Here is a 57,542-nt window from a genome sequence, read left to right on the forward strand (position 1 = left end):
AGCAAGAACTACTGGCCGAAGGTCACCCAGCTGGCTTTCAATGGCTAAGGCGGGATTTGAACTGACCATCTCCAGCTTTTGAGCTTGGTGCCTTAACCAGTAGCCCCAACTGGCTCTGTTTTTATCTCTTTCTAAGGATTTTGGTTTGTGTTCTCTGCTGTTCAGACTATTGGAATTGGGTGGCTATAATAAATAAATAAATGAATGAAAATAATAATAATAACAACAACAGCAACACCCCAGACTAAACAATTGTCGATAAGAAAGACAAAAAAATCTGGCTAGTGGACGTGGCAGTGCCTGGAGACGGCAGAATAGAAGAGAAAGAACTGGAGAAGGTAACAAAATACAAAGACGTACAAATAGAAATAGAAAGACTGTGGCAAAAGCAAGCAAGGGTAGTACCAATAGTCATAGGCTCCTTGGGTGCAATCCCAAAACAACTGGAGCACCACTTGAACACCATTGGCATTGACAAATTCACTATTAGTCAATTGCAAAAGGCGGCCTTATTAGGAACTGCTTCCATCCTGCGACGATATCTGTAATACCATCAAACATCCACATCTGCCTATCCCAGGTCCTGGGTAAGGACTCGATAGGTAGACAAAATGCCAAATCCAGTCTGAACATCTGGCTGACTGTGCGATGATCAATAATAATAATAATAATAATAATAATAATAATATCATCATCCCAGGTCCTGGGTAAGGACTTGATAGGTAGACAAAAATGCCAAATCCAGTCTGAACATCTGGCTGACTGTGCGATGATCCATCATAATAATAATAAAGTTGGAAGGGACCTTGGAGGTCATCTAGTCCAACCCCCTGCTCAGGCAGGAAACCTTATACCATTTAGGACGAATGGCTGTCCAGTCTCTTCTTAAAAACTTCCAGTGTTGAAGCATTCACTGCTTCTGGAGGCAGGTTGTTCCACTGGTTAATTGTTCTAATTGTCAGGAAGTTTTTCCTTAGTTCTAGGTTGCTTCTCTCCTTGATCAGTATCCATCCATTGCTTCTCGTCCTGCCTTCAGGCGCTTTGGAGAATAGTTTGACTCCCTCTTCTTTGGGGCAGCCCCTGAGATATTGGAATACTGCTACCATGTCATTCCTCGTCCTTCTCTTTGTTAAACTAGACATACCCAATTTCAGCAGCCGTTCCTTATATGCTTTAGCCTCCAGTCCCCTAATCATCTTTGTTGCTCTTCTCTGCACTCTTTCCGCAGCCTCAACATCTTTTTTACATCGTGGTGAACAAAACTGGATGCAGGATTCCAAATGTGGCCTTACCAAGGCATTGTAAAGTGGTATTAACACTTGACGTGATCTTGATTCTATCCCTCTGTTAATTCAGCCTAGCACTGTGTTGGCCTTTTTGGCAGCTGCAGCACACGGCTGGCTCCTATTTAAGATCTGAAAATGGAAACTGAAAGATTAGGGCACAAACTGACCACGGTGGGCCCAGGGGTTAGCAGCATATCCCCCCCCAAAATACCCCACACACCTTGGATAGCACTTAGAAAATTTGCACATTGGTAAAATTTTCTACCTGTCAATTACAGACAGCCACATGCTCCGCACATCGGCTACACTGATCCATTATCAATATTTGTAGATCGGGGTTGAACTGGGGGGAGGTCCTTGGGGGTCTCTGGGCTGGGTGGGTTTTCTTGCAGGTGTTTCACTTCCAAATTAGGTAATTGGGCAGCACTATTAAACATATCCATTATTATTAAAAATAGCAACTTTAAAATCGCTAACTGCTCTCCTGGCTGATGCAGTCCAACAGCATCTACTAAGAGTCCACAACTTGTGTCCAATGGCTTAGCAACTGTTTGAAGCTCTGACGGATCTGCGGGGGGCAGGACGGGGGCAGTTATGACCCAGATTTGAAATTTCTGTGGCTGGAGGGGGGTTTACGACAATTACATAAACACACGGCAACCGGGCTGCATGTAGTCATTTATAAATTATGGTGTGGCCATTTTACAACCGTTTTGACAAAAACCCACATTTACTTCCAGTTTTCCGCGAAGCTGGATCATAGCCACCAACTAACCACTATAGCGGTGGCTTCATCACCATAGCAATTTCCTAAGAACTGTCACAAAACAGTCATAAAATTGTCTGTGTGTGTGTGATGCAACCGGCCCACTTCATGACTGTCATGAGTTATGAAATGATGGACAGGCCCTGTTACAGTCATAACTCAACCTCTAGTTGAAGACAAGCTCATGTCTGCCTGGGCAGCAAAGGAGAACCCCTCCCCCCACAAATGTCAGAGGAGCAATCCTGGCTTAAAAACAGCCACTGTGAGAGGGACCTTGGAGTCCTAGTGGACGATCCCTTGACCATGAGCCAGCCCCGCCGCCAAAAAAGCTAACGCAATCCTGGGTTATATAAACAGAGGCATAGAATCAAGAACACGCGAAGTATTAGCACTGCTTTTATAAAGCCCTAGTGAGGCCACACCTGGAATACTGCAGCCAATTTTGGTCACCATACCACAAAAAGGATGTTGAGAGTTTGGAAAAAATCCAGAGAAGAGCAACTAAGAGGATCCAAGGCCCGGAGATTAAAACATATGAACAACGGCTGCAGGACTTGGGTTTGGCCAGTCTGAAGAAAAGAAGAAACAGGGGAAACATGATAGCAGCGTTCTGGTATTTGAGGGGCTGCCCCAAAGAAGAGGAGGGGGTCACGTTATTCTCCAAAGCACCAGAGGGCAGGATGAGAAACAATAGTTGGAAACTGACCAAAGAGAGAAGCAACCTGGAATTAAGGAGAAACTTCCTCACAAGGTGGACAATCAACCAGTGGAAGAGAAGTCATGGGTGCCTCCATCACTGGAGGGTTTTTTTTTTAGGAAGAGGCTGGACAGACACCGGACTGGAATGGTCTGGGGTCTCTGGATTAAGCAGGGGTGGGTGGGGGTGGGCTAAAAAGCCTCTGTTGAGGAATGTTGGAACAATTAACCAGTGGAACAACCTGCCTCCAGAAGCGGTGAATGCTCCAACACTGGAAGTTTTTAAGAAGAGACTGGACAGCCATTTGTCCGAAATGGTATAGGGTTTCCTGCCTGAGCAGGGGGTTGGACTAGATGACCTCCAAGGTCCCTTCCAACTTTATTATTGTGGTTGTTGTTGTTGTTATTAATATTATTATTATTAAGCCACAGCTGTCCAAATGAAGTCAACACAAATGTGCTGTCTTTTACACACACACACACACACACCAATATTTATAGAGAGATGGCAGCTCCGATCACACTTTACTCGCACAAGCACGAAGCCGAAGATCCCAGCCTGAAGACGACGAGTGGGACCTCATCGAAACGTCCCCAAGATACTCTCAATTTTACATGGGAAAAGAAATATACACATTAAACATTCAGCCTCATCCAGAAAGGTGCACACCCACCGCAACTGAACGCAGCAGCACAGATGGCCTCACACAAGAACTGGCCCTCCCCAACCACTCCACTCCCGCTGTGTGTTCTGGCTTGTTGTACACCTCACACTTCTGGCTACTAAACTGAATGTCTTAACAACCTCGAAGATTTGTTGGAAAGCTCAAGAGAAGAAAGACCAGCTTGGATTGATTACAGGACAATATTCCACTTCCTGCCACATGAGTGGATAATCAAGTGCCTAGAAATAACAGGAGTCAGTGGAAACATCAGAAATTTTGTGCAAAAAAAATCAATGTTACAAGACACAATTTATGGTCAATGGTGAGAGACTGGGAGAGATTAACACTAAGAGAGGAATGTTTCAAGGAGATTCATTATCACCACTACTATTTGTTGTTGCACTGTTTCCTCTGTCAACAATACTGAATAACTCAGGATATGACTATCAAACATCAGAAACATCTGCCAGACTATCCCATCTCCTTTACATGGATGATCTGAAGCTGTATGGAAAAACATCATCTGAAATAGAATCACTGCTCAAAACTGTCTGCATATATAGCCAAGATATTGTTATGGAGTTTGGCTTGGACAAATGTGCCACACCTACTATCAAACAAGGAAAAATAGTGAAAACTGAAGGAATCAAGATGCCCCATGAAAATAACATTAAGAGTCTGGATGAGGAAGATTACTACAAATACTTGGGTATCCTTCAAGCTGACAACATCAAGCACACTGAAGTCAAGAAGAAGATTACAGGTGAATACATATATCAAGAGAGTGAAGATCTTAAAGTCCAAACTCAATGGAGAAAAGAACCATCAAGGCAATCAACACCTGGGTAAATTCCAGTCATTAGCTGCACGTGGACTGGACTGAAGCAGAACTAAAAGCCATGGATAGAAAGACCAGGAAAATAATGACGAGAATAGAATAGAACAGAATAGAATAGAACAAAATAGAACAGAACAGAATAGAATACAGCAGTGATGGCGAACCTTTTAGAGACCGAGTGTCCAAACTGCAACCCAAAACCCACTTATGTATCATCGGGTGCCAGATGGGCATGGCCCATTGGGTGGGCGTGGCTGCGCTGGTAACGGCAGATTGGGTGGGACTAAAAGTTCAATCAATCAATTCCAACTTTGCGAGATCTTTTTTTTCGCGCAAGAAGTTGAAATTGATAGATTGATTGATTGATTGAACCTTTTTTTTTTTGCACACAGTGGTGGAGGCCTAAAACAAAAAGGTTTTATAAAACTCAGCTGAAGGCCTAGGACTGGGGTGACGGTGCGCGTGCCCACAGAGAGGGCTCTGCGTGCCACCTGTGGCACGCGTGCCATAGGTTCACCACCACAGGAATAAAGAATGGAATGGAATGGAATAGGGTAGGATAGGATAGGATGGGATGGGATGGGATGGGATGGGATGGGATAGGATAGAATGGAATGGAATGGAATGGAATGGAATGGAATGGAATAGAATAGAATAGAATAGAATAGAATAGAATAGAATAGAATAGAATAGAAGGAACCTTGGAGGTCTTCTAATCCAACTCCCTGCACAGGCAGGAAACCTATACATTTCAGACAAATCACGTGAAGTATTAATACCACTTTACAAGGCCTTGGTAAGGCCACACTTGGAATACGGCATTCAGTTTTGGTCACCACGATGTAAAAAAGATGTTGAGACTCTAGAAAGAGTGCAGAGAAGAGCAACAAAGATGATTAGGGGACTGGAGGCTAAAGCATGTGAGGAACGGTTGCTGGAATTGGGTATGTCTAGTTTAATGAAGAGAAGGACGAGGGGGGACAGGATAGCAGCCTTCCAGTATCTCAGGGGCTGCCACAAAGAAGAGGGAGTCAAGCTATTCTCCAAAGCGCCTGAAGGTAAAAGACAAGAAGCAAGGGATGAAAACTACTCAAGGAGAGAAGCAACCTAGAACTAAGGAGAAACTTCCTGACAGTGAGAACAATTAACCAGTGGAACAGCCTGCCTCCAGAAGCAGTGAATGCTCCAACACTGGGAGTCTTTAAGAAGAGACTGGACAGCCATTTGTCCTAAATGGTATAGGGTTTCCTGCCCGAGCAGGGGGTTGGACTAGATGACCTCCAAGATCCCTTCCAACTTTATTATTATTGTTATTATTGTTATTATTGAACATCGCAGTCAGCCAGATGTTCAGATTGGATTTGGCATTTTTGTTTACCTATCAAGTCCTTCCCAAGGACCTGGGATAGGCAGATGTGGATGTTTCAATTGATGGTGTTACAGATCTCGTCGCAGGATGGAAGCAGTTCCCGGTAAGGCCGCCTTTTGCAATTGACTAATAGCGAATTTGTCAATGCCAATGGTGTCCAAGTGGTGCTCCAGTTGTTTTGGGATTGCACCCAAGGAGCCTATTACTATTGGTACTACCCTTGCTTGCTTTTGCCACAGTCTTTCTATTTCTATGTCTTTGTATTTTGTTATCTTCTCCAGTTCTTTCTCGTCTATTCTGCTGTCTCCAGGCACTGCCATGTCCACTATCCAGACTTTTTTTTCTTTCTTATTGACAGTTGTTAAGTCTGGGGTGTTATGTTGCAGGTGCTTGTCTGTTTGAATTCTGAAGTCCCAGAGCAGTTTAATTTTATCATTTTCTATGACTTTCTCTATTTTATGATCCCACCAGTTCTTGCTTGCAGGCAAATGATATTTCTTGCAGATCTTCCAATGCACCATTGTTGCTACTTTGTCATGCCGCTGCTTGTAGTCAGTCTGTGCGATCTTCTTGCAACAGCTTACCAGGTGGTCCACTGTTTCTTCAGCTTCTTTGCATAGGCGGCACTTACTGTCTGTTGCTGTCTTCTCAATTTTGACTTTGTATGCATTTGTCCTTAAGGCTTGGTCTTGTGCAGCCAGAATTAGTCCCTCGGTCTCTTTCTTCAATTTTCCTGCTCTTAGCCATTGCCAGGTCTATTATCTGCTTTCCCAGCTATTTTTTTTAATGTACTGGCCATGTAGTGCTTTGTCTTCCCATGCCTCTATTCTGTTCTTCATTTGGTCTTTCTTGTAGGCCAGTTTGGTCTCTCCGGTAGTCAATAAGCCTTCCTGATATACTAATTTCAGGGCATCTTCATCACTGTCCTTCAGATATTCTTCCAAAGCCATTTTTTCTTCTTCAACCATCTGATATACTTGCAGCATTCCACACCCACCTATTTGCCTTGGTAGATAGAGTCTTGTCAGTGTCACTGTGTGGATGAAGGGCATGATTCATTGTTGTTATTTTTCTGGCCTTCCTATCCATTGCTTTTAGTTCTGCTTGAGTCCAGTCCACTATTCCAGCTGTATATCTAATGACTGGAATTGCCCAGGTGTTGATTGCCTTGATGGTTCTTTTCTCCATTGAGTTTGGACTTTAATATCCTCTTCACTCTCTTGATGTATTCACCTCTAATCTTTTTCTTGACTTCAGTGTGCTTGATGTTGTCAGCTTGAAGGATACCCAAGTATTTGTTGTAATCTTCCTCATCCAGACTCTTAATGTTATTTTCATGGGGCATCTTGATTCCTTCAGTTTTCACTGTTTTTCCCTGTTTGATAGTAAATGTGGCACCTTTGTTCAAGCCAAACTCAATTGCAATATTTTGGCTATATACTGTATACGGATAGTGTTGAGCAATGATTCTATTTCAGATGGCAGTGCAAAAACAAATAGTAGTGGTGATAGCGAATTCCTTGAAATATTCCTCTCTTGATATTAACCTCTCCCAGTCTCTCACCATTGATCTGCAACTGTGTCTTCCATTGTGCCATCAATCTTTGCACAAATTTTCTGATGTTTCTATAACTCCTGTTATTTCTAGGCACTTGATTATCCAGTCATGGGGCAGAGAGTCAAAGATCTTTTTGTAGTCAATCCATGCCACATTCAGGTTGGTCTTTCTTTTCTTGCAGTTTTCCAAGATCATTTTATCTATTAGTTGATCTCTTTTGTTCCTCTGCTATTGGGGTGGTTTCCTTTCTGCTCAGGTGGAAAGAGATTATTTTCAACTAGATGCTGTGGTACTGCATCAGCTACCACACCAGTTAGCAATTTGAAAGTTGTTGGTAAGCAGGTAATTGGCCTGTAGTTGCCTGGTCTTGCCCCTTTTGCTGGATCTTTCATTATTAGGTAGGTTTTCCCAGTTGTTAGCCACTTGTCAATTTCTCCTCCTTGTAGTATATTGTTGAACTGCTTGGCAATGAGTGGGTATACAACAGTTAGATGTTTCAACCAAAACCCATGCAGTTCATCTTCAGCTGGTGCTGACCAATTCTTGATCTTCCTTGGTCTTTTCTCTACCATTTCTGCTGTTATTAATAGTTCTTTCATTTCAACTTCTGTTTTATTTGCATCCATCTCTTTTAACCAAGCCGCATCCTTGTTGTATTTCTTTGGGTTATCCCATATTTGCGTCCAGAACTGCACTGTTTCTTCCTTGTCAGGTACTGACTGATTCATTGCAGTTTCTCCATTGATAGATTGGTAGAAACATTTCTGATTGGATTGAAATTGGAGGTTCTGCTTATAATTTGCAATTTGAGCTTCGTATCTGCTAATTTTCCTGGCTATAGCTGTTATTTGTTGCTTTATTATTTCCAGTGCTTCCTTGATCTTCCTTGCTTCTAAGTGGTATTTCTTGATGATGATGATGATGATGATGATGATGATGATGATTTGGTTGTCCAGTCCCTTCTTAAAAACTTCAGTGTTGGAACATTCACAACTTCTGGAGGCAAGTAGTTCCACTGATTAACTGTTCCAACTGTCAGGAAATTTCTCCTTAGTTCCAGGTTGCTTCTCTCCTTTGCTTCTTATCCTGCCTTCAGGTGCTTTGGAAAATAGCTTGATTCCCTCTTCTTTGTGGCAGCCCCTGAGATATTGGAATACTGCTATCATGTCCCCCCTTGTCCTTTTCTTCGTTAAACTAGACATACCGAATTCTAGCAACGGTTCCTTATATGTTTTATCCTCCAGTCCTCTAATCATCTTTGTTGCTTTTCTCTGTACTCTTTCTAGAGTCTCAACATCTTTTTTACATCGTGGTGACCAAAACTGGATGCAATATTCCACGTGTGGCCTTACCAAGGCCTTGTAAAGTGGTATTAAGACTTCACGTGATCTTGATTCTATCCCTGAATCGTGTCCTTCATCCTCACAGCTACGTTGACAGATTCTGCCTATGTTGCAAGTACATCAGATGGTTGAAGAAGAAAAAAGAGCTTTGGAAGAGTATCTGTAGGACGGTGAAGAAGATGCACTGAAGCTAGTATATTAGGCGTAACTGAGTCCTGGTGAGACCAAAGTAGCCTACAAGAAAGGCCAAATGAACAACGGAAAAAAGCATGGGAAGAGAAAGCATTGCCCGGAGACAGAGGAGCTAATTCTGGCTGCACAAGATCAAGCTTTGAGCAGGGGGTTGGATTAGATGACCTCCAAGGTACCTCCCATCATCATCATCATCATCATCATATTATTATTATTGTTGTTGTTGTTGTTATTGTTCATCGCACAGTCAGCCAGATGTTCAGACTGGATTTGGCATTTTCTCTACCTATCGAGTCCTTACCAAGTTCTTGTTGTTGTTGTTGTTGTTATTATTATTATTATCATCATCAATCTTTTATTCATTAAACATGAAAGTCAATTGAACATTCAGATTGGCTGGCGCTGATGGTTGACACAGGTTGCTATCAGCATCCTGGATGTCAACCTCCTTAAAATATAAGATATTCCGAGTAGTGCAGTTTTTTGTAACATTGCTGGAGTTATTGCAGGAAGCTGCAGTTTCTTGATGTATTTTGCAAAGTTTTTGGACATAGTTCCCAGTGCCCCAATGACAGTGGGTATCACCGTTACACATTTATTTATTTATTTATTTATTTACAAATATTTATATGCCGCCCAATCCCAAAGGACTCAGGGCGGCGTACAAAATTAAAAACAGTCATAAAACAATAAAATAAAATAATCCAGTCATACCGCGAGTCCGATCATATCCCGGCCCGCCGAGGACATCAGCCCCAGGCCTGCCGGAACAGGAGAGTTTTAACGGCTTTCTTAAAGGCCGGCAGGGTGGGAATAGTTCGAATCTCGGGGGGAAGTTGATTCCACCACATTTCATCCATAATCGTGCAGTTTCGATGGCCAGTCGCAATATTTCATAATTTTGTCCAGCTTCGGTTCTCTACAACTGCGATATCTGGCGTGTTGTTTTCCAAATGGTGATCTGTCTATATTCGAAAGTCCCATAAGATCTTCATCCTCTCATTCTCAACAACTTTTTCCACTCCATGTTCCCACGACTTTTCGGACACAGGCAAGTCGTATTTTTTACACAACGCCCAGTGGATTAATTTAGCAACTCGATCATGTCTAGCTTTGTAAGTTTGTGCGATTTTGCTGCACTCACAGATTAGATGTGAAACAGTTTCAACTTTGTCATTGCAAAATTGGCATTATTATTATTATTATTATTGAGGATCATCGCACAGTCAGCCAGATGTTCAGATTGGATTTGGCATTTTATCTATCTATCGAGTCCTTACCCAGGACCTGGGATAGGCAGATGTGGATGTTTGATGGTATTACAGATCTCGTCGCAGGATGGAAGCAGTTCCTAGTAAGGCCGCCTTTTGCAATTGACTAATAGCGAATTTGTCAATGCCAATTGTGTTCAAGTGGTGCTCCAGTTGTTTTGGGATTGCACCCAAGGCGCCTATGACTATTGCTACTATCCTTGCTTGCTTTTGCCACAGTCTTTCTATTTCTACTTGTAGGTCTTTGTATTTTGTTATCTTCTCCAGTTCTTATTTATTTATTTATTTATTATTACTACTATTATTATTATTATTATTAACAAATGCATACAAAGCCAGAACTGAGAAGCCACAGACAGTAAGTGCCACCTCTGCAAAGGAGCTGAAGAAACAGTGGACCACCTGGTAAGCTGCTGCAAGAAGATCGCACAGACTGACTACAAGCAGTGGCATGACAAAGTAGCAACAATGGTGCATTGGAAGATCTGCAAGAAATGTCACTTGCCTGCAAGCAAGAACTGGTGGGACCACAAAATAGAGAAAGTCGCAGAAGATAAAGATGTTAAATTTCTCTGGGACTTTAAGAGTCAAACACACAGGCACCTGCCACATAACACCCTGGACTTAACAGCTATTGATAAGAAAGACAAAAAAATAGTGGATAGTGGATGTGGCGGTGCCTGGACACAGCAGAAGAGAAAGAACGTCACGAGGTAAAAAAGATGTTGAGACTTTAGAATGAGTACAGAGAAGAGCAACAAAGATGATTAGGGGACTGGAGGCTAAAACATATAAGGAACGGTTGCTGAAATTGGGCATGTCTAGTTTAATGAAGATAAGGGCGAGGGGGGACAGGATAGTAGTGTCATGTGAACATATATTTCCAACACACTGCTTGTGTGAGTGGGGGATGGGCGCCCGTGCTCGCCCACCACTTCCACAGCTGGATCCGAGAGGCTGAAGGCCCGGGAGTGGGCTGCCGCCTGAGGATCGGGGACACCCGTTCTATGGGGTGGATGTTTGGTGTGAAACGGTCGTGTCTTTCGGTCTTTGGCATCTGTGCGCCCACTGCGTGCCACTGTCCTTTTCGGCCAGGAACCCACAACGATCGGCCAAGAGGCTCTCTGGCCAGACTGTCTGGAGACCATTCCTCCAGGTGCCTTCGACCCGCAAAGGCCAAAGGGAGGACTGTCCACTCGGTGTGCAGTGCACAGTCCGTCCTTCAGAGCCCGGAAAAGCACCCGAGACGGTGCAAGTGAAGAACAGGTGGAAGAGGACAGGGCTTGGACACAGCCCTGTCTGACCCCGTTGCAAACAGGCAAATGCGGCCAATGATGAATTTCTATGCAGATTCTCCATCATCCAGGTCATGGTTGTCCCAAAGGTGCTTTTTCAGCAGGCAGCTGGATTTTATTTTTTCTCTTTGAAGACATTTCGCTTCTCATCCAAGAAGCTTCTTCAGCTTTGACTGGGCGGTGGGGAGCGAAAGGTTAGTTCCCAGTCAGCAATCCTGGCTCAAAAACAGCAACCGTCAGAGGGACCTTGGAGTCCTGGTGGACGATCCCTGGACCATGAGCCAGCCATGTCCAGCAGTAGCCAAAAAAGTTAACACAATCCTGGGTTGTATAAACAGAGGCAAAGAATCAAGAACATGCGATGTATTAGGACCGCTTTTATAAAGCCCTAGTGAGGCCACACCTGGAATACTGCAGCCAATTTTGGTCACCATATCACAAAAAGGATGTTGAGAGTTTGGAAAAAATTCAGAGAAGAGCAACTGAGATGATCAAAGGCCTGGAGGTTAAAACATACAAAGAACGGCTGCGGGACTTGGGTTTGGCTAGTCTAAAGAAAAGAAGAAATAGGGAAGACATGATAGCATTATTCCAGTATTTGAGGGGCTGCCCCCAAAAAGAGGAGGGGGTCACGTTATTCTCCGAAACACCAGAGGGCAGGACGAGAAACAATGGTTGGAAACTAATCAAAGAATTAAGGAGAAATTTTATGCTTAGAAAAACCAAATGCAGATGTGTAGAATAAGTCAGTGGTTCTCAACTTTTCTTTACCACGGACCCCCTTTAAATACTTTTTGTGGCCACAGATCATGGCCACGGACCCCCAAAACTCAAGGTTTAAATCATAACATGTCTTCAAGCCTTTCCAGATCCCTTATGATGCCATTGTAAGGCAACAATGCCACAATATAAGAAAGATGCTGAGATTCTGGAAAGAGTGCAGAGAGGAGCAACAAAGATGATTATGGGGCTGGAGGCTAAAACATATAAGGAACGATTGCTGGAATTGGGGATGTCCAGTTTAATGAAAAGAACGATACGATAGCCGTGTTCCAGTATTTGAGAGGCTGCCACAAAGAAGAGCGGATTAACCTTTTCTCCAAAGCAACAGATGGAAACTGATCAAAGAGAGCAGCAACCTGGAATTAAGGAGAAACTTCCTGACCCTGAGGACAATTAACCAGTGGAACTGCTGGCCACCAGAAATTGTGAGCGCTCCATCACTGGAGATTTTTAAGAAGAGACCAGACAATCACCTGTCTGAGATGGCATAGGTTCTCCTGCTTGAGCCGGGGGCTGGACTAGGTCTCTTCCAGCTCTGTTCTGTTGTTCTGTAACTTGGCAACTATGGACTTTCAGCTGTGCTGATTGGGGAATTCTGGGAGCTGAAGTTCACCCCTGTTAAAGTTGCCAAGTGTGGGGACCCCTGGCCGAGAAGGAGGAAGAGGGGGAACTGGGGAGACACACACTTATGGTCTACCACACCCGTCACACACACAGAGCGGGTTCAAGCTGAAAGCAGAACTGAGGGACAAAAATGATCTCACCGTTATTTGGAAACCGGCTTTTTCTGGAAAACGGAAGCGCGAGAGAGACGTCAAAGACAGACTTGGGCAATCAGAAGTGGTAAACCCCACTTCTTCGAAGGCTTTGCCTGGAAACCGCTTTGCTTCTGCTGTCAACAATCTGAATTTTAAGTGGGGCCACGCCCTGGAACCCTCTTCCCCCCCACATCTCTCTCAGTCGGGCTGTGATCTGGGCGTGAAAGGCCCCGAAGGGGGGAATTCAGGAACTGAATTTTGGAGAATGAGGATAAATCTCGGGAAATGGGCGGAGACGCCTCAGCCCGCCAAGATGCCCCCTTGTGTAACCCTGGAGAGACGTTTACACCTGTGCTCTCAATCTGAACCTGATTGGAGAGGAGAGCTTCTGCTGATCTGGAGCGTGGAGCCAGTGGTGAGGTGGGGATTTTAGAATGGAATGGAACGGAACAGAACAGAACAGAACAGAATAGAATAGAATATGGAATGGAATAGAATAGAAATATAGAATAGAATAGAAAATGAAATAGAATAGAATAGAAAATGTTCTGGAACGTGGAGCCAGTGGCGAGGTGGTGATTTTAGAATGGAATGGAATGGAATAGAATAGAATAGAAATAAGGAAATAGAATAGAATAGAATAGAACAGAATAGAATAGAATACAGTAGAATAGAATAGAATACAGTAGAATAGAATAGAATAGAATAGAATAGAATAGAATAGAATAGAATAGAAGCTGGAAGGGATATTGGAGGTCTTCTAGTCCAACCCCCTGCTCAGACAGGAAACCCTACACCATTTCAGACAAATGGCTGTCCAGTCTCTTCTTAAAAAAGCTCCAGTGTTGGAGCATTCACCGCTTCTGGAGGCAGGTGGTTCCACTGGTTAATTGTTTTCACTGTCAGGAAGTTTTTCCTTAGTTCCAGGTTGCTTCTCTCCTTGATCAGTTTCCACCCATTGCTTCTTCTCCTGCCTTTATTTTCACTGAGCGCCCAAACAATCTGGACTTTTTAGGTGACCGTAGCTAAACTATATGAAGAACGGTTGCTGGAATTGGTTCTGTCTAGTAGTTTAATGAAAAGAAAGAACCAGGGGTAACATGACACCAGTCTTCCAACATTTGAGGGGCTGCCACAAAGTGGAGGGGGGGGGCACCTATTCTCCAGGACGGGGCAGGATGAGAGGCAATGGATGGAAACTCATCAAGGAGAGAAGCAACCGGAATTTTCCTGACAGGGAGAACAATTAACCGGTGGAACAACCTGCCTCCAGAAGTTGTGGGTGCTCCATCCCTGGAGGCTTTTAAGAAGAGACTGGACAGCCATCTGTCTGGAATGGTGGGGGGGGGGAGTCTCCTGCTTATGCAAGGGGTTCCGACTCTCCCATTTTGCAGCCCCTCTGAATAAAGGACAGGGGAGAGAATGTCAGAGGCACAATAATAATAATAATAAAAAGAAGACAGCTCCATCAGCCTGGAGGGGCTGCATCATCTGACATGACAGCTCTGCTCCAGGGAGGCTGCTGGGGGGTCTCCAGAACTGGGGCGAAGCTCAAGAACCCCACGAAGCGGCCTTTGCTTTGTCCACCAATCCCCAAAGGGAAGGACCCCAGCCTGAGCGGTGGGTCGGAGCCCAACCTGCTTGATGGGGAGGCAGCGGTGGGGCGCAAGGAAAAGGAGGGTGGGGGGCGACTCAGCTGAGGTGCGTTAGGGGCTGCGGGGGGGGGAGGCTGTCCCTTCAGGGACATTTCCGTGGTGAGTTGAGCCTGGAGGGGGTCCCAGAGTGTCCGGCATCAATCGCTGGCTGAGCCCACCCTGGAACCCGCCTGAGCCACGGCTGCAAGGCCAAAGGCGGCTGGCAGCCCCCTCCCTCAAAGAAAATGGGGAAGGGGGGCGCCCGGTTCTCTGCCTGAAGGCTTGGAGGGCGGAGGAAGAGGCTACCCTGCTTTTCCAGCGCGGGGGTGGGAGTGGGGGGGGGTAAGATTCGGGTCCTCGGAGGCAGCAGGGGCCAGGAGGGGGGGGCGGCAGCCACCCTCCCGCGGAGATCTCTGCTCGAGACCCGGCAAACGCCTCGGAAGGGAGCAGAGCCGCCGCCGCCTTTCCACGACGGCTTGTCAGGAAGGGTCTGGCGGGTGCGCCGAGGAGCACCGGGCCCCGTCCCGCCTCTCTCCATCCCCGGCTCGGCCCCGGGACTGCCGGCCGGGATGGCGGGGGAGCGTCCGGGCGGAGCCGGTGGCCGACCGACGACGTCTCGGGCCTCCCTTTCGCCCACCTCTGGGACCCCGGTTGGGGGGGCCTCCCTCCGCGGGGCAAGGCGCCGGGCCCGGCCGGGAGAGGAGGGGCGGCGTCGGGAGCGCGCCTTCCCCTCCGCCCGCCCGCCCGGCCGGCGTGCTCCAGCGGTGGTGGCGGCGGCGCAGCGGGTGCTGCGGAGGCTCGGGACGGCCGGGCGGCCTACGCCGGAGTCTCGGCTGCCGTCGGAGGAGGCGGGGGAGCGGGAGCCGGAGCCCGCGGGCGGGAGGGGCGGGGGCAGGCAGCGGCGGCAGGGGGAGGCTCGCCAGCCGCCGCGCATCCCCCGAACCGCCGCCGCCGCCGCCGCTTCCCCCGCTTTCCCGCCGCATCCCAGCGCCGGAGAGGCGCAGCGGGGGGGTCCACCCAGACGCGGTGGGGGCAGTGAGCGGCGGACGGCGGGAGGGCCGGTGCCAGGAGGCGGGCAGGCAGAACCGGCGACTGCTCGGTCGCCCTCCCGGCTTGCCCCTCTTCCCCCGCCGCCCCCCTCCTCCTCCTCCTCCTCCTCCGCAGGCCGGTCGGTGATCGGCGGCGGCAGCGGCGAGAGAGCCGGCCGCGGATGAAGGCAGCGCCATGTCCTACGTCCCCTTCCGAGGTAGGGCCACCTTCCTTCCTTCTTCCTTCCTTCCTTCCTTCCTTCCTCGGCGCGCGCGCGGCTGCCGCTGTTCGGGCGGGGGCGGCCAGCGGCGTCTTCGCTTGTGCGGCGGCGGCGGGGGGGGGGGGCTCCCCGACCAGGCCCCTCCCTCGGCCGCGGGGCAGAGCCTGCCGCCCGGAAGTCGGAGGGGCGACGCTGCCCGCCCGCCCGCTGCCGCTCTGCACAGCTCCGGCGCGGGGCGGGCTGCGGCGCAGGGCTGCGGCCGGCGGCTCCTCCCGGAGGTTTGACCCGGGCCGGGGCAGGAGATGCTGCGCTCCGCCCCGGGGATTCCGGCGCGCTCGGGCCTGGCGAGGCAGGTGGGAGCCAGCTGGGAAAGGGGCCCGCCGGCCGCCTGGGGACTGCGCCCTTTCCCACGCTCGCGGCTGGGCGGCGAGGCCGCGGGAGAGAAGCATCGTGGCGCTCGGCCGGCCGCGGCCGGATGGCGGCCTCCGGATCCCGGCAGAGATGGTGCGCTCTGGACCCCGCAGCCGGTGATCGGGGCGCTCGGCCTGCCGTCGGCCGACCGTAGCGGCGGGGGGGGGCGGGGGGAGGAGGAGGAGGAGGGGGGGGCTCCGCAGCGCCAGCAGCCACCAGAGACTCGCCTGCGGGGCCGAAGGAGGCGGCCGCCGGAGGAAGGGGCGCCCGGGTGGCGGTGGCGGGGAGGGGGCTCCCGGCCGAAGACGCCGCCTCCCCGCTTCGGGGCCTTTGGTGCCAACTCTGGGAGGGGGCTGCTTCTCCGGCGGACCGGCCCCTTCCTCCCACGGGCCTCGCTTGGAGGGCGAGCGCCGCGGCCGGGAGGGGAGGGGCCGCTGTGGGGGGAAGCTGAAGGGTCCCGGTGGGGGCAGCCGAGGCCGAAGATGGGGGGGGGGCGACGCGACCGCCCCGGTCTGGCCCACCCTTTCCCGCGCCTCGTCATGGGATGTTGCGGGTTTCTTCGTACCCCAAAACGCTTCCCCCTCCCCCACGCCTTGGCTTTGCAGGGAACGGTCTGGGCGGGGGTTCCGGACCCCCCCTCCTCGCAACCACAGGCCTGCTAGCTCTCTTCGGGAAAGGGAGGGGGCGTGATGTTGCCAGGCAACCCTGCTGAAGGATGCCGGGGGGGGGGACGGCTCCGGCATGAAGTACATTCTACAAGATCGGTGGTGCTGCACTGCAGGGACCTCCCCCCCCCCGTGGTTTTATTCCCAAGGCAGCGGAGGGCTGTTCTTTCTTCCCCGTTTAGTTGTGTGGGGGGGGGGGGCGGAGAGAAACCCTCCCCTTGTCCTCAGCTGGAACAGCCGGGCTGCTGCTTTCCAGGAGGCGCAGGCAGCCGTCCAGCAGGGCAGGCGGGGTGACGGTTCTCTGCTGCACCAAGCGGCCGGAAGGAAGGAAGGAAGACAGGCAGGCAGGCAGGCAGGCAGGCCTTTCCCAGCCCCCTCCCCAGGACCAGCGGCTGTGGGGCTCTCCCTGGCTCTGGTGATCTGCATTATCCCCCCCCAGCCCCCCCTCGCCCTCGGTGGCCTGGCAGCGGCAGCAGCAACCTCTGCTCCTCCTGGCTGGGGCGCCGGTTCAGGCCTGAGCCTTACCGGGGCTGCTCTGCACACCCCCCCGGGGGTGTTTCCTGCTGGATCCCGTTAAGGAGCTGCTGCTGCGCTCCCTCCTCCCGTTGCCTGGAGGCTGCCTCCCTGCGCCTTTGCATGGCAACAGCAGAGAGAGAGAGAGAGAGAGAGAGAGAGAGAGAGAGAGAGAAGCCTGGATATGGGAGGGGGGGGATGGGACTCCAGCTTTGTGTGGGGGGGGAGACTCTTGTATTCCTTTGGGGCGTTGCTGGCTCCTGAGGCCAGGTGGGGCTTAGCAGAGGCTGTGCTGCCCCCCCCCCAACTGCCTGCCCCGGGGCTTCCAGTGTGCTGGGAAGAAGAGGAGCCAAAGGGCCACTTAGACTGCCAGAGGCCGTGGGTCCTGCTTCCCCCAATGGACCGAAGCCCCCCTCCCCACAGGGGCCCCTCCTGCCTCTGCCACGTCCACTCTCCGGGGCCAGGGCTTCTGGGGAGGCAGCTTTGCCACGAGCAGCGCTGGGCTGGCATGCTGGAGGGGGCCGGGGCCTTGTGCCCCCTCTCCAGGCCTGCTGGGATGAGGGTCCTGCCTGCCCCCGCGAGAGATGTCCGCCGGTTGTGTCCAGGGACAGCCGCACTGGAGGGGGCCTCGTCCTCAGGGGGGCTCTTGGGCAGGACATCCCAGGGCCCGTCCACGGCCCGGAGCCATTGGATTGGGGGACCCCTGCCCCCCCCCCCCCGAGAAGCTCTTCCCCTTGGGAGACTCTCCCTGTTGGGCCAGCTGACACCCAGTGCCGATGGCGGCTGGGGGGGAGGTTTTCCTCCCGGCTGGACTACAGTGCCCATCATCTGCCCCGAGCCTTTCCTGAGCCCCCAGCAGAGGGAGGCCTGGCTCTCCTCCTGCCCCCTCAGGCACCGGAGTAGATTCTGTCCTTAAGGGCCCAGGGTGGGGGTGGGGGAAGCCCCAAACTGGCCCCACAATGCCCGGCAAAGCCTCCTGCTGTGGGCCGAGCCGGCAGGGTGGGGGGCAGTTTGGGGTCCTGGGTGCCCCCTGCCCTCGATTGTTTCCTGGCAGTTTGTTTTGTTACCCAACTAGCTGCAAATGTTAGGGAAATGGCTGGGAATCTTCTTTCTTCCAGCCAAGTTCCTAGTCCTCGTGGGCTGGAGAGCTGTCCAGCACTGGGGGGGGGGAGACAGGAGTCGCACCACTCCTGGCCCTCTCAGCTGGTGGCTCACAGAGGGCTCAAATAGAAGAGGCTTCCAGCCCCTAATCCCCAGCCAGCAGGCTGATGGGAACCGGAGTAGCTTTCATGGGGGTCTCTGGATGGGAACCCTGGCTAAGCCTCTCTGCCTCGTCAGGATCCAGCCGGGGTTCTCTCTGGCCATTTCTCTCCCTCCCTCTCTCTCTCTCTCTGTGTGTGTGTGTGTGTGTGTGTGTGTGTGTGTGTCTTCCGCTCACCTGATTGACAGCTTGTACAGGGTGAGCTGCTTCTTCGTCCTGCATGTGTGGACAGAGCCGGCTCCTCTGTTGTTTGCCCTCTGCCCGTCCCATAGGAGGCCCTGGGGCAGGGGTAGGCAACCGTGGCTGGCTCAGGAATTCTGGGAGTCCAAGTCCACGCGTCCTAAAAGCGCCAAGGTTGCCTACCCCTGCCCTAGGAATACAGCTTACGACCACAACTGAACCCAAAACCTCTGTTGCTAAGTGAGGCAGTCGTTCAGTTAATTTTGCCCCATTTTACGACCTTTCCTGCCACCGTCGCTAAATGAATCACTCCAGTTAAGTTGGCAAGACCGTCGTAAAGCAAACACGGCTCCCCCCTTGTCAAAAGGTCGCCAAATGGGATCACACGTGTGACACCCACCCACCCACCCTGCCCCCCCGGGATGCTGCGACCGTCATAAACGGGATTCCGTGGCCAAGTACCCGAATTGTCACATGTCCCCTGGGGATGCTGCGACGGGAGGGTGAAAAACGGTCCCGTTGCTTTTTTCCCGGTTCCGGGCGCTAAGTGAAATGTTGTTGACAAGTCAAGGACTGTCCTTAGATGGAGGGAAAGCGACGGAGAGCCAGTTGGCTTTGCTACTGCAAATGCGCTTTCTTGGGGCTGCCCTTGAAGACAGTCCAGAAACAGCAGCTGGTCCAGAATGGGCAAGCGCTGAGGAGGCGGCTCCGGGATGTGTGTGTGTGAGAGAGAGAGAGAGAGAGAGAGAGAGACTGTTCTGGTTGTGAAGCTGCACCAGTGGATCAACTCATCTGGGCAGGCGCTGAAGAGGGGGCTCTCGTGTGTGTGTGTGTGTGTGTGTGTGTGTGTGTGTGTGTGTGTGTATGTGTGTGTGTGAGAGAGAGAAAGAGAGAGAGAGAGAGGGAGAGGGAGAGAGAGAGAGAGACCCTTGTGGTTGTGAAGCTGCACCAATGCCCAGTTGGCTTCGGTTGGATCAACTCAAGGGTCCAGTTCAAAGCCCCGGCCAACCTGGGGCCTGGTCATACAAGGGGAGAGGGAAGGAGGGCCCAGGCAGGGCCTTAATTCCTGCCCTGTGGAATGGTCTCCCTCCCCTCCCATATCTCCCCCCCCCCCCAAATTGTGCCCTTCAGGAACTGACCGAATCCTGCTTGTTTTCTTAGGACTTTTTCCTTTACTTTGTTTTTTTGTTTGTGCTGCCCCCCCCCCTTTTCTGGCCTGCTGTATTCTCCTTTGAACCAGTCGCCCTTTCAACAGTGAGCCCTGCTGAGCCGTGTTTGGGAGTGATGAATTAATTAATCCACCAATCCAGCTTAGCTAAAGAAGGCGGGGGGGGGGAGAACAGTTGGACAGCCCCTTCCCCCAAAGGGCCGGTTCTGGCCGCCACCCCTGGCAAGGCCTGGGGACCCCACGTGCCATGGGAACGAGAAGGCTGGGCCAGGACTTTGGCTAAAACACAACCGGTTTGGGTCTGGGGTTTGCCCGCATGTTAAAACCTGTTGAGTTTCTGTCTGTTTACAAAGAAGATGATGCCCCACATGAGCCGTGCCAAGCGGGGGTCCGATTTGAGCTTTGGAAGCCCTTTGGGTTACTCTGCAATCAGACCCACATCTTGTGGCAAGGAGTTCCATAGGTGGATTCTGGGCTGGTTTAATTCTTTCCGTCCCGGGTTTTTTTTGGTCACCCATCGCTCGTCTTCCCTGGAGGAGCCTGTTAGCTTCATCCCCTTTTATTAAAATGCAGGGTGTTGTTTTCCTTTCTCCCGTGTCAACATATTGCAGGGGGGAGAGAAAATAATATATAGGAAAATCGTAAGAATAACAGTAATAATAATGTAAATAATTCATTCCCCCTCCACCCAAAAAAACACGGATACATCTGTTAGGTGCAAATCATGATGGCAAGGACTGGGGGGGGGGGGAGAGAGAAATAGAAAGAGAGGAGAGAAAGAGAAAGGGAAAGAAAAGAGAAAGAAAGAAAGATGACAGACAGAGAAAGAGGAGAAAGAGAGAGAAGAGAAAGAAAGAGAAAGAGAAGAGAGAAAGAGAGAAAGAAAAAAGAAAGAAAAAGAAAGAGAAAGAGAAGGGAGAAAAAGGAGAGAAAGAAGAGAGGGGGGAGAGAAAGACGAGAGAAAGAGAGAAAGAAAAAGAGGAGAAAGAGAAGAGAGAGAGACAGGAGAGAAAGAGAAGAGAGAAGAAAGAAAGAGGAGAGAGAGAGAGAGAGAGAGAGAGAGAGAGAGAGAGAGAGAGAGAGAGAGAGAGAGAGAGACTCACTTGGCCACCCAGGGGCCGGATCCCTTTGCAGAGAGAACGGAGGGCGACGTACGGCTTGTGTCCCTGACCTGGGTTAGGAAAGTGAGGCTAGGGTCTTGTGAACCGAGGCCCTTAGCCCGTGGAAAGGAGCCCCTGCACAAATCCTGACCAAGCCAACTCTACTGCTCTCCGGACCCCTCGGCCTGGCTATCCCCCCCCCCGTCTGGCTGGTCTGCAGAGGGGATGGCAGAGGGAGAGGAGCCCTTTTGTGGGGGGGAGGGGGAGGGGGGCAGCCTCCTGTGTCTTGGCCTCCCCAGTAGATCCGGGTCTGGGAGGGGCCCAGGAGGGGCTCGCTTGTGGGTTTAGATGCCTTCCCAACCCTGCTTTCTGCAGCCCCCCGGGCGCCCCCACCTCCTCCCCCCATTTGGGGGATGCAGCGGGTGAAAAGCGACGAGCTGGCTTTTCGGGGGGGGGGGAAGGCAGAGGGTTTCTGGGTCTGGACCTCAACCAGCTCTCAGCTGGCCTTGCTCAAAAGGCAAGACCCCAGCCCCCCCCCCCCACAAACCCCGCAATTGCCCCAAAGACTCAAGTACTGCTCTGGCCCTACAGTACTGGCGATGCCCCCCCCCCAGGCAAAGGAGGTTGGCTGTGGCTGCACAGGTTGGGGGGGGCTTCTGAGGATGTGGGGCACGGAGGGCCAGGGGCTTCTGGGCGGCTATGGGGGCTCCTCCACCTGTCTCAAATCCAGAGAGATGGGAGGGTGTGGGGGGTCCTGGTCTGATCTTTGAGGGATCGCAATATCACCACCCGTGGCTGTGATTGCCCAGTGGGGAATGTCGGCCCCTTCCCAGCACTGGAGCCCATCCAGGGTTCCCCCTGCACATCTCTCTGTGCCTGCCCCCTTGTTGGAGGCCTCACCCCCCCCCCATCTTTCTGGTTGTTGGCAGCCTCTTCTTACCACTGGGGGGCAGCACAGGGCTGGCCAAGGCCTTACACAACTCTCCCCCCCCCCGCTGTCCCCCCCCCATGTAGGCAGGCAGGAGAGCGGGATGCAGGCCCCCAGGCTGTCAAAAGGCAGGTGGGGGGCAGAGTACGCTGCAGTGGCCCCCTGAGGCCTGCACAGCCCCTTCTGGTGGGGGTGGAGCCTCACTGGGCAGAGAGCCTGCCCCCCCCTCTGCTCCTGCCAATCTGCCCGGCTTTGGCTGGAGCCCCCATCCAGCCTGAAAGGGAGACCTGCCTCAGTGGCCCCCATGGAGCAAGGCGAGATTGCCAGGGGCCAAGTGGCAGCGACCACCGAACCCTTGTGGCCAGGAAAGGCAGCCGAAACCACAATCTCCCCCCCCCACACACACCCTAGCGGGGCAGAGGGATGGAACGAGGCCCACTTCTCTCAAAAACACAGGGGGGCTGAGGGGGCTCTGGCAGAGCCGGATCCCGGGCTCTTTTGTGGGGAGAGGGGCCGAGGGGGGCCTCCGGGCCGGGCTGGCTCTGCTTGACTCTGCCCTTCTGCCGCAGACGTGCGAGGAGCACCGGGGCCCCGTGCGCAGTATGTCCACTCTCCTTACGACCGTCCCTGGAACGCCCCCCGCTTCTGCATCATCTCTGGGAACCAGCTCCTGATGCTGGACGAGGAGGAGGTGAGCAGCGGGGCACGGGTGGGGTTCTCCCTCCAGCCCCCCACCCACCCCCACGGAAGACCCAGAGCAAGAGGGGAGGGGCTGGGTGCGCCGAGCGATGCCTCATACGGGGCCACCCACAGGGTTGGGATCCAGCTGAAGCCCCCAGTCCAGGAGGATGAGGAACAGCCAGGAAGACCCCCGCGTGCCCACCCCCCATTGTTTTGGCCCAGTGGCCTTCTGCAGCCTGAGCCCCCCAATCTGGGGCCTCTCCCTGGAAGCGCCCTAAATTCCTGGGTTCAAGGGGGGGGTCGAGTACTGGTCCCCCTGGGCTCCAGAAAGATTAGATTGAGGGAGGGGATTCTCAGGAGGGGCTAAGCAGGTTCCCGCATGGGGGGGGGGCAAGGTGGCTGGAGAATCATGGCTTGCAGCTTCCCACGCCAGCTAGAAAGTTGCTCAACTGCGGTTAAGTAACTGAGGCGTTTCTTTCCAAGGAGCCGGGGGGGGGGCTCTGCCCTGGGAGGCCAAGTTCGCACATTACGCTGGGCCCTTATGCTGGGTCTGGCTCAGCTGTCTTGCGGCCACCAGGATTGTGCTCGTAAACCACGATCGGACTTGGTCTGCAAGCCCAGGCCAGGCCAGGGAGATTTATTCCGTGGTTGCATGGGCCGGCCATGTGTTGGGGGGGGGGTTGCGGCGAGGGGGGAGGTCGGAGAAGAGAGGGCTCTGGGTATGTGTGTGGGGGGTGCTCTTTCTCTGCTCTCCTCCCCCCTGATCCGGCCTGCTCTTTTCTCCCCCCCCCCAAGATTCACCCCCTGCTCCTTCGAGAACGCCAGAGGGAGGCCGGGCGGAACAAGCTTCTGCGCCGGACGGTCAGCGTCCCCGTGGAAGGCCGGCCCCAAGCTGAGCACGGTAGGAGGGGGGGGCCCTGGGAGGGCTGCAAATGGTCGGTGGGGGGGAACCAGGGTTGCCACAGATCTTAGGGTGGGTTTGATGGAAACAGTGTGGTTGGCTGGGAGTCAGTTGAATGCGTGTGTGTGTGTGTGAGTGTGAGCGAGAGACTTTCCCAGTATTGAAGTGGCAGTCCTGGAGGTTATGGGAAATTTGCCCCCGCCAGATCTTTGTGGCCAGGACGCCCTTTGGCCCCCAGGATTGGCCTCCTTTCGCAAATAGGGTCCTGTGCTGGGGAGGGGACACCCCCTTCACGAAGGCCCATGATCGAAGCCCCGGCGAAGGGGAGGCCTGGGCTGGGCAGCTGCCCTCCATGGGGTGAAGTTGCCGGTCTGGGGTTGGAGCGAAATTGCCACTGGGGAAGGGCGGGGTGAGGCTGCGGGCGACCCCGTGTTTCAGCTGCCTTCCCTTCCCAGCCCCAAGAGGAAGGGGGGATGGGGACCCCCGGAGGCCTTTGGAGTGCCACAGAGGGGTCCAGCTTCTCCTTCTGCCTCTTTCAGCCCCTCACCCCCGTCTCGCGAACCTGGGGTAACCACTGTGGGAGAGAAATGATTGACAGAGAAATAAAGGGGGTGAGGGCCATCCTGCTTCCGCCAGCCCCGTGGGCCTCAATCCTCTGGGGGGCCCGTCTTCCTTCAGCCGAGGCTGACCGACCTGCCTGGTGTGGGGGGCCTTGGCCCATGGGGGGGAGTGATGGATCTGTGAAGGCAAAAGAGGGGAGCAAGGGGGGCTGCTCTTGAGCAGGTCAAAGGGCCAGGCGGGGCCGGTAACCCTGACTTTGCTACAGGCTCCTGCAAGAGCCCTGGGAGGCCGAGGCTCCCCATCAAGGCCCCCACATTGCAAAGGGTTCGGGGGAGGTCTGGGGCCGCCTGCATCTATCCCCAAGGCGGCTGCAGAGGAAGGGGTGACCGCCCCCCACTCTGAAACCGTGAAGCACAATTGCAAGCTCTCCGTACACGAGGATCCCCACTTTGGGTCCGTGGGCCCCAAAAGGGCGCGCAGGAAGGGGGCCGGGGTCAGCTGGGTAAGGACCACAACACGAGTGGAACTGGGGGAGCAACTGGGGGGACGAGGGGGGCCTCGGGGGTCCGGCACCCTCCCTCCCCCCAGCTCTGAGCAGAGGAAGAGCTGCAGAGGGACCCTCTTCCCAGCTGTCTGCTCACACTAGGGGTTGGTGACCCCCTTCCCATGTGCCGAGGGGAGGGGTCTACTTGGGGGGGGGCTCCATTTAGCAAGTGTCCGCACGGAAACCCTGCAGGGTGGGTGATGCGTAACAGCCACAAGAGGCCGGTCCCTGCTGGGAGCCTGGACCAGGGCACTGCCAGGCGGGGGGGGGGGCTCTTGGGAGGAGGGCGAGCACAGACAGCCCCCCCTCCCTGGATCCGGAGGGCCTCCAGAAGCTCCTTCTCAGCTGTTGCCTGCAACGCCCACCCCCCCCAGTCCCAGCCCATAATAGCAAGGGCCCTTGAAAGGAGCTTGACAGTTGTTGCTATAGGGACCATTTCTCTCTCTCTCTCCCTCCCTCCCTCCCTCTCTCCGGGCCTGGGGAACGGGTGGGGGGCTCTGCTGAGGCTGGTGCCCTCCGGGCCCTGCTGCGCCCCCGCCCCTCCCCATTTGCTGCTCCCCCCCCCGCCCGCTGGCTGCCCGGGAGAGGCGGCCGGGCCTTTGGGCGGCTGCCGGCCCCTCCCCCAGCCCGGCCCGGCGGCTCACCTGCCCCGGCCTCCCCTCCCCCCACCTTCCCCTCCCGATTTGGGGTTTAAAAAAAGAATTTGGTCTCCCGGAGAAGTTGGCTTAAAAGGTTTCCATGGAAACCCCAAAGAAGAGAGGAAGGCAAAGGCCGCCCGCCTGCCTGAGCGAAGGGACGCCCCCTCCCCTTGGGCGCGGGCCAGCAGCGCCCCCTGCCGGATCCGGCGAGAGCGCCCCCTCCCCCGGCCGGCCCCGCCCGTTCGGGCGCCGGTGACCCCGCATGACCCGGCCGAGGTTCAGCAGCCGCGGCCCCGGCCCCATCGCCGCCCAGGCGGGGTGGAGCCAGCCCTGGGGAGGAGAGCCGCCTTCCCTGCCCGCCAGGGTGGACGGAGCCGCTGCCGGTGCCCCGTCTGGCCGGCCGGCCTAGACGGAACAGCAGGGCCTCCTCCGGGACGGCCCCGGGATGCTTCCCCTGGAAGCTCCGCCCCCTGCGGCCCCCCCGCCGCTCCCCGCCAGCCCCCGCGCCGCCCCCGGGCTCTGCTGCGCCAGGAGATGCCGCCCCGCCCGCGCCCCGCCCGCAGGTAGACCGGCCCGCCCGGGGGCTCGCGGGGCCGGGCCGGGGGGGTGTTCCGGGCGGGGCCCTCCCACCCGTGCCCACCTCCGCCGCCCCGCGCACTCCGGGCGCTGATGACAGCCGCGCGTCGCCTAGCAACGGCTGCCATGCCGGGGGAGCGCGGGGCGGGCGGGCGCCGAGCGAGGCACGAGCGCAGCCAGCAGCGCGGGGACCGCAGCTCCGACGGCTGCAGCGCCGGGCGGGGGCCGCCGCCCTGCGGGCCGCGTGGAGCCCGAGGCTCCGGGCCCCCCGCCCGCCCGCTCCCCCCTCCCGGCATGGGCCGCGCCCCGTAGCCCCGGGCGGCGGGGGGGCCTCCCGCTCCCGGCGCCGGCAGGTAAGCGCCGCCCGTCTGCCGCGGGGCCGGGGCGGCGGCGAGGGCGAGCGCGCCGGCCTTCGGGGGCTCCGGGGCGGGGGAGGCCGCGGGCGGAGGGCTCCTGCGGGCGGGCGCGCGTGGGCAGCGCCGCGGCCGCCGCTCCGTCTTCGCGCGAGCCGGCGAGTGCGGGGGTGTCGCGGGCGTGATGCTCGGGCGCGCGCGCGGAGCTGGAGGCCGCTGCCGGCCCGGGGCGCCTTCCTTCCCTGGGGGGCGCCGCTTCCGGGGACGCCGCTGCCAGGCCCGGCCGGGCGCGGGGTCGTTGGCGGCGGTGGCGGCAGCCTCGCGGCGCCCCCCCCCCCGCTGCCCTTCCCGGCCGGCTGCCCAGGCCGCCGCCGCCCGCGATCTGCCCTCCGGCGGAGCCACCGCTAAGCTCCCGGGCCAGGGCGGCCTCGCTGCCTGACTGCCCGCCGGCGCCCCCTCCCTTCCTTCCGCGGCCGCTTCGATCCCCTCCCCCCCCGACCCCGGTGCTGCCCCCTGTCCTGCAGGGGACGATGGGCTCCGGGGTCCGGCCGGGGAAGAGTCTGGCTGAGCGCCGCTGCCGCTGATGTGCGAGCGCGCGACCGCGTCCTGCCCGCGTTCACACGTTCAGGAGTTCGGCTGGCTCGGCAGCGGCGTCCGTCGGTGTGTTGGCACGTGGGTGAACCCGGGGGTGGTCTTAGCGGCCGGATCGGGCCAAGGCAGTCACGTGGCGCCGGGGTTGCCAGGCGGGGGTCGTCTGTGTGCAGCAGCGGTGTTTGCCGAAAGGGGTCGGGGGGGGGGGAGTCTGTGCTTTGGGGCAGACTCGGTCTCGCGTGTGGTGGGGGGGGGGCCAGGCTGAGCCCCCCTCCTGTTGCTGCAGTTCAGGAGGCTGGTGTGTTTGTGTGTGTGCTTGTGTGGGTTCGTGTGTGTGTGAGAGAGCGAGCACCTTAGCTGTGCAGGTGGTCGGCCACCAGGAGGAGAAGCAGGAGGGCCAGGGGCCTGATCCAGCCCCCTCCTTGCCTGGCTCTCCTGGGGGGGCTCTTTTCAGCTGACCGGGTCTCTCAGGCACTGGTGGGCAACAGGCCTCCCTCCTTCCAGAAGGCCCTGCCCGAAGAGGGGGCAGCAGAGAGGGGCTCTGGTGGGGGGGATTCGCTCCCTCTCCTTCCCCCCACATGGCAGAGAGGGGCTGCTCTGGCCTGGGGGGAGCAGGAGGGCACAGGGCGGAGGCAGCTGCTCGCAGGGCTAGCGTGGCGTGGCGGAGCGGAGTGGCAGGCGGGCAAGACAGATGGTGCCAGAGCCGGTGGGTGGCAGTGCCTCGTGCCAGAGAGCCGGGCGGGGGGGGCACTCTGCAGATCCTGGGAGTTGGTGCTGCTGAAGGGCCACAGGGGGGGCGCTGCACATGGGGGCTAAAGGACCAAGCAAGGCGGTTTGCAGTGACTGTGCCCGCTGCAGGATGGCAGGCGGCATCCTGCCAGTCCCCTCGGGCGGCAGCTCTGCCACATGGGCTACCTGGTCCCCTTTCCCTTCCTGAGGCCCAGCGGGGTCTGGACGGGGCCACTGTTCTTGCACCCTTGTTCTTCCTGGCAGGGGGCTGCGTGGGGGTGGTTGTGGAAGGCAAGGGGGTCCCCAGGGTTGAAAGGTGGCGTTCCCCCCCCCCCCCCCGAGAAGAGCCCTTGACCCTTCGGGGAGGTTTGGTCTGACCAAGCAGCGTTGATGAGAATGGGAGGTGAATATCTACCCCCCCCCCGCCATCCTTGACTCCCCCCATCCCTGGCTGAATAGCCTTGGGAGGAAGGGAAGAGAACCTCCAATGGGGTTGGGGTCCTCCCTCTCAGCCTGGGAGGGGTTGCTTGCCTGCGCAGTGGTGGGATTCAGCCCCGGTAGCTAATTTTTTGTTGCCCGGGCCCAGAACAGACTTCCGGAAGCGGCATCCGCACAGAGAACCGGTTGTTCATCTGTTTGAATCCCATCACCGGGCCTGCTTGACCCATGGCATCCCCTCCCCCCCCCACCCCCAGAGCAGCAGCAGCAGCCTCTGGGCTTCTTGGCCAGCTGTCCCTGTGGACCACCCACTCACACGTCCTCTCCCCGGTCCTTCAGACCCCTCTTCAGCAGCTCCTCATCTGGGCTTCCAGGAAGGTGGTCCCCGGCTGTCTGGGGGGGGGGCAGGGGCGGGGGGGGAGCTGCTTGTGAGCTGCTTTGGAGCCTGGGAGGCCTTCAAATTGAAAAAATAAATTTATTTCTTGGTTAGAAGTGTTAGAAAACACACACATAATCGTGTTCTCGGCGAGCAAGTAGGAAATATCGCTCTGTTTATGGATCGCGAGGCAGACTGTTCATTACAGGCAGTGCATGATGGGGGTTCCACATGGAGGGGGTTGTTCCACGATATGGAAAAATCAGTTCACGTGAAGGAGGGGGTGGGGCTTCCTCTGAGTCAACCTGCCCATCCAGAGCCTGCTTCACGACGCGGGGGGCAAAGAGGGACTTGGTGTCCCCTGATCCTTGGCTGACGGAGCCTGCGAGTCCTGGTCACCAATTCGGGGATCCCCCAAAGGAGACCCAGGTCCCCACTTAAGCTCACTGGGACTTTCCTTACTCTTGGGGTGAGCCCGGGCTGGGACCCTTTGTTTGGGGGCCCCGGGGTGCTTGGGGCCAAGCAGAGAGGACTCGGGGTAAAGGAAAGGGGGTGCTAGTTGGGGCCCAGAGGGCCAGCCATGTGCAGGACTCATCTTCCCTGCCTTGGGGTGGCTGAGGGCAGGAGGGGACCTGGTTGTGTGGGGGTGCCTCCCCAAGTGGGCTGGGAAGAACTGGGGTGCCCCTCTGGCAGTCCCTCATCCTGGGGGTGGCGGAGTGGAGGGGGCAGGCGTGAGGAGCTGGGGAGGGCGGGGGGGTCCTGTTCCCACACACACTCCTGGGTCTTTGCTCCCCCCTGGAAGCCCTTTGGTGGGGGTGCCCAGGAGGTGGACGCTGCCCCTCTCTCCCCCCCCCTGCAGAGTACCACGCCAGCCGCTCCAGGAGGAAGAGCGTCCCTGGAGGGAAGCAGTACAGCATCAACATGGATGCCCCTCCGGCCCCTCCCTTCCGTTCCTCGGTGAGTGACAGCCCCCCCTCCCAGAAGGCCGTGGCTGCCCTCTCCCTGAGCCCCCCGCCCTTTTTTTCAGTAGGGGTAGGGATCAGAGGATCCTTCCCTTAGAGGCCATCTAGTCGAGCCCCTTGCGCTGGGAGGGGCCTGTGAAAGCAAGGGGAAGGGCCCCAAGTGCTAAGCAGACTGCCTCACTGCCCCATAACCTTCTGGAGCAGGGGTAGGCAACCTTGGCTCTTTTAGGACTCGTGGACTTCAACTCCCAGAATTCCTGAGCCAGCACAGCACATCACAGCACAGCTGGCTCAGGAATTCTGGGAGTTGAAGTCCACGAGTCCTAAAAGAGCCAAGGTTGCCTACCCCTGCCCTTGGGGGAGGGGATTCGAGCAGGGCAAGCAGTGACACCCCCCATGGGGCTGCCGGCCTGGCCTCTGCCCCCTTCCTGCCCCCATTCGCTTGCCCTGCTGGACCCAGCCCTGGCTTTGGAGGAAGGAAGTGGCCACCAGTGGGGCTGGCTGGGGGGCAGGGGGCTGGGGCAGAGGGTCCAGAAGCTGCCTGCCAGATGCTCCCACGTGTGTGAGTGATGACGTGTCAAGTGCCAGGTCTCCCCCCCTCCCAGGGAATCGGGGGTTCGGGAAGGGGAGGGTCAGCCTGGCAGCCCTCGGCTGTGCCTGTTTGGGCTCTGAGCTGGGGCCTGCCAAGGGCTGGGGGGCTGCCTCCCCCCTCCTGCCCCGTCCTAAGAAAAAGCAGTTAGGCCTGCCCTGGGAGGGTGGAGGGGGGGGGCATCTTGGATCCTGGGAAGCCGGAATGGCTGCTGGGCAAAAGTCAGCAAACTTTCCGTGGGTCTACAAGGCGGCCAAGCAGGGAAAGGAGGCCACAAGGAAAGAAAGGCAGGTTCTGGGGAAGATGGGCTGGCTACAGATCAGCTTCCCTGGACCAAGGTGGGATGCGTGGAGGACGGCCACTGAATGCTAGGTCACTTTCTGGAGGGTCCTTTGTGGCTAGTGGGGTCTCCCGACCAGGCGCCGGCCGAGGGCGCCAGTTGGGCCTGTTGGGCCTTTCAGCCGCTCCCCAACCAGAGAGTCGGTGGGAATCTCCGGGTGCTGGGCCTGATCCAGCCAAGGTCTTTCCTGGGGGGGGGGTGTTTCTGCTGGAAAAGAGGCCGAGTCCACCGAGGGCCACGTGGCCGAGCCTTTCGATGGAAACGGGCCGTTCCTGCCGGGGCTGAGCGCCTTTTCAGAGAGGGGGAGAGCTGGTGGTCGCTGCCCCTCCGTATGCCAGGGGCCACCCGGCAGGCATCCTCTGGGGCCCCCTTGGCCTCCCTCCCAGGACCCCATAAGCGCCTGGGGAGGGGTGGAGGTGGTGACCCACAGGCCCCCTGACCGCCCCCTCTCCTCCCTCCCCCGCCCACCTGGCCGCAGCAACAGGGTTTCCTCAGCCGTCGCCTGAAGAGCTCCATCAAACGCACCAAGAGCCAGCCGAAGCTGGACCGCACCAGCAGTTTCCGCCAGATGCTGCCGCGCTTCCGGAGCGCCGACCATGACAGGTGGGCCCCGGCGGCCCCTCCCCTCTGCTCAGGGAGGAGGGGCGGGGAGGGGACCTCTGCGGCTGGCCGGACCCTTCCTCGGAGCCCAGGGTGCCCTGTGGCCCTCCTGGCCCTCGGACCCCCCACTGCCTGTCCCCCCCCAAGTCCCGTCCTGGCTGCCCTGGGTAATTTTAGCACCTGCCTGCCTCCCCCCCCCAACGGCTGACGGCAGCCCCGACACGCAGGGGCTGCTTCCACTTACACTGCTGGGCTAAATATATCCCGCTGGGGGCGGCAGCTCCGAGCAGAAATGCCACAGGGAAGAGAGGGGGGGCAAGCAGCCGCACACGGACTCTGCCGGCTCCCTCTTGGAAGGGGGCTCCGGAGCTTGGCTGGCCATGAGGAGGGAAAACCCGGCCCCTGGCCCTCTGTGGAACCCCTGGGGGGCCCAGGGTCCTCTCCCTGTCATCCAGAGAACCCTCCTGCCTGGTGTCCTCCCCCGCCGGCCTCCCCCTCTTCTGGGGTCGACTCCCGGATATCCTGCAGCTGCAGAGATGCCCCTTTGGAGGTACACCCTCCCTGCCCCAAACGAGGGCTCCTATGCTTCCCCCTCCCCGGGTCCTGCCCCCCCATCGGCTGCAGCCCTCCTTCGCTGACCGAGCATGTGCTCTTCCCCCCCCAGGGCCCGCCTGATGCAGAGTTTCAAGGAGTCGCACTCGCACGAGTCCCTGCTGAGCCCCAGCAGCGCGGCCGAAGCCCTGGAGCTGAACCTGGACGAGGACTCCCTCATCAAGCCGGTCCACAGCAGCATCCTGGGCCAGGAGTTCTGCTTCGAGGTGGGGGCCAGTGCCCGGGGCCTCTGGGCGGAGGGGGGAGGCGGCGCTCTTGGGCACGTGCAGAGGGCAGCTCACTCCTGCCCCCCTTTTCTGTCCCAGGTGACCACGTCTTCGGGCACCAAGTGCTTCGCCTGCCGCTCGGCCGCCGAGCGGGACAAATGGATCGAGAACCTGCAGAGGGCGGTCAAGCCCAACAAGGTAGGAGCCACTTCCCCACCCCCACCCCTTAAGATTTGGGGTGCTGCCCCATCTGGCGCCTGAGCTCTTTCATCCGTGGTCCTGCCGAGGCAGCCTGGCTTTGGGGAAGGGCCCTCTTGGGTTTTCACTTCCCCGGGCATCCCAGCGCCACTTTTGGGGACCCTGAAGTGGGAGGGGCCGGCTCCCCTAGGAAAACTGAGCGGGGGCACCTTGGTTTTCATCTTTTGCCTATTGAGGGTAAAAACAGGCCCCCCCCGCCGCCAAATTAAGCCAGCCCAGGAGTTTTGGGGTGTGAATTTGGGCTACGGGAGGTTCAGACCCTTCTGGATTCCTCCTGAAAGTCCCCCAATCCCACTGAAGGGGGTTCCTTCCCCCTCCCTGGGGAGGCTCCTGGGTGTGACCAAGGTCGTGGGGCCAGCCGTGAGCCCTCAGGTGACCTACAATTTTCCAAGTCTCTCCCACCAGCTAAATAGAACTTCCAAAGCCAGGAGAAGTTCTCACCAGCTGTGCCCTCCTAGTCCAATGCTCCCCTGTCCAAAACAGCTGGCTTGGTGTGTGGGGCTGGGGTCTGGGCTGTGGGGAGGGACTCCCCGACCCCTTTGGAGCTCCTGGCCTGAAGGGTCCCAGCCCCGATCCCCGCCCCACTCCAGCCCACCCAGTCGAGCTCCCACCACCCTCTGCAGCCCTTCAGAGACCCTCCCCTTGAAGGTAAGGCCAGCAAGGTCCCTCGGCAGACAGAAGAAACCCCCGGGAAGAGGCCGCAGAGCAACCTGGCCGGCCTTGTGAAGGGAGGAGACTGAAGGAGCTGGCCCTGCGCAGCCCTGGAAAGAGGAGTGGGGGGCATCCCCCTCTCCCCATTTCCCGAAAGGCCACGGAGAAGGCCCGGACCCTTTCCAGGGACACAGAAAGTGAATTAGGGTCACGGGAAGCCTTTGGCTCCGATCCAAAAACACGGCCGAGGCTGGAGGCAGCTCTGTTGGCACCCAGGTCCAGCAGCCCTTTCTGGGCTGTCCAGAGTGAGGGGGGAACCAGTGCAAGTTCACTCACCTCTCCCTGCAGGCTGTTTCAGAAGGGCTAAGGCTGAATCTTCAGAAAAACTCCAGATTGGCTTCTTGAAGGATCACGGAGAAGAATCCGCTGGTCGCTGCGCTCAAAGACCTTCGCTATGACGAGTGAAATTGGTGGCTGGCGTTGATTGGCAGAAGAGCTCTGTGTCCAAGCTGAACTAGTGGGGGGGGGGCTTCCCTCCGCCCCGTGGCGATGGCTGGGCTGGGCAGCCTGGGAGGTTGACTCTGCTGAAGGAGGGGGAGGCCCTGCTCCCGTTCCCCCAGCAGCCCCAAGGAAGAAGAAGGGGGGCTCTCCAAGCCTCAGATGCAGGAGTTTTGAGCGTGGGCATTAGTGGACGTGGGATGGGGGCAGGGCGGCCATTTTGCCCCTCCTCAGAGGCCCAGAGGGAAGGAGGCCATGTGCGTCCTGACAATACCCACAATATCCTCATCGTAGTTGGCCGAAGGATGTGAATCTTCTCCCACCCTGCAGCCCTTTCTGGTGTTTTGCAAAATGTTTCCCAGGCTGGGGCTGAAACCAGTAAGAGATTCCCCCCCCCCCCGCGCCTATGCAGACCGTATATGGCAACGTCCACCTAAGGTGTCTGTCCTTCCATCTCGGCTTCTGTGCTTGGTTCAGCGACGGCTTCTCAGGAAAAGAAGGAAGGGGACTTTCTCAGCGATAAGTCTGCCACTAGTTCTGTAGACCCATCCTGTAAATTCTGTTTGCTGGAAATCAAGATAAACTACTTCCGCAGCGATCCCTCCATCCACTAAGCCAACAATGGGGAAATACTGGCCAGATGTATTATAGAGAAAGCCGTGCTGCCCTCTGCTGGTCAAGACATTTGTTATCCTCCTAACATTTAGAAGTTGGACTGACTGGGGTTTATTTCCCTCAGATCTTGGCTTGTGTGGGAATACATGTTACCTCATCTCCTGTGGTGACTAACAGTAGCCATACAACTCAGCTAGCAGTGTACTCACAAAACCCGGATATTTTGCCAAATCAGGGACAGGAAACATCAGGTGTTGAGTCTGTTCTGGGAAGTGGTGCTGCCAGCCTGTGTGGAGTCATCCCCGCAGGTGAGCAGGGTACCCACGGAGTCCCTGTTCCGTTAATCTGCCAGTTAGGCTGTCCTGAATCATCTCACCGTCCTGGGTTTCTGGGGCCCTTCTCTTGGGAATCCTCAGCTGGCGGGAACCGAACCTCTAGGAAGGAAGTCTGCTGGTCTTGTGATGTGCTGCCGCTGCAGGTTGAACGACGTCCCCTTTGAGGCCTACACTGAGCGATGCCTTGAATCAGACTGTCCAGCAGTTGGTTTATGAGCTCATGGAAGGGAAGAGAAAAAGAGGAGCAGTGGTGAGGGGCTCTTGTTTTGTTGATAACGGTTGCACCATTGATATATCTGAAGAACTGTGAGGGGCTGCCACAAAGAAGAGGGGAGGGTGTCTTAATTTATTTTCCAAAGCATCAGAAGGCAGGACAAGAAACAACAGATGGAAACTAATCAAGGAGAGAAGCAACCTGGAATTAAGGAGAAACTTCCCGACAGGGAGGACAATAAACCAGTGGAACAGCCAGCCACCAGACGTTGTGGATGCTTCGTCACTGATGGTTTTAAAGAAGAGACTGGACAACCATTTGTCTGAAGTGGTATAGGGTCTCCTGCTTGAGCAGGGGGCTGGACTGGAAGACCTCCAAGGTCCCTTCCAGCTCTATTCTGATTGATTGATTGATTGACCCCCCTGGGGATGGTGTATGTGCTGCCAAGAGTTCACACAGACTTGATCTCACATAATCATCGTTCAGAGAAGAAGGCACGTCTTGTGGGGAGCCAGCTGCTTTGATCAAGAATAAAACTCTCTTGACCGGTCCACAAGGGGAATGTGGATGAAGGACCTTCTTGACTTCAGCAAAAGTCTGAAGCTTCCAGGAGGTCCTTGTGGAGAAGATGAGAAAATCTGGGCTGGATGTTACCAGTAGGTGGAGCTGGGGCTGGTTGAACCCTCGAACCCAAGAAAGGACCCCCGGAGTTTCTGGCTAAGCTGGGGAGAGCAGAGAAATGTTGAGTGCTGTCCCGCCGGCTCTTTTCTGGGCTCTGTGCTGGTCAATGATTTTACAAGCTAGGACGGGTCGTTGGAAAATGTGGTTGCTGTAGTTGTAGAGAATCACGGAGTCCTAGGCAGAATCACACACACGCACTGTAGAGCAGGGGTGTCAAACTGCCGACCCCGCAGGCCGGTTGCATAATATGGAGGCTGCGTCCACTCCAGCAATTTCTAGCAATGCAAAAAAAATCGCGATATGTCGCGACACGTCACGTGACGCAGTGAGTTTGACACCCGTGCTGTAGAGGAATATCAAAATTCAGGAGGATTGTGACAAGCTGGAACGAGGGGCAGCAACTTGCTAGAGGAATTTCAACAGGGACAAATGAAAAATCAAGAACAGGAGTGCAAGACGGGGTGGTGTGCCAGGCAGGGCCACCTGCAGAAAGAACGTGGGAAAATCGCAAGCGGGGCATGAGCCAAGAGTGTGATGCAGCTGTAGACAAAGCCAAGGCCGTCCTTGATGCATCGACAGAAGTCAAGAAACCCAGGAAGTCCACCTGCCTTTTGGGAAAGGACCTTCGGGACAACCATGACCTGGAGGACGGAGAATCACCCTAGACAGCAGGGATCAAAATGTCAAGACCAAAAGATGTAATTGCTGCTCTCCCTTCGCGTGGGTTAGGCCACACCCAGAATGTGGAGTTCGGTTTATCCTAGCAAGCTGAATGTTGTCCCAAGAACAGCCAGCAGGAAGCCAGGAAACCTTTAGCAGGCCCGTCTGGAAGAGGAGAGGGCAGACACAATAGCCACCTCTGAGTAGCTGAAGAGCTGCCGGTAGAAGACAAGGTGGTGTGTATGTGTGTGTGTGTGTGTCCCCCAAAACAGGCGGGCAGCTCTGCATTTAATTTACAAGGAAGAAGATTCCTCACAGCAGGAGTTGGTCCCGAACAGCACAGATTGTTTGCCTGGAGGCGTCTCAGAAGAAAACGGGACTCTGATAGTGGTGTGCAAGAGAGTGGATTAGATGGCCTCTAAGGCTCCCTGTCCCGAGATTCTTCCAGCTCTTGGGGTAAGCCGCTTCTGGGCCTCTTTCTCTCCAGCCTCCTGCCGTGTTCCTCCTTTGTACTATTTTTAGGCCACCCCATGGTGGATATTCTCCCCGCTGCTTATGAGATGGAGGATATAGGATCCCTCCCACATGGTTATAAACCCAAAGCAGAGGAATAAAAATTAGTAAGAGCTAAAATGGCTATATCCCTCTGTCAGTTAAAAAGCTGGGGAAATGATAGGCGCTTCCTGGGCAGATGCTTCCTGGAGCACCACGGAGAGCTCGCCTCTCGGGGCAGAGGGCCCCAGTCCTGCACCGTGTGTGTGTGTGTGTGTGTGTGTGTGTGTGTGTGTGTGTGTGTGTAATGTGTGTAGCTAGGTGTGCACAGCAGGGTGAAGCCAGACTGAGGGGGGGCTTGGCTTGGCGGAGCTGAGAATGCTGGGGTGGGGCCTCTGCTGGGCTGGAGGAGGTGTCCAGACATCTTGTGTGTATCAAAAATCCCGTGTGCGTGGGAAGAGAGGGAGGAGCTCCTTTGGGAGGGAGAGCCCTCCTGCCCCTCTCTGTTACCTGGTTAGAATAGGGGTCTCCAACCTTGGCCACTTTAAGACTTGTGGACTTCAGCTCCCAGAATTCCCCAGCCAGCTGTGCTGATCCATGTACGTGCTGTGCTGGCTGGGGAATTCTGGGAGTTGAAATCCATAAGTCTTAAAGTGGCCAAGGTTGGAGCCCCCGATTTTGGAGCACCCCTTCCAGGCTCGTTATCCTTCTCCTCCTCTTTGCACAGGATAACAGCCGTCGTGTGGACAATGTGCTGAAGCTCTGGATCATCGAGGCGCGGGACCTGCCCCCCAAAAAGCGCTACTACTGCGAGCTGTGCCTGGACGATATGCTCTACGCGCGCACCACCAGCAAGATACGCACGGACAACGTCTTCTGGGGGGAGCACTTCGAGTTCAACAACCTGCCGGCCGTGCGCACCATCCGGCTGCACCTCTACAAGGACACGGACAAGAAGCGCAAGAAGGACAAGAGCAACTATGTGGGCATGGTCAGCATCCCCATCGCCAGCATCACTGGGCGCCACTTCGCCGAGCAGTGGTACCCGCTCAGCCAGCCCAGTGCCAGCAAGAGCAAGGCCGGCTGCCCAGCCGTCCGGGTCAAGAGCCGCTTCCAGGCCATGAGCATCCTGCCCATGGAGCTCTACAAGGAGTTCGCCGAGTACGTCACCAACAACTACCGCATGTTGTGCGCCGTGCTGGAGCCTGTCCTGAGTGTCAAGAGCAAGGAGGAGGTGGCCTGCGCCCTGGTGCACATCCTCCAGAGCACCGGCAAGGCCAAGGTACGCTGTGGGAGGGAAGGGAGAGGCGAGTGGGGCCCCAGAGGAAGGGGCCCAGAGCCCTGGGAGGCCAGCAGCAGCACAGCTCCTGCAGCTTCTCTCCTGCCCTTTCCTGGCAGGACTTCCTGTCCGACATGGCCATGACGGAAGTGGACCGTTTCATGGACCGCGAACACCTCATTTTTCGGGAGAACACCCTGGCCACCAAAGCCATAGAGGAGTATCTCAAGCTGATTGGACAAAAATACCTCAAGGATGCCATTGGTAGGCGCACCAGAGGAGGGAGGGGCATACGGGGGGAGACCCCAGCTTTTCACAACCCTCGGTGTGGAGAGGGAGGTGCGATCACAGGAATTTGGGTTAGGTTTTTTTCTTTTTCCTGGCTCCACTCCTATTCTGGAGCAGGGCCTGGCATCTCAAGGGTGGGGGAGGAGGCAGCCCACTTGGCTTCCTCTGGGGAGAGTCTAGAGAGGGAGGCCTTGCAGCTCCTCTGAACATGGCTCCTCCCTACTTAACTGGCACTTTGTGTGGGGCTGAGCTGGTGGGTTGCTTGAGGATGGGGGGCCTGCTGGTCCCATTGTCTGTCTGCTCTGCCCGCCTCCCCAGGTGAGTTCATCCGAGCTTTGTATGAGTCTGAGGAGAACTGCGAGGTGGACCCCATGAAGTGCTCGGCCTCCACCTTGGCGGACCACCAGGCCAACCTCCGCATGTGCTGCGAACTGGCTCTGTGCAAAGTGGTCAACTCCCACTGGTCAGTGCAGGGTTGGCACCTCATCCCCACCTGCCCCTTTCCCAGAAGGTCTGGATGTGGGGAGAGAAATTGAAAGAGGGGCCGTCATTTGGGGAGGGCAACCTGGGGGCTGTGAGGCAGCCTTGTGGGGGGGATAGGCAGTGATCCTGTCCTCCCTGCCTCCTCCCCCCAGCGTGTTCCCCCGGGAGCTGAAGGAGGTCTTTGCATCATGGCGGCTGCGTTGTGCCGAGAGGGGTCGGGAAGACATCGCCGACCGGCTGATCAGCGCCTCCCTCTTCCTGCGCTTCCTATGTCCGGCTGTCATGTCCCCCAGCCTCTTCGGCCTCCTGCAGGAGTACCCAGACGAGCAGACGTCCCGTACCCTCACGCTCATCGCCAAGGTCATCCAGAACCTGGCCAACTTCTCTAAGTGAGTGTGGAGGAGGCCAGGAGGCAGCAGGTGCCAAGGGGGGGGGGTGCCCTCCGGCTGGGCTAGATGCGTTCAGGGTGGTGGGAGTGAGTTTTCCACCATATGTCCAGTTCAAAGCTCCAGGCCAGAGCTCTGGGGAAGAGTCCCTCCCTGCAGTGTGGCCAGGCTTCCTCTGTCTCTGGCTCCAGTTTTTGTGGCCCCAGCCCTGGGGGGGGGAGGTGTCCATCGAGGCCCAGAAGGCAGCCAGGTCCCTCTGAAAGGCAGGTGCGAGGGAGGGAACCAGTGGAGGCAGAGAAGGGGGACCTAGCGAGGGGACCTAGCTCCCCTCTTGAAATGCCTGACAGGGTGATGTAGGCAAGGCCGGTCTGCTCTCCATCCTGGGGATGGAGTGGATCAAGGTCACAGGGAGGTGGACCGCACCTGAAGGTGTAAACGCTTCCTGGAAGGAGGAGGACTTGGGCAGGGGAAGCAAACGGTGGGAGCAGAGGTGGAATGGATGACCCCAGGGGACACTTATCGCTCATGGTAGAGATGGAGTGGTTTCTGCCTGCGTCCCACAAGTGGAGCGGATGGAACCGGAGGGGTTCAGTCCATACAAGTGCTCCACATATGCAGTTTGGGGCACGTTTTTCTTTCAGAATACCCCCTCTTTCTCGGTGTGATGCTTGCTGACTGCTACCTTGGTGGCAAATCCAGGCTCCCCCCTCCCCCCCGAGGGGCTGGAGGGGGAGACAGGCTGGCATTGCACAAAGTGATGGGACGGTACATGGCTTGGCGTTGGAGGGTGTGCTGGGCACTCACAGGCGGGCAGGGTTGGCGAACGGAACGGCCCCACCCGAGTGACATTGCAAGTGATGAAAAACGTGGCGCTTCTGGCAGGTTTGGCAGCAAGGAGGAGTACATGGCCTTCATGAACGAGTTCCTGGAGCTGGAGTGGGCCAGCATGCAGCAGTTCCTGTACGAGATCTCCAACCTGGACACCCTCACCAACAGCAGCAGCTTTGAGGGCTACATCGACCTTGGCCGGGAGCTCTCCACGTTGCACGCTCTGCTCTGGGAGGTCCTGCCCCAGCTCAGCACGGTGCCTGCCGGGAGCGGGTGGGGCGGGGATGGATGGGGTGGGGATGTAGGGCGGTGGAGGAGGAGTTGGGCTGCGCTTGTCTGCTTGCCAGCGTTGGTGTTGAGCGCCTGCCTGCGGCTCCCTCCCTGTGTAGGAAGCCCTGATGAAGCTGGGCCCGCTGCCCCGTCTGCTGAATGAAATCAGCCTCGCTCTCAGGAACCCCCACATCCAGCGGCAGCCCAGCCACCAGGGCGAGCGGCTCCAGCCCAAGCCGGTCATCCTCCGCGGACCCTCAGCCGAAGTGCAGTCCTCGTACATGATGCGCGACCTCAACAGGTCAGGCTGGGAGGGGGCAGGGGGAGGGGCATTGGAGGACAGGAAATGTGGGCATCCAGCTGCGGGTCCCACCCGAGGTGGGCTCTGCTCTGGGCCTCTGCTGGGTTTCCTTATAAATAACACCAAGAGGCCATAGAGGGAAACTTGCCCACGTTGCCTACGGGAGATCCAAGGTATGAACACGCCCCTGAAGGGCTTCCCCCTTGGGCTGACTCTGGATTTCTCCCCACAGCTCGGTTGACATGCAGCCCTACATGATGCGAGCCATGAACAGGTAAGGGCTGTGGGGTGAGGTCCTTGGAAGGCTGGGGTGCTGTGTAGAAATTTCCTTCCCTCTGGGCTCAGGGCTCAGTCCCTCTGCCCTCGCAAATGATCGGGGCCCCTTTGCCAGCCTGGCCCCACCGTCCCCTGTTCCTTGACTGCTCGCCCGGGTCACGGGCCTTGCGCACGCTTGCGGCGGAGATCAAGAGCCCTGTGGGGTTGTCCTGCCACCCCACCCCTTTGCAGACTCGGTTCCCTCCTGCCCTCGTCAGTTCTCCGTGCTGCCTTCCTCCACAGCTCTATCGACATGACGCGCTTGCCCTCCCCGACCAAGGAGAAGGGCTCGAAAGACATGTTCTTCGTGCCGCGGCCACCCTTGGCCCGCTCCTCCCCTGCCTACTGCACCAGCAGCTCGGACATCACCGAGCCGGACCAGAAAGTGCTGAGCGTCAACAAGAGCGTCTCCATGCTGGATCTGCAGGACAGCCGCATGAACAGCGTCTCCAATCTGCACAGCGTGGGCGACTTGCTCAACAGCAGCCAGGCCTCCATCACCGCCGGTCTGGGTCTACGGCCCAGCCGGCTCTCCCAGGGCAGTGGCTCCAGCATCGCGGCCGGCCTGCGGCTGAGCCAGATGGGCGTCACCGCCGATGGGGGCGGCCCCTCCTCTGCCCAGCAGCTCCGCATCCCCCTCTCCTTTCAGAACCCCCTCTTTCACATGGCATCTGATGGGCCAGCCGGCGGCCCACTCCACGCCTCCCACCCGCACCGGCCGGCGGAGGGCAACCCCGCTGACACCTTCGCCCCCTTCCACGGCTACAGCAAGAGTGAGGACCTCTCGACCAGCAAGCACATCATCCACAGCCACAGCTACAGCGACGAGTTCACCCGCCAAGGCTCAGAGTTCACTAAGCGCCAGCTGTCCCTGCAGGAGAACCTCCAGAACATGCTCTCCCCGCCCCAGATCACCATCGGCCCCCAGCCCCAACGCTCGGCCCCCACCCCTCAGCCGCAGCCCCCCCTGCAGCGAGGCAAGTCCCAGCAGCTGACGGTCTCGGCGGCTCAGAAGCCTCGGCCCTCCAGCGGGAACCTGCTGCAGCCCGAGGCTACCTATGCCCCCACCCATGCCCGCCAGCAGTCGGTCACCAAGGAGGCGCCTTCTGCCCTCAAGCCATCCATCACCAAGCAGGTGAGTGACCCGGGCTGCGGCCGGAGCCCAAATCACCGCACTGGGCTTGTTAATGCCAGGCACATCTTTCCGAGCGCCGAGATTTAGGGAAGGTTTCGAAACGCATTTTGTGATCAGCTGGGAAATCTGCAACTTGGCAGCTCTTGTTTCTTTTCCTAATGTGACTGAAACACAGAGGGTTTTTTTTAAAAAAAAGCAAGGCAGCTCAACTCTTTTACTTGTGCTGTGCAGTGTAAGAGAGAAGCTGCCTCATTTGCCCCAAAGGACTCTTTGCCCAGCAAGGGGCCTGGACCCTCTAGGAACCAGGAGACCTCTTAGAGCCCAGGGAGGGCAGGCCTCCCTCCCAGAGGCCTTCCAGGGAAGTCAGTGGGTCTACCCCACAGCTCCCCTCCTTGTGCAGGGAAGCGAGGCTACTGGCTGGGACCCAACTCCCAGGTACCACAGCCACCGCTGCTCCGAGGACTGGGTGGGCCTCTGCTCCTGTTTCCCGTCCAAGGTTGGGCTCGGGGCTTGCTCGGATCAGCCTTGAATTATATAGAAGAAGGGGACCCATTTATTCGCCTCCTCCCTGTTTGGGATTTGCCTCTGCCCTTCATAAAGAGAGGAAGGGAGACGTCATACCTAGGCCTTTTCCCGAAGTCCCCACTCTGGCAAGTGAGAGGCTGTTGAATGTCTAGTTTCACCAGAAGGTCTTGTATCTTAATGTCAAAGAGCCTGAACCAGCTCAGCTTGGAAAGCCTCCTCTTTTCATCCCCCAAAACTGGGAGGGGTTCCTAGGGGTGAAGGTGTCGCTCTTCTCTCTGCTGGGAGGGCAATCTGTGTGTGGTGTGTTGTATGTGTGAAGCACCTGCAGAGTTGCCACTGTTGTGGGGCAGGTTCTGGCAGCGGGCAGCCTCTGCAAGCAGGTTCCCTTTGGAGCAGTTGATCTTGAAGCACATCAAGTCCAGGACGTCGAAGGAATAGAATGGCCATGGGGGTAAAACGGGCCATGGATGCAGCTTCCGCAACACGGTGTTGCGAGTGTCCCTGGTGGTTCTGGTGAACGTGCAGGCAGCTGTACTGCAGGCTGGAAAAGTTCCAGTTGGTCTTGAGGGGTGGCCTCACCTAGAGTGCATTGTGGTAGCCCAGTTCTCTGGTGACAAGGGTGCATGGGTAGCGCTTTTTGCTCCAGAGACGATTCCCGAGTGGGCAGCAGTAGAGAGTCCAAAAGCAGCCCAAAATTGCCCTCCCTCTAGGGCAGGGGTAGGCAACCTTGGCTCTTTTATGACTCGTGGACTCCAACTCCCAGAATTCCTGAGCCAGCCAGCCATGGCTGGCTTAGGAATTCTGGGAGTTGAAGTCCACGAGTCATAAAAGAGCCAAGGTTGCCCACCCCTGCTTTAGGGTGAAGGTGGAGATGGGCCGAGAGCCCACTGGCTCTTGAACCCATAGCCCCTCCATCCAAGGGTGAGTCTCATTGGGACCCTGACGGCCTGCAGGCATTGATGCCAGGGTATCCTCAGTATTGAGGATACAGACCCCCACTTTGAAGTGGCCTCTTCTGCATCTTCTTGTGGCACCCCACTCCGATGTGCTTGAAGTCGGCCTCTTTTCCTCAAAGGCAGCAATCGGAGCCCTCTCCCCGCCCCCCCCCAAACGATTGAAGACTGGAGAGGGTGCGGTGGGTCTTGCAACATGTGGGGGGCTGGCCTGGATGTCCTCTGAGGCCCCTTCCGTGATCCCGTGACCCTCTCCTGTCCAGGAGTCCAGATAGAGCGGGAGAGTTGTGCCCCTCGCTCTCGGCTCCCCACAGGTCCCAGGTTGCTGTTCCCATGGAAACATTTACCCCATGTCCCTCAAAGTGTGTCAGGACAGAGAGTGGCTCCCTATTTCTGACTTCTGCCTTTTTGGGCAGTGAGAGTGTGTCCTTCATCTGCTGTGTCGTCCCAGCCTTTGAAGGTGCAGAAGCAGCAGCGAAAGTGTTCAGGTGTGGAGAAGGAATGAAATGGGCCTGGAAGAGAGGGACCAGGTCTTCCAAAGGTCTAATTCAGCGTTTGGCAACAGGATCAGCAGCTGGTTCTTATGCACTCCCACGAGAGACCCCGTTGTTTGGGTCAGCCAGAGGAGTCCCCTATTTCTTAACAGCCTCTGGGAGGGGCTCTGGAAAAAGACCCCAACTCATTGATCGCCTCACACTGCAATGAACCAGGACGTGCATTCAATTTGGCAGCTACTATGATGGTTGGCTAAGCAGAGACAAAAATAGCCAGAGAAATGATTGAAGCCTGGGAAATGGGCCCCGCGTCGGTCAACAGGTGTGCTGATTTAACAGAATAACAGAGCTGGAAGGGACCTTGGAGGTCTTCTAGTCCAACCTCCTGTTCAAGCAGGAGACCGTAGACCACTCCAAACAAGAGGTTGTCCTTAAAAGCCTCCAGAGATGGAGCCCCACAACTTCTGAAGGCAAGCTCGTTCATCCGATTTTTTGTTCTCCCAGTCAGGAAATTTCTCAGTTCCAGGTTGCTTCTCTCCCCGATTAGTTTCCATCCGTTTTTGTTGTTCTGCCTTCGGGTGCTTTGGAAAATAAGTTGACCCTCTCTTCTTTGTGGTGACCACTCAGATATTGGAAGACTGCTATCATATCACCCCTGGTCCTTCTCTTCATTAGACTAGACCAGGGATAGGCAACCTTGGCTCTTTTACGATTCGTGGTCTTCAACTCCCAGAATTCTGGGAGTTGAAGTCCATGAGTCATAAAAGAGCCAAGGTTGCCTACCCCTGGACTAGACCATACCCAATTCCTGCAACTGTTCTTCATATATTTTAGCTTCCAGGCCCCTAATCATCTTTGTTACTCTTCTCTGCGCTTTTTCCAGAGTGTCAACATTTCTTTTTTTATAGCGTGGTCTTACCAAAAGGCATTATAAAGTGGTATCATGTGATCTTGATTCTGTGCCACTATTAATGCAGCCTAGGATTGCATTGGCTTTTGTGGCTACTGCTGCATGCTGCTGGCTCATATTTAAGCGATTGTCCACTTGGACTCCACGATCCCTCTCACAGTTGCTGCTATTGAGCCAGGTTTGACCTAATTGCAGCTATACCTTTGTTTTTTCTGGCCTAAGTGTAAAACCTTTACACTTCAGATACTTAGGCCCTAAGGGCGCAGCACCACAAGGAAGCAACAATCAATGACAATAGGCATCAGCACCCTCATTAACAATTAAAAGCTACATATCACCAGGACCCATATAAATACAACACGTAGAACAGCCTAGTGCACATATTCTGGAAAGAGGCCCAAAACTTGGAAGAATAAACCTTTGTCCCCATGATCCACTCAGATTGGATCCTGCAAAGCCTCTTTCTGCACATGCACGCACACACACACATACACACCCCTGATGAGGTGGGGTAGCTGCCTTTCCGCAGAGTGTGGATGGAGAAGAATGTCCCTGGAGAAGGAGAGGCGCATCCTCTAAGAATTAACCACGACATCGGTGTATCAAAGTCATGGAACCACTTTTGCTGCACGCAATCGCTACGACCGCTGGTGTTGGCACTGCCAAACTGAGTGGTGATCCTGGTTCAGAGGACCTAGGAATCTCCAGGAAACATCCCCGGAGCCATTGTGACCACAGGCATCCCTGCCAGGGCGAGGCACCCGGTGTCCTGGGACAGGCACAGCTTCAGCCCATTCCTTCCAGAATGAAGGCCCGGACCGTCCCAGAGGGCGATGCTCTTTGTGTAGAGGAGCATCGGTTGGCAATAAGACCAGCAAACAGGAACAGCTTGAATTTCGGCAACAACCTTCAATGCTAGTTGGGTAATCCAGAATTGGTCAACACAACCCTCCATTGCACCGTCTGCCTAGTGAAATCAAGTGGCCATTTCTTGAGTTTCTCACCCTCTCCTTTAACCAGGAGTAGGGAACATCCTTTCTTTGCCAGGGCTGGGCCTGCGCCTTGCCGGCAGGGCTTCACTACACCCTCCCTGGCAGGCATCAGTGATGCTAGAGCCCTCCTTGAGGCTGCATGGCATGACATGCCCCTCCCTCATTTGCCCAAACATCCCCTCCGGAACATGGAAAGAAAGCAAGGACGGAGTCACGGCTAATTAGTGTGAAGCTCCAGCTTTCCTGGGGTTTCTCCCACCCTGGAGGTACCTGCCACACTCAACAGCTCCTGAGTGAAATGCGGCCAGCAGCTGGAGGTAACCCTGGGAGAAGGCCTGGGGGAGCTCTTGTGTGTGTGTGGGGGGGGGCAGGACTTGCTGTCTTTTCCCCTTGAGTCGTAGGGCAACAAAGGACCCTAAACCTGCAGAGATGGATAAACGGGCTACATTCTTGCTCACAGGACAGGACTGACGTCTTCTTGGGGACCTCCAACCCTCACCCTCGAGAGCCAGACCTAAAAGGAGTCTGGGGCTGGATGTTTACAGTTGACCCTGGTCTGAATTGTAGCAGCTCTGCCAGTAGCCACTCGTCATCTCTCTCCTCCTTCTCCTTTCTTACTGCTTACTTCTCTCCCCCCCCTTTCCTCCTCCTCCTCCCCCCATTCTACGGGAACCCTGCTTGGCCAACAAAACTCAAGCCCTGGTGGGGTGCAATGTTTAGAATGCAGGATTGCAGGGAAAGCCTGCTTTCCCACTGCCAGCAGTTCGATCCTGGCTGGCTCAGGGACGACTCAGCCTTCTGTCTCAGGCTGGTAAAATGAGGACCCAGATTGTTGGGGGCAACAGGCTGACTCTGTAACCGCTGAGAGGGCTGTAAAGCGTCTTTGTGTGTGTGTTAAATGCTTATTGCTAGGACACCTGCCCTGCCCAAGAGCTGAGGGTCCCTGGGATGCAAGTGACGGAGGGAAGGCCCACAGCAAGCGCTGATGCTTTCTTAGGCTGAGTTGGATGTCCACATTCAGGCCAAAACGCTTGGCAGTCCCTGGTCAACAAAGGGAGACAAGTTGAACTGCAGGAGGCCCAGCAGCAGTCCTGACCCTCTCTTGGATCAGCAGCCAGGGAAAAGAGCAGGACCAGTGAAGGGTTGGTGAGGGGGGCCTGGGCCCTTTGTGGTGTGGCTGGGGCCCTTTCATCTGAGTTCAGGCTGGGCAGCAGAGCCCCCCCCTCCCTGGGCATTTTCAAGCAGGGACTTGAAAGCCTCCGGGATTTTGTCAGGAGTGAGATGGGGGGGGGGGCTACAGAAATCAATCGTTCAGTCAAATCCCTGGCACAGCAGAGATGCTGGAGGAAAGGGAAAAAAAACAACACGTAATTTTTTTCAACTTTTGAGGTCCTCTGGCACCACAGAGATGGCGTTTTGGAATTTGGAAAGGGAGAGAGATTTTCCTGTCTTCAAAATGGGGTGGGGGGACACCAATCGGCTTCTTGTGGAAGTATTTAGAGGAGAGGGGCTTACTTTGAGATCTCCTTGAGCAGACGATCTAGGTTGGAGGATGGTGGTCCCCTGAGCCCCCCCGCCACGCTCCCCTGCAGTGGCCTTAGGCAGTCTGGGAAAACGGGGACCCTCTTTGGCAGCCTGGGCTCACCAAGAGCACCCCCCCCCAGATCCTCCGGAAAAGGAAATCTGAGCAGGGCTTGGGGTTTCGGGACCCACTGGAAGAGGGAACTGCAGTGATGGGGATCCCCAATCCAAAGTGATCTTGTCACTGATAATGGTGAGGATGACGAGGACGGTCTAATTCTCTTGGGGTGTCGAACATTTTCCCTGGCTGCGGTTCCCGAGAACGGAAGGAGGGAATCTGAATAGCGGGGAGGGAGACGGAGCTGGAAAAACAAGGGGGAAATGGCCCCTCTCACCTCCTGGGTGGGGGCCCCTGGTAAGGCAGTTGGGGCTTTTTGGCACGTGGCCATTCATAAGACTCAGGGCTGAGTGTGGACTGACTCCATCCCTCCTGCCCTGCCAGCCCTCGCACACGCCCTCCACGCTGAACCCCATCCTGCCGGCCTCGGAGCGGACTGTGGCCTGGGTCTCCAACATGCCCCACCTCTCGGCGGACATAGAGAGCTCCCACATCGAGCGGGAGGAGTTCAAGCTGAAGGAGTACTCCAAGTCCATGGACGAGAGTCGGCTGGACCGCGTGAGCCTCCCTCCGCAGGGCGCCCTTGGACTGGGGAGGGGCAAGGCTGCCCGCTGTGGGGTACGGTGGGATCCTGTGCCTGAGGTTCCTCCCTCCCCTCCTCCCCATTGCAGGTGAAGGAGTATGAGGAGGAGATCCACTCGCTGAAGGAGCGCCTGCACATGTCCAACCGGAAGCTGGAGGAGTACGAGAGGCGCCTAATGAGCCAGGAGGAGCAGACCAGCAAGATCCTGCAGCAGTACCAGCAGCGCCTGGAGCAGAGCGAGAAGCGCCTCCGCCAGCAACAGGTGGAGAAGGACTCCCAGATCAAGAGCATCATCGGCAGGTGAGCTGCAGGGTGGGGCTGCCACGGGGGCCCGGGAACGTCTGGGAGAGCCCCTGAGTCAGGGAGGGGGCGGTGACTCCCATTGCCTTCCTCCTCCTCCTCCTCCTCCTGTGTGTCTATGGGGGAAGGCTCCCGGAGCTGCCGGGGTGTGTGGGAAGGGGTGCTCCTCACCGGCGGGGCCCCGGCTGTGGTCTCTGGGGCCCCGCCGCTTTTGGGAGCCCCCGTTCCCGCAGCTGCTGGCGGCCCCGGCTCCCGCCGCCTGCCTGCCGGGTGGGGGGGCCCGGATTGACTCCAGTGAAGCTTGTCCCTGCAGGCTGATGCTAGTGGAGGAGGAACTGCGCAGGGATCACTCGGCCGCCCTCGACACCTCCGAACCGCGGAAGCGGCTGCTCGACGCTCAGGTGGAAATTACAATGTCATTGTCCTTTCCCATGTCTCCATCGACCATCCGCCACCCCCCCCGTCCTCGTCTCTTCCCCTCCCCCCTCGCTTGCTCCCCTGGATGTGGCTACTCATCCTCTGCCTGTGGGGTTGGCAGGGTGGGGAACAGGGACCCCCTAGCGGTGGGATTGGAACTCCCCGCCCTGTCCGGTGCCCAGCTCTGCCCTCCCGTGGGTCAGCTGTGCGGAGAGGGTGGGTGAGTGGAGGGAGGTAGCGGAGGGGGAGCCTGGAGACAGCAGCAAAGGGGGAGAAGTGCCCTGGGTCCGGCCCAGATGGAAGGGGGGGCAGGGCAGCTCCCGTCTTTCCACTTGCCCCCTGGCCAGAACGCCATCTGGGCCCCTGGGTGAACATGAGCCGACAAGGCCCCTGTGGCTGGGCAGAGGAGGGGGCTCCCCAGTCCCAGAGGAAGGGGTTGTGGCCCCCTCCCTGAGAAGCGCATCTGGTGCCTGTGGGTGGAGTGTGGGTCTCCTGGGTCTGGCAAGTGGTCCCACAGCAGGAGCCCCCCGACGGCCTCCCTTTCCTGCGGTGCTGAACCCCCCCCAGGCCCTCCTGATCCCCTGTGTTTTCTCCGTTTCATCCTAGCTGTTTACCAGGTAACTCTGTGTGGCCCCGGTTTTGTCACTTGAGGGACCAGGGGACCCCGCCATCCATGTGTAGCAGACCAGGTGGGTCCTGCAGGCACTGCTTCCCCGGCCCCCCCTCGGCTGGAATGGGGGCCCCGTTCCTCCCCCCCAGCCCCACATTCCCTGCTGGGGGTAGAGGGTTTCAGAGATTGCACTGAATCAGGAGTCCTCTGTTGCCATGCACAGCATGCCCCTCCCCGCTGCCCTCCATCATGGCCACCCCCTTTTTCCATCTCTCGTCTTGTCTGCCAAGAGCATGCCATGTTGGGGGGGGGGCGGCAGGGGAAGCACAGGCACATGGGCCATCTGGACACTCACCTATATCTGTGCATGTGTGTGTGGGGGGGTGCAGGTGGGGGTGATGGAGGAGGGGCACAGGAGGAACCCCCTCCTTGGAAAGGGGCCTGAATACAGGGGGCCCGCAGCCCATGGACCTGGAGAGGTTAGTGTGTGTGGGGGGGGGGAGGCTGCCTGGTGCCCCCTGGTAAACTGGGAGGCGGAGGGGGGGGTCTCCCTTGGAGGGCTCTGGGATGCCTGGCTGCCCCCCCTCCCCAAACCTTGTGACAAAGACAGCTGGGACAGATCTCTATGCCAAGACTTGGTTGAGCCCCTCCCCCAAAGGGCACACAGTTGGGGTCCCTCTGCCTCCAGTCCTTAACACGGGGGGGGAAAGCCCCGTCTGACTCCCCAACTGCCAGATAACATACAGCCTGGCCACCCCTGAAGGTTGGGGTGCCACAGGGACCCTAATTTCAGCTCAGGTCCTGGGGGAGGGGGCTGGCTAGATTCTGGGAGGGGTCCTGCTGGAGGAGGAGGAAGAGAGGAGAGAATCTCTCTTCCTTGGGGGGAAGGCCTCTCCATCCACAGCCCCCCCAGCAGGCTAGTCCTGGGTGTGGGCCAGCAGCCCCCACCTCCCTTCATTAGGGAGGGGCCAGTGAGTCCGGGTGGGGGTCCTGAAGGAGAAAGTCCTGGGAAGAGAGAAGCTCCGGAGCCTTTCTGCTCGGAGGGACGGTGGGGGGGGGATCTTTAGCCGCGGGTCCCTTAGGGCAGGGGTAGGCCACCTTGGCGCTTTCATGACGCGTGGACTTTAACTCCCAGAATTCCTGAGCAGTCCACGCGTCATAAAAGCGCCAAGGTTGCTTACCCCTGCCTTAGGGAGGCTGCGTGGAGGGGAGTGGAGCAAGCTACGCGGGGGTGTGTGTGCCTTGCGAGCGCCTGGGCCCCCTAACCGTCATAAATAAGGGGGCGCTCTCCCCTTCTCGCTCTCTTGCAGGAGAGGCAGCTTTCCGCCGTGGGTGCAGCAAACCCGCGTCTGAGCGGCGCTATGGTCCCGCCCTGGAACGGGATCCTACCCGGGCAACCGCCTCCGCTCCCGCGACTCCAGATCACGGAAAATGGAGAGTTTCGCAGCATCGCGTCTGAGCACTAGCGACGGCCCCCCGCCTCGTCCCGCCCCCCCACCAGCCAGCGGGCAGCCGTGGGGCGGTGGGTGGGGTGGGGGGCTACTAGTCTGGGATCGCACGCCGGGGGCCGGGGAAGGGTCCGGAGGCATTCAGGGTGTTTTATAGCAGGACAGAGACGACAATCTTTACCTAAACTCTTCCCCCCCCCGCCCTCCCGTGCCCGCGTGGGACCTCCCGTTCTTGGACTGAGCCGTGGACGGTGCCTCCCCCTCTCCCTCCCCCGTACTTCTCAGGAGTGGCATCCCTCCCCCCGACTCTCCCCCTCCCTCCGTCCCCCCCGCCGGCAACAATGACTTCTCAAGGCAGCAGCGGAAGGGGGTCTCCCGCCCTCCCCTCCGCCCCCAACCTCTGGGCCGATGGGGAAGGACGCGTGGCCTCGGGGGAGGGCAGGCTGGTCCCGGTTCCCCCCTTCGAGCGCTCGCCTCAACCGGCCGCTGGGACGGTTGGGGGTCCCTCCCGCGTGGGCCCCCTCCCCTCACGCCTTCCCGGGTGCCACGACGGTGGGGGGCGGGGGAGCGGTCCCTCCCCAAGAGCACCGCAAGGCCTGCCCCCTCGTCCCCCCTCCCAAGTAATCTGTACCCCCTTCCCCGACAAAGGGCTTTGCCTCTGTACAGCATCTCCCCCCCCCCCGCAGGACTCCCTGGGGTTCTTTCTCTTCTTGGGGCGGGTGGGCCAAGGCAGGGAGGGGGTGAACTCCCTTCTTCCTCTCCTCCCCCTTCTCCCACCCCGATCCCCGTTTCCCCGCACCCCCGTCCGGGGGGGCTCATCAAACTCAAAAAGAAGCCATTATTTTCCGGAACTGCCCAGCTGCAGGGTGCTGGCTTAGGGCGGGGATCGCGCCCCACCCCCCCGCTGCCGGAGAAAGCGAAGGGAGGGGACCGGCTCCCGACTCGACTCGTGTGGTGCTCGCTCGCTCGCGTCCGTCCCGTCCGTCCGTCGTGCTCGTCCCGGGGCTGCCGCTGGGTGGAAGTGTTTGGCGCGCGCCGCTGCTTCGTCGTGGGTGTTTCTTTCTCGCTCTCCCGCTGCATCCCCAACCCCCCCCCCACCCCGCCGCCCCCTCCGTGTGCCTCCCCCGCCCTCCTCTTTCCCTCTTTTCTTTGGTAGAACTCCGCGCCCCCACCTTTCTTTTCTCCCCCCTTCCCTCCCTCCCTCCCTCCCCCCCCGGACAATGACAGGGGCTCAGGTGAGCACCGTAGATATTTATACGTATTATGATGAATATGATGAATTATTATTACTCTTATGACTCTAAAGTTTGTACATATGTGAATCCCCCCGCCCCCCCTCCCCTCACTGCCTGACCCCCCCATGGACTGCCTCCCCCCCACCCGCCCCGGCTGTAATTACGCGGGATTTGTACTGTACATAGACGAGTGCGCGTCCTCCCCCCCACCCCCTGTACAGAGACCCCTCCCCCCCCGCGGAAGGGGGTCCAGGCCCCCTCCGTCCTCCCCCCGCTCTCCCCCCTCCCTCTCTCTCCAGCTCTCGGGGTTATTTTATGTCAGATTTATTTTTTTTCTCATTTTCCTTCCTGGAGTGTGTGGTGACAACAGAAGAAAATGTTTAATAAAAGCAGTTGGTCTTTTACGCCACGTCTCTCGCTCCGGGCCCGGGCGGTGGGACTGGAGGGGTGGCGGCGGCGGCGGCGGAGGAGGAGTCGTGTGGACGCAGCCGGGAGCAGACCCGGGTCGGCCGGACAGAAGCCGCGAGGCACGAGAGGACCGCGTGGCTGACAGCCCTCCGCGCGGCCACGCCCACTCCGCGCTCAGCCAATCGGGGGAAGGCCCGCCCCTCCTTATCGTGGGACGGGGGGGACCTTTCTGGGCGCACAGCCAATCAGCCAGCAGATCGACATCCAGGTCAGGCCATCAAGCACCGCCTCCCGGCCCATGACCCTGGTGACGCCAAGGGGCGGGCAAAACCGCTCAATGCTTCCCCTCCCTCTCCCTGGGCGCTCTCTTGATTGGTGTGGAAAGGAGCGGGAGGTCGGGCAGCGGCCTCTTTCCGGCTCTTAATTGGGCGAGGCGCTCGAGGGGGGGTGGGACGAGTCGTCGAACGGCGGTGGCCGCGGTTCCTGTCCAAGAGTGGAGGTGGGGAAATCCGAGCGTGCCCGTCTCCTTTCCTGCGCATGTGCGGAGGACGGCTTCGCTCCCGTGGAGGGCTAGCCTGATCTCGGGGCGCGGTGCAGAGGTGGGGGGGGGGTCGCTCCGCCCCTGAGCCGCGTGCGGAGGGAGGGCGCCCGTCGCCGGCAGCCCCCTGAGCGCGTGCAGAGCGCGCCCGCCCCCTCCCTGCCTTCCCCGGGACGCTGCCTGCCCGGCCATGGAGCAGCCCGACGGGGCGCGCAGCGTGCAGATCGAGTTCCCGCACTACGCGGCGGGGCTGCTGGAGTCGCTGAACCGGCACCGGCTGGAGGGCAAGTTCTGCGACCTGGCCGTGCACGTGCAGGGCCGCGTCTTCCAGGCGCACAAGAGCGTCCTGGCCGCCGCCTCGCCCTACTTCCACGACAAGCTGCTGCTGCGCGACACGGGCCGCCTCGTCCTGCCGGCGGTCATCGCGCCCGACGCCTTCGAGAACCTGCTGCAGCTCATCTACTCGGGCCGCCTCCGGCTGCTGCTCGACGCCCTGCCCGGCCACCTGCTGGCGGCCAGCGGACTGCAGATGTGGCAGGTGGTGGACCAGTGCTCGGGCGTCCTCCGAGAGCTGGAGGGGGCCGGCGGGCCGCTCTCCCGCCGCCCCTGGGCCGCCCGCACGGCGGAGAGCCCCAGCAGCAGCAGCGGCGGCGGCGCTGGCCGCCACCCGGGCTTCCGGGAGGACGGGGGGACCGCGAGGGGCGCCCGTGGGCCCGGCCGGCACCGCTGCCGGCAGCTCGAGGACCTGGGCGAGGAGGTAGTGAAGATCCGGGTCTCCCAGGAAGACGAGGAGGAGGAGGAGGAGGAGGAAGAGGAAGAAGAGGAGGAAGAGCACCGGCAGGCCCAGATCTGCAGTGACTCCATGAAAGTGGTCTTGGACGAGGAGGAGGAGGAGGAAGAGGAGGAAGGCCGCCGGGGCAGAGACCGTCCCGGACAGGGGACCAGGGAGCCGGGCCCCGCCTTCGCTTTGCCCCGAGAGGCCCCCAAAGTCTTCTACATCAAGCAGGAGCGCTTTGACCCGGCGGAGGAGGCCCCTCCCTCTGCGCTGGGGGGCAGTCCGCCCTCCTGCCGCTCGGAGGCCGCCTTCATGAAATCCCTGGGTGCCTCGGAGGTGCCGGGCCTCTGCCAGGCAGAGATCCAGGCCGGCGGGGAGCTCAGCTACCTCCTGCCTGGCGGGGCCTCCTCGCCCACGGCCCCGGGCTCCTTGGCTGGGAAGCCCCAGCCACTCCCCGCAGACTCTGTGGCGGCTTTCCCCGAGAGCTCGTGGAAGCCCGTGGACCTGCACGGCAACGAGATCCTTGCCCAGGCTGTGCACGGCCAGGTGGTGCACGCCCCCGTCAAGCTGATGTCCGCGCCTGATGGGAAGAAGTTCGGCTGCCTGTGCGGGAAGCGCTTCGCCGTCAAGCCTAAGCGGGACCGACACATCATGCTGACCTTCAGCCTGCGGCCCTTCGGCTGCTCCGTCTGCAACAAGAAGTTCAAGCTGAAGCACCACCTGACGGAGCACATGAAGACCCACGAGGGCAACCTGCACGCCTGCGAGGACTGCGGGCGCAAGTTCCGTGTTCAGAGCTGCTTCCTGAAGCACAAGGAGCTCTGCAAGGGGCAGGGCTGGGCCACCGCCTGCTGGACCTACAAGTAGGGGGGGCAGGGCTGCCTTCAAAGGGGGAGGGAGGGGGGGCGAGAGCAGGCCAACTTGCCCATCCCTTTCCTCTGCTGGTCTCCTGTGTGGAGAGCACCCCAACATCTGGGGTGCTCCCAGGCGGCCCCTCACGGATGAGATATGGATGCCGGAAGCAGGCTCCCCTCCGCTCCTTTGCCGCTGTCATCCTGTTTCAGACCCCCAAAACCGCGTCTTGTGGGTGAGGAATTACTTGGGACAGGCCATCTTGCCGGGAGCAGCTGCCGGGTCCTCTGGCTGCAGTCTGACCTCCCGGGCCTGACGGTCTTTCTCCTGGGTGGTTGAAAGAATAACCTGGAAGTGGGCTGGGGACCCGTGAGGGGGTCTTGCTTAGTGAGCAAAGCCTCCACTGGGGAGGGGGGGGGAGTGGCATCCAAGAACAGCAACCCTCCTCCAGGGGTCCCCCATCCAATGGGAGAGAGGAGCGAAGGGGTGCGGGGGGGGGGGAGGGGGCTCTGCCATCCAGTCCTTTCATGAAGGCAGGGGATGAAGAGGTGTGTGTGTGGGTAGGGGGACAGCTCAGCCTGGAAGTCAGAAACATTCCTGGAAGAAAAATAAGCCAGGTGTAGTGATGCACAATTGAGCCCAGGAACACTCGGGGAGATGGTGGGGTGGGATTGCTCAGGATGTAACAGCCAGTTGGGTTTGGGCAGCCGCAGAAGCAGCAAAGGCATCTCTAGAAATAACAGTTTCCAAGTCACCAAGAATTCTTCCCGTCAATTTGGGCTTTTGTGTGGATGGTTGTTTTTTCGAGCACCAAGAACGACTGAGACAAGTGTGAACATTTGAAGAAGAAGTGGGTGGATTGGCTGGGGGTGGACTGGATGGCCTCAAGGATCCCTTCTGGCACTAGGGCTTTGTGAACTACGTGCTGTGCTGGAGGTGCCTTTTCTACTCAGCTCCCCACATTCCTCTGCCAGGGAACTCTCCCCTCCGTTCTGCACCCGGGTGAGTCCAGAGCAGGGGTTCTCAACCATGGCAACTTTAAGACTTGTGGACTTCAACTCCCAGAATTCCTCAGCCAGCAAAGCTGGCTGAGGAATTCTGGGAGTTGAAGTCCACAAGTCTTAAAGTTGCCAAGGTTGAGAACCCCTGGTCCAGAGGGATGTTCGAGCTGAGTTGGGAACAGCGGACTCTCGAGGAAGACCCCCCCCAGGAGTCACCGCTGGACCCCCTCGGCCCTCTTTGGTCACCCCCAGAGGAGGCTCCCTCTGCAGGCCGTGCAGCAGATCCCTTCCGGGCCAGGTGAGTCGGGGGCATGGCCCGGCCTCTTGCTTGGCCCTTCAGCCGGCTACCGCCAGTTCCCTGCTGGAAAAGGTGCCCACGGAGGACGGGGGTTCCTGGCCAGCTCCGGCGGGGCCTCGGGGGAGGCAGCTTCTCAGGGAGGCCCAGCAAAGGGTGGATACCAAATGCACACACAGTTGAGTTTTGTGACACACAATCTACCAATGAAGGAAAAATGCTGACCTATGAAGGGCGAGAGATTTCATTCCGTTCTGGCCTCCTTGGAAGGAGCTGGGAGGTTGCGGGGATGTGCTCAGCTGTGCCAAAAGAGGGGGGGGCTGGCCTGGCGTGTCATCCTGAATGCTGGGGGGGGGGCAGCAGGCGGTCAAGGGCTGCATCCAGAGGGGAGCTGAACCCCACCTGGGGATGGTGCTATCCTGCTCGGTGAATCCAGCTGGCACCAAATAGAACGGTCACAATAAGGCTGCTGCTTTCTCCAGCACGATCAAATTTAGAATCTGGGCAGTTCTTGCAATTCCATGGATTTTATTACCCTTTTTATTATTTAAAGAGAACATGGAAGATATGTCCGTATCGTCTGCAACCGGCTGCCTGAGACGCCCCCAACACTGGCTACTTCCCGGTGTTCCCCACCATGGACTGGGTGGCTGGGAGGGATTCTCACGGAGGTGGTCCCCGTGGCCTTCCGTGGCTCAACATGTAAAGAGCCACTGCCCTGAGCAATTAGAGCAGGGCTAGGCAACCTCGGCTCTTTTAGGACTGGGGGACTTCAGCTGTGCTGGCTCAGGAATTCTGGGAGTTGAAGTCCACCAGTCATAAAAGAGCCAAGGTTGCCTACCTCTGAATTAGAACAATGGGGGGGGGGCTTTGTTGCCTCCACACACAAATGGGACTCTCCCCCTCTCTATTTTTTTTTACTTTTGCCCTAAAAGCCTCTAGTCTAGAAAAACATTGGTCCCTCTTGTGAGGCTTTGTGAGTTGTGCAGTTCAGAAGACCGCAGAGGCTTCGCTCCGGTTAGGCCTCCAGGTTCCGTTTTCATTCCCTGGAGGAGCTCTCCAAAAAGCGGACCAGTTAAAAAAGCAAGATTCCAGCCCATAATAAGTGCACCAGCCTCTTTGACAGGGACAGGACGGAGGGGTTGATGGGTGGATGTGTGTGTGTGTGGGGGGGGTGTCTCGAAGAAGATGGGGGGGGATGATGTGTGAAGAAAAACCTTCACTGCATGTTCATGCAACAAAGAAATATGTTCCTAAAGTATTTTGAAGTACCCAAGATCACCTCAAATTAAAAACATTTATGCAATGTAAACAGAGAAAACCCCAAGGAAGCAACTCTTTACAAACAACACAGGCAAAAATGCCTACCAAAAAAAAAATTCTTGAGTCCTTGTTTTATCTAAAGTTTTAGCTTCAATAAAACACGGTCGTTTGATAATCCTCCAGGCTCACGCGTATAAATGAGATTGAAGCATTCTCCAGCCGTCCCTGTCAGGTGCCCAGAGCCAAAGGGGGGGGGGGAAAGGGGATCCAGCTGAGCCCCCCCCCTTTTGGCAGAAGCCTTGTGGGGAGGAATGGGGGGACTCCCAGCCTGGATCTCTGGCATGGAAACACCCCCCACCCTCCGAGCCATGGCAGGGAATGGGTCCCCTCCGTTGGTCCTCCCAGAAGGGGCCCTTGTGAGGGAAAAAAATCTTGGCACGGGGGGGGGGAGCACGCGCGTTTTGAGGCTGCAACCACAGCAGCCGCATCTGGATATGCGGTAAGCTCCCTTCCAGGCCGGGTGGCGTCTTCGAGCGAGGCCCCCGGGCCCAGAGAGCCCCCCCGGGGACCCCCAGCGCACCCCTGAGAGCAGATGCGCTCTGCCATTGGGTCGCCACGGGGGGGGGAGGCTCCCAGGGTCGCCGGTGGGTCTGCCTGCGCTTCACGTTTCCCCTCCGTCTTTACGGGGCTTCGTTTCCCGCCTCAGCGCCCCCGGCCCCCGCCTTCCCCGTCCGACCGTCCTGCTTGAGCATTTGGGGGGCCCAGAGCAGGGCGAGCGGGAGAATCACTTCCGGCCATCTGGGCGCCGCGTTTCCCAGCCGCCACGGCCCCGGGTCGTCTCCTCTCCTTGGCTGCTGAAAGGCCGGCTTCTCCGTCGGGACCTGCGCCTCTCCCCGCGGAGGAGCGCTGCATGCGGCTTGGGCTGCGCGCGATCGAAGGGGTCCCCCGAGAGGTTTTTGCAGCCGCGGCCCTCCTCCTCCTCCTCCTCC

The 57,542-nt window shown here is 57.6% G+C and overlaps 2 protein-coding genes across 14 annotated transcripts; both read left to right on the plus strand.

The window, feature by feature from the left end:
- The first annotated feature begins 15,522 nt into the window (after window positions 1–15,522).
- Window positions 15,523–51,258, plus strand: SYNGAP1 (synaptic Ras GTPase activating protein 1). 13 transcript variants are annotated; one of them, XM_039365919.1, is made up of 20 exons: window positions 15,523–15,700; window positions 22,499–22,620; window positions 23,406–23,511; window positions 29,177–29,274; window positions 30,687–30,811; window positions 31,473–31,626; window positions 31,726–31,824; window positions 36,758–37,312; window positions 37,429–37,573; window positions 37,916–38,060; window positions 38,233–38,469; window positions 39,349–39,550; window positions 39,684–39,865; window positions 40,098–40,139; window positions 40,424–41,315; window positions 47,213–47,386; window positions 47,500–47,711; window positions 48,012–48,112; window positions 48,735–48,745; window positions 50,049–51,258. In XM_039365919.1, the coding sequence occupies exons 1-20, from the start codon at window positions 15,679–15,681 to the stop codon at window positions 50,202–50,204; spliced, it is 3,780 nt and encodes a 1,259-aa protein (XP_039221853.1). In that variant the 5' UTR covers window positions 15,523–15,678; the 3' UTR covers window positions 50,205–51,258. The 13 variants fall into 13 exon arrangements, 12 of the variants coding, with proteins under 12 accessions (XP_039221853.1, XP_039221854.1, XP_039221847.1 ...); XR_005559475.1 differs by lacking the exon at window positions 15,523–15,700 and adding an exon at window positions 15,789–16,207 and having other exon boundaries at window positions 48,025–48,112; window positions 48,735–48,817; window positions 50,049–50,184; XM_039365913.1 differs by lacking the exon at window positions 15,523–15,700 and adding an exon at window positions 15,789–16,207.
- Window positions 51,259–52,417: 1,159 nt separating this feature from the next.
- On the plus strand, window positions 52,418–54,028 carry ZBTB9 (zinc finger and BTB domain containing 9). Its single transcript, XM_039365912.1, has one exon. The coding sequence runs from the start codon at window positions 52,558–52,560 to the stop codon at window positions 54,007–54,009; it is 1,452 nt and encodes a 483-aa protein (XP_039221846.1). The 5' UTR covers window positions 52,418–52,557; the 3' UTR covers window positions 54,010–54,028.
- The last annotated feature ends 3,514 nt before the right edge of the window (window positions 54,029–57,542 follow it).

Source organism: Crotalus tigris, unplaced genomic scaffold, assembly GCF_016545835.1.
Source record: "Crotalus tigris isolate CLP2741 ecotype Arizona unplaced genomic scaffold, ASM1654583v1 scf7180000020216.623372, whole genome shotgun sequence".
NCBI lineage: Eukaryota > Metazoa > Chordata > Lepidosauria > Squamata > Viperidae > Crotalus > Crotalus tigris.

Bases quoted from the DNA above. Each gene is read 5' to 3' on its own strand.
- SYNGAP1 (XM_039365913.1), top strand. From the start codon at position 16,006: ATGCTGCGCTCCGCCCCGGGGATTCCGGCGCGCTCGGGCCTGGCGAGG. The intron at 37,574-37,915 runs GTAGGCGCACCA...CCGCCTCCCCAG, and splicing joins ATACCTCAAGGATGCCATTG to GTGAGTTCATCCGAGCTTTG. The intron at 40,140-40,423 runs GTAAGGGCTGTG...CTTCCTCCACAG, and splicing joins ATGATGCGAGCCATGAACAG to CTCTATCGACATGACGCGCT.
- ZBTB9 (XM_039365912.1), top strand. From the start codon at position 52,558: ATGGAGCAGCCCGACGGGGCGCGCAGCGTGCAGATCGAGTTCCCGCAC.